The sequence below is a fragment of the Salmo trutta genome, chromosome 4 (assembly GCF_901001165.1).
Source record: "Salmo trutta chromosome 4, fSalTru1.1, whole genome shotgun sequence".
Lineage (NCBI taxonomy): Eukaryota > Metazoa > Chordata > Actinopteri > Salmoniformes > Salmonidae > Salmo > Salmo trutta.
The window spans coordinates 17,154,282-17,225,946 of NC_042960.1; the positions used below are offsets into that span (position 1 = coordinate 17,154,282).

Consider the following 71,665-nt stretch of genomic DNA (forward strand, 5'->3'; position numbering starts at 1 on the left):
CAACAATAAAAGAAAAGGTAAGTAGCTAAATTAATAAAAAGTAACAAAAATAAAAGCTGAATTATATAATTTCATGAATTTAATAAGGCCGTTTTTTACAAATAGTTACACAGTCTATATGAAAATAACAGACTAGAGCCAAGCATGAAATAGGTTGTAGAATGAAATAGGTTGTAAGAACTTTGAGTCATTTCATTTTGTCAGTTCCAACTTAAATATCTAGTTGTCAGTTTGTCAGTTCTACCTTAAATATGTACACTGAACAAAAATATAAACACAACATGCAACAATTTCAACAATTTTCTGAGTTACAGTTCGTATAAGGAAATCGGTCAATTTAAATAAATGAATTAGGCCTTAATCTATAGGTTTCACATGACTGGGAATACAGATATGCATCGGTTGGTCACATATACCTTAAAAATGTATATTGGCGTGGACCAGAAAACCAGTCAGTATCTGGTGTGTACACCATTTGCCTCATGCAGCGCGGCACATCTTCGCATAGACTTAACCAGGCTGTTGATTGTGGCCTGTGGAATGTTGTCCCACTCCTCTTCAATGGTTGTGCGAAGTTGCTGGATATTGGTGGGAACTGGAACACGCTGTCATACACATTGATCCAGAGCATCCCAGACGTGCTCAATTGGTGACATGTCGGGTGAGTATGCAAGCCATGGAAGAACTGGGACAATTTCAGATTCCAGGAATTGTGTACAGATCCTTGCGACATGGGGCTGTGCATCATCATGCTAAACCATGAGATGATGGCGGGGGATAAATTGCACGAAATTGCACATTAAAATTGCCATTGATAAAATGCAATTGTGTTCATTATCCGTAGCTTTGCCTGCCCATACCATAACCCCACCACCACAATGGGGCACTCTGTTTACAATGTTGACATTAGCAAACCGCCCGCCCTCTGATGCCATAAACATGGTCTGCAGTTATGAGACCAGTTGGACGTATTGCCAAATTCTCTAATTTGGACGCAGATTATGGAAGAGAAATTAACATTACGTTCTCTGGAAACAGCTCTGGTGGACATTCCTGCAGTCAGAATGCCAACAGCACGCTCCCTCAAAACTTGAGACATCTGTGGCATTGTGTTGTGCGACAAAACCACATATTTTAGATTGGCCTTTTATTGTCCCCAGCACAGGGTGCATCTGTGTAATGATCATGCTTTTTAATCAGCTTCTTGATATGCCACACCTGTCAGGTGGATGGATTATACTTGTAAATGAGAAATACTCACTAACAGGGATGTAAACAAATTTGTGCACACAACAAGGAAAATAAGCTTTTTGTGCTTATGGAACATTTCTGGGATCTTTTAGACGGGGGATGCAAAAATCATCATACCATTCAGCATAGCGGGACAAGAAACCAAGAAAGACGGTGACGGCAAAAGCAAGCCAGCATGACGGAATACGTTGCTATGGTGATTCAGTAAAAAAAACTGTGCAAATCCTGTGCAAATCAATGCTAATGTCATTGTATGCTGTAGCATTAAGATTTCCCTTCACTTGAATTAATTGAAAAACAGCTACAGACCATTATCCTACTTCACCAAACTTTACAGTTGGCTCTAACCATTCGGGCAGGTAGCGTTCTCCTGGCCTCTGCCAAACCAAGATTAGTCCGTCGGACTGCCAGATGTTGAAGTGAGATTCATCACTCCAGAGAAACACGTTTCCACTGCTCCAGAGTCCAACCACTCCAGCCGACGCCAGGCATTGCACATGGTGATCTTAGGCTTGTGTGCGGTTGCTCGGCAATGGAAACCCATTTCATAAAGCTCCAGACGAACAGTTATTTTGCTGACGTTGCTTCCAAAGTCAGTTTGAAACTCTGCAGTGAGTGTTGCAATCGAGGACAGATTATTTTTTTCATGCTACGCACTTTAGCACTCGGCGATCCCGTTCTGTGATGTTCTGTGGCCTACCAATTTGTGGCTCAGCCGTTGTTGCTCCTAGATGTTTCAACTTCACCATAACAGAACTTACAGTTGACCGGGGCAGCTCTAGCAGGGAAAAAGATTTGACGAACTGACTTGTTGGAAAGGTGACATCCTATGACATTGTCATGTTGAAAGTCACTGATTTCTTCATTAAGGCCATTCTGCTGCCAATGTTTGTCTATGGAGACTGCAAGTGTGTGGCTTAAATAGGCGAATCTACTAACTTGAATGGGTGTCGAAATACTTTTGTACATATATATTGTACTCTATTATATTGTATGAAAGAATGCATTGTGTACTCCTTTGCATGATAAATTTGCACACGTGTCTCTGAGAAAGCAATTATCTGTGACATGTGGTATAACCGGTAAGGCAAATCATTCTGTTACCTCTTTTGCAATCAGACAATGAACAAAAACAACATTTAGGCGGATGGCACTGATGATGTATTTGCACATTAGGGTAGGGTAGATGGATTTTCCGGGGTGGAGTAATGTTTAGGAACATTCTAACAACACAAAAGGGTTGACATTGAGGCTACCCAACCAGTTGATCAGCAATTGCAATATTAAGGCTGTAAATATGGTCTGAGATTCATATTGAGCATACCTGGGTTCTCCTGTCATACTGACAGAAACGATCGTGAGGTGATAGAGTGAGGAGATGCTCTACTTTTGGATCTGTAAACCTGGCTGACAATAACTTTGTGACCCTTTGGGAGTATAATTTTATGTGGACTTTATTTATTATTTCAAGAAGTTCAGGTGAGTGGAAATTGTCATGCAAGATACTGAATTTAGTGTAAGAATACTAGGATTTTTTTGTGATTTAGATTTTATAGCATTACTTTATAGAGTTATCTATCATTATCCAACTAATTTCATTGTCATGATAGTATTTGTGCATTTCATCATTTTAAACGCAATTGTTTTTTATATACACATGAGATATTTGGCAAAATAGCCAGATATGTCCCAATTTCCCTCAAAACAACAGTCTCAAAATTCGAAGAGCAGTCTTTTATTTAACCAACTATTTATCTGCTACTATTCGCCTTTTTTGTGTGTTGACAATTTTGTGGTTCGAACTAGGCCTCTATATGAAAGCGTGGCAATAATCTATACACTTTTCATTATTCACAGGTCTACTCCTCTGATGGCATGACAGACAGACAGGCAGCACACTTCTAATGAATTAACTATTCCATGTAAAGAGTTGTAATGTCCTTTCAACACGTCAAACCAAATATGCTATACCATGCATGTAACAACTTTTTGATTAACTACAAAGCCGTCATTTTTATTTTCAAAAGTTTTCTGCAGATATTGAGTTGTTGACTTTTGGAGCTCTGCAGAGAACTGATCGACCACGTTCCGGGGGAGCTATTGATATCCTGCCCAGGGGTTTGAATAGTACAGTATGTGGTGTTATCTAGTAGGTAATAGGTAGGTAAGTGGGTCAATCCACAGCTAGTCAGCAAAAAGAGTCCATATAAGGGGATATCTTTACATGGCACGTTTTTGACACGTTTTTCAGAATGCGGACCATTTCCAATGCATATTTTGAGTTTAGTGGATATGGACTATATCCTGACAAATTCTGAATCCAGATTTGTCTTTTTGACTTATACAGTTGAAGTCGTAAATTTACATACACTTAGGTTGGAGTCATTAAAACTCGTTTTTCAACCACTCCACAAATTTTTGGTTAAAAAACTATAGTTTTGGCATGGTGAATTGTGCATGACACAACTAATTTTTCCAACAATTGTTTACAGACTGATTATTTCACTTATAATTCACAGTACCATAATTCCAGTGGGTCAGAAGTTTACATACACTAAGTTGACTGTGCCTTTAAACAGCTTGGAAAATTGTCATGATAGTATTTGTGCATTTCATCATTTTAAACGCAATTGTTTTTTATACACACAAATCTGAACTTCAAAAATAACAGTTTCTCATTTCAAATCCATCAACACAAAATATAAACAAAATTAAACAATATAAACAAAATGTTTTATATGAAGATATTTCATAGTTTTGTCATCAATATAGATATTTCACAAAATTTTATGTGAAATTACAAAACAGTAATAAAGACTCAAACATCAAAATTCCTCTCCAGAAAATCTGTGTTATTGCACCAGTTTAGAGAAATGTTTCCTAATCCAATAATGTCACATTAAATTATCTTGTCACCAAGTAAACTTGCGACCAAAATATCCTTCACATATACAGTGGGGGAAAAAAGTATTTGATCCCCTGCTGATTTTGTACGTTTGCCCACTGACAAAGAAAGGATCAGTCTATAATTTTAATAGTAGGTTTATTTGAACAGTGAGAGACAGAATAACAACAAAAATATCCAGAAAAATGCATGTCAAAAATGTTATGAATTGATTTGCATTTTAATGAGGGAAATAAGTTGTTGACCCCCTCTCAATCAGAAAGATTTCTGGCTCCCAGGTGTCTTTTATACAGGTAACAAGCTTAGATTAGGAGCACACTCTTAAAGGGAGTGCTCCTAACCGCAGCTTGTTACCTGTAAAATAGACACCTGTCCACAGAAGCAATCAGTCAATCAGATTCCAAACTCTCCACCATGGCCAAGACCAAAGAGCTCACCAAGAATGTCAGGGACAAGATTGTAGACCTACACAAGGCTGGAATGGGCGACAAGACCATCGCCAAGCAGCTTGGTGAGAAGGTGACAACATTTGGTGCGATTATTAGCAAATGGAAGAAACACAAAAGAACTGTCAATATCCATCGGCCTGGGGCTCCATGCAAGATCTCACCTCGTGGAGTTGCAATGATCATGAGAACGGTGAGGAATCAGCCCAGAACTACACGGGAGGATCTTGTCAATGATCTCAAGGCAGCTGCGACCATAGTCACCAAGAAAACAATTGGTAACACTACGCCGTGAAGGACTGAAATCCTGCAGCGCCCGCAAGGTCCCCCTGCTCAAGAATACATATACATGCCCGTCTGAAGTTTGCCAATGAACATCTGAATGACTCAGAGGACAACTGGTGAAAGTGTTGTGGTCAGATGAGACCAAAATGGAGCTCTTTGACATCAACTCAACTCGCCGTGTTTGGAGGAGGAGGAATGCTGCCTATGACCCCAAGAACACCATCTCCACCGTCAAACATGGAGGTGGAAACATTATGCTTTGGGGGTGTTTTTCTGCTAAGGGGGCAGGAAAACTTCACCGCATCAAAGGGATGATGGACGGGGCCATGTACCGTCAAATCTTGGGTAACAACCTCCTTCCCTCAGCCAGGGCATTGAAAATGGGTCGTGGATGGGTTTTCCAGCATGACAATGACCCAAAACACAAGGCCAAGGCAACAAAGGAGTGGCTCAAGAAGAAGCACATTAAGGTCCTGGAGTGGCCTAGCCAGTCTCCAGACCTTAATCCCATAGAAAATCTGTGGAGGGAGCTGAAGGTTCGAGTTGCCAAACGTCAGCCTCGAAACCTTAATGACTTGGAAAAGATCTGCAAAGTGGTGTGGGACAAAATCCCTCCTGAGATGTGTGCAAACCTGGTGGCCAACTACAAGAAACGTCTGACCTCTGTGATTGCCAACAAGGGTTTTGCCACCAAGTACTAAGTCATGTTTTGCAGAGGGGTCAAATACTTATTTCCCTCATTAAAATGCAAATCATTTTATAACATTTTTGACATGTGTTTTTCTGGATTTTTTTGTTGTTATTCTGTCTCTCACTGTTCAAATAAACCTACTATTAAAATTATAGACCGATCATTTCTTTGTAAGTGGGCAAACATACAAAATCAGCAGGGGATCAAATACTTTTTCCCCCCACTGTATCTACCAAATCAATCAAGAAGGTTACCAAATGAAAGCAAGAAAGAACATCAGACATAGCAGGATTTCATCACAGAATGCAAAGAATGTCTTCACACCCTTTGCAAGTTTTTCACATTGTGCAGCCTTAAATTAAAATCTAAAAATCAATTTATCAAATGAACCTACTTCACACTTTGTATGTAAAATGAAAATGATAGAAATGTGCTTTAATAAAAAATAAATACATATATATATTGATTGTATAGGTCTGCACACCCTTGATGTGGCACATCAAAGTAGGCCTACTGGCCTGTATGACACTGGCCTCCATTCCAAATCATCATTTTTGTTTGCAACAAGGCCATCGTGTAATACTGTATTATACAACGGGTGGGTCTTGTCCTGAATGCTGAACGGTTAAAATCGCATTCCAGACAGTGTCTATTCCACAAATTACCACCGGCTAAATCTATGACCTTAATAAAATGCCTATTTACTCTTTTCCATCTGACTGTGCAATCCACTGTCTCTTCAGTCCAGCCAAGCAATTTACCAGCTTGATCTCCTCTATTAAAAACATCTAGACATTTTCTCACATTTCTTTTAGACTACCATTTAGTTTTCAACAGCGGAGATTTGTATAAACCTTGTTCTCTGTCTCTCCGACATTTGTAACATTGTTTCAATATTCAAATTCGATCTCCAGCCGTCCAATAATAATGAACGTGTTGGGAGTAGGGACGAGACGGACAGACAGTAAAACAAAACTAAGTGCAGCTAGTTTGCCATCTGTCCAGCTTCAGTTTGAAGTGATTATTTTAGCTGTGTTGTTAACTAGCTCCTCTGAACAACAGTGTCCTGACGAGTAAGCACATTTTTTTTGCCAGGCAAAATCGCACCTCATTAGCTCATTGTTATGGATGTCTGCAAATAAATGTCAATAGAAAACAATTGAAACAAATGCAAATACTTTGATGGTGTTCTGGCTGTACTTTTGACGTGGCTGTAAGTTAGCCGTAGTTGGCGAGCTAGCAAGCAAGGGATAAGAACGTTGCCAGCCAGTATGGCAATGAAACATTTAGAATGAACGACTGGGTTGTGTCCATACACTTCACAAGACTGAGGCAGGTGTAAGGTTTCTTTACTATGACTGTTAGTTGTGGTTCTCGTACCTGAATTCACTAACTGTAAAAGTCACTTTGAATAATAGTGTCTGCTAAATTACTAAATGGTTTTCCACATGGTGTTGAGTGTTTCTGAGGGCGCTATTCTAAGTCCAGACTTAAATCGGCTTGAAAATCAGACACATGGGTATGCTTGTCACTGGCAGGGACTGGAGCGTTAGTCAGGATCAAAAGTAGTTGTATTTTTCAGGGCTTCAATTACTCAAATTGCCAAATACACATCAGAATGGGTTTCCACACAGTTGTGTTTCTGAGTGAGCTAGTCTTAAAAAATCAGAGACACGACTTGAATATTGCGCTCCTTCAGTGATCCCCAACCAACGACTGAGGTTGAGCAAGTTTGTCGAGAACAATGGATAGATGTTTCTGCAAAAGTTGATGTAGTCTTATAAAAAATTATTCACACCTGTAATTTCTGCCAAATGGTGCTTCCACCAAATATGAACTCTGGGGTGTGAAGACCTACACAATCAATAAATTGATTGTTTTCATTACTTTGAGAACATTTCTATAATTTCTCTTTCACTTTGAAAGTGTGGAGTTACTTATGTAGATCCATGGGAAAAATCCCAATTTTGTTTATTGTTAGATTTTAGTTTAAGAGAGAACTGTGCAAAGGGTGTGAAAACATTCACTAGGCACTGGATATTGCGTATTCTTTCATATTAAGGATATATTATTATATTATTATGCATTCACGATTTACCGTACCTGAAATAAAAAACGTACATTAGTGTCAATAATTCCGTCCTTTATTTCAACTGTGAAACCGCAGACACATTCTTGTTCAAAGAAGGAAGGGTTGCTCACCTCTTTGGTCACATTTGCTGCCAATTCCTGAAATGCGGTTGTGGACTAGTCCAAATAGTCACTTAGGAATGTACGGATCATTCTGAATCGTAATCCCAGTGACCCCTCATTTGCTGTCGTTGCTGCTGTTGAGTGTGTAGTTGTGGTGGTTGTGGGAGAAAATGTAGATGTTGTGGTTGCGACTGTTGTTGTTGTAGGAGCAGCTGTTGTGGTAGTGGAACCAGCTAAGGTCGTCGTAGCAGCAGCTGTGTTTGCTGTTGCTACAGCTGTGGTTGTTGTGGGAGTAGCTGTTGTTGTGGCAGCAGTTGTGGTTTTTGTAGTTGCAGCTGTGGTTGTTGTAGGGGCAGCTTTTGTTGTTTTAGCTGCCGCTCTGGTTGTTGTGAGTGCAGCTGTGTTTGTTGTAGCAGCGCTTGTGGTTGTTGTGGGTGCAGCTGTGGTTGTATTTGGTGCAGCTGTAGTTATTGTCGGAGAAGCTGTGGTTAATGTGGGAGTAGCTGTTGTTGTCCTGTCAGCCTCTGTGTAGGTGCAGATTTGGTTGTTGTGGTAGCAGCTATAGTTGTGGGAGCCACTGTGGTTGTTGTGGGAATAGCTTTTGTTGTCATACCTGCAGCTGTAGTTGTTGTAGCTGTGCCTGTGGTTGTTGTGGGTGCAGCTGCGATTGTAATTGGTGCAGCTGTAGTTATAGTGGGAGCATCTGTGGAGAATGTGGTAGTAGCTTTTGTAGTCATGGCAGCAGCTGTAGTTGTTGTAGGTGCAGCTGTAGTTGTCATGACAGCAGCTGTGAATGTTGTAGCTGCGGTTCTGGTTGTTGTGGGTGCAGCTGTGGTTGTTGTTGAAACAGCTGTGGTTGATTTGGGAGTAGCTGTTGTTGTCGTGGCATCAGCTGTGTTTGTTGTTTGTGAAGCTGTGGTTGTATTTGGTGCAGCTGTAGTTATTGTCGGAGAAGCTGTGGTTGATGTGGGAGTAGCTGTTGTTGTCGTGGCATCAGCTGTGGTTGTTGTAGGTGCAGCTGTAGTTGACGTGGCAGCAACTATTGTTGTGGGAGCCAATGTGGTTGTGGTAGCGGAGGTTGTTATTATTGTGTTTTTTTTGTAGCAGCAGCTGCTATTTTTGTTGTTGTTGTTGTAGCAGCCCCTATAGTTGTGGGTGAAGCTGTGGTTGCAGTTGTTTTAGCTGTTGTTAATGTGGGAGCTGCTGTGGTTGGTGTGGGAGTAGCTGATGTTGTGGGAGCCACTCTGGTTGTTGTGGCAGTGGTAGTGGTTGTTGTAGCAGCTGATGTTGTTTTTGTTTTTGTTGTGGTAGCCACATCTGTAGTTTTTTTGGTGGTTGTCTTGGCGGCAGAGGTGGTAGTTGTAAGTACCACTGTGGATGTTGTAAACGCAGCTGCTGTTGTTTTGGCAGCGAATGTGTTGTTGTGGGGGCAGCTGTGACTGTTTTGGGTGCTGTTGTGGTTGTTGTACCTGCAGCTGTGGTTGTTTTAGGTGCAGCTGTAGTTGTTGTTGGTGCAGCTGTAGTTGTGGCTGCAGCTGTGGTTGTTATGGGAGGCATTGAGTTTGTTGTTGCGGCAGCTGTGGTTGTGGGATCATCTGTTGTTGTCGTGGTGGAAGCTGTGGTTGTTGTTGGAGCATCTGTTGTTGTTTTGGGGGTGGCTGTGGTAGTTGTGGCAGCTGTAGCCGTAGTCCCTGTAACACCACAGAAGGTAACTCATAAAAAATGTACTCTATATAAGAGTGTCATGTCTCAATGTTGAAAGTGATGACATTGAGAACAGGGTTATCAATGATGGCTTAATTTACTTGTAGTAATAGAGGTTTTATCAACAGCGAGTAAGTTGTTCCCCTGAGACAGAGAATCAGTCAATTCCTAATCTGAATGCTAAACCCAGTGATCCCTCATTTGTTGTCGGTGCTGCTGTTGAGTCTGTAGTTGTGATTGTGGCAGCTGTGGTGGTTGTGGGATTAATTGTGGTTGTTATCGGTGTGACTGTGGTTGCTGTAGGAGCAGCAGTGGTAGTTGTCCCAGCAGCTGTGTTCATCATAGCCTGAATTGTGGTATTTGTGGGTGCAGCTGTGGTTGTATTAGTAGTGGTTGTTGTAGCTGTGGATGTGGTTGTTAGAGGCTGCAGCTAAAGTGGAAAATGTTGTAGTTGTTGTGTGGGTAGCTGTGGTTGTTGAAGCAGAAGCTGTTATTGTCATAGTATTAGCTGTTGTTCTTGTGGGAGCAGCTGTGGGTGTTGTGGCAGAAGCTGCTGTTATCGTGGGAGCCACTGTGGTTGTCGTAGGAGCAGAATTGGAGGTCATAGTTAGTGTTGTTGCAGCAGCTGTTGTTGTTGTGGCAATTGTGGTTTTTGAAGCGGCAACTGTTGTTGTCTTACCTGTGGCGGTGGTTGTCGTTAGTGCAGCTGCGGTTGTTGTGGGTGCAGCTGTGGTTGTTGCAGCTGCGGTTGTGGTTGTTGTGGGTGCAGCTGGGGTTGTTTTGGCAGCAGCTGTTGTTTTCATAGCAGCAGATGTGTTTGCTGTTGAAGCAGCTGTGATTGCTGCGGGTGCAGCTGTGGTTGTTATACCTGCGACTGTGGTTGCCACTGGTTGTTGTGGATGTACTTGTGGTTGTTCTAGCTGCGGCTGTGGTTGTTGTTGGTGTAGCTGTGGTTGTCTTTGGTGTAGCTGTAGTTGTGGGATGAGCTGTGGTTGTTGTGGGAACGTCTGTGATTGTTGTGGGAGTAGCTGTTGTTGTCATACCTGCGACTGTGGTTGTTGTTGGTTCAGCTGTGGTTGTCATGGCAGCAGCTGTTCTGTTGTTGTTGTTGTGGGAGCCACTGTGGTTGTTGTGGCAGAGGTTGTGGTTGTTGTTGTAGCAGCACCTGTTGTTGTTGTGGGAGCCACTGTGGTTGTTGTGGCAGAGGTTGTGGTTGTTGTTGTAGCAGCACCTGTTGTTGTTGTGGGTGAAGCTGTGGTTGTAGTTGAGGCTGTGGTTGTCATTGATGTAGCTTTGGCTGCTGTGGTTGTTATGAGAGCAAATGTTGGTTTTGCCTGATCAGCGGTAGTTGTAGCTGCCGCTGTGGTTGTTGTAGCCACAGCTGTTGTTGCTTTGGCAGCTATTGTGGTTGTTGTGGGGGTAGATGTGTTTGACGTAGCGATAACTGTTTTTGTCGTACCTGCAGCTCTGGTTGTTGTTGGTTCAACTGTGGTTGCTGTGGCAGCAGCTGTGGTTGTTGTACCTGCAGCTGTGGTTGTTATGGGTGCAGCAGTGGTTGTTGTGGCAGCAGCTTTTGTTGTCTTGGGGGCCACTGTAGCTGTCGTGGGAGTAGCAGTGGTAGTCATTGGTGCAGCTGTGGTTGTTGTAGCAACAGCTGTTGTTGTGGCAGCGAATGCGGTTCTTCTAGGAGCAGCTGTTGTTGATTTATCTGCAGCGGTGGTTGTTTTGGGTTCGGCCATGGTTGTCGTTGGTATAGCTGTAGATGTTGTGGGAGCAGCTGTGGTTGTTGTTAGAGCAGCTGTGGTTGTTGTGGGAGTAAGTGTTTGCTGGTGCGGCTGTGGTTATTGTGGGGTCAGCTGTGGTTGTTGTAGCTTTGGCTGTGGTTGTTGTATATGCAGCTGTGGTTGTTTTTGGACACACTTTAGTTGTTGTGTAAGCGGTTGTGATTGTTGTGTGGGAGGCTGTGGTTGTTGTAGCCGCAGCTGTTGTTGTAGATGAAGCTGTCCTAACTGCAGCCTTGGTAGTTGTGGCAACTGTGGGGGTTGTAGCAGCTGAAATTGTAGTTTTTGTCCCTGTAAGACCACAGAAGATAACGAATAAAAATGTACCCAATATTAATGCGCCATGTGTCAATGTTGAAAGTGATGATAATGACAACAAGGTCAGCAAAGATGGCTTAACTTGCAGTCAGTGAAATAATCTCTCTGTAAACAATTGTTGGAAAAATTACTTATGTCATGCACAAAGATGATGTTCTAACCGACTTGCAAAAACTATAGTTTGTTAAAAATAAATTTGTGGAGTGGTTGAAAAATGAGTTTTAATGACTCCAACCTAAGTCTATGTAAACTTCCAACTTCAACTGTATGTGCAGAGAACATCTCTTTTCATGACACTGATGACAATGACAAAAACAAATGTGGCTTACTAAATGTGGCTTACTAAATAAGGTTTAAATAATGAGGAGTCAGCCGGTATAAATACAAAAAAACAGCTGAGGGATGGAACTGAAGGAATATAACAACTCTCAAATTCATAGACAGAGCTATGGATGCAAGGACTTACCATCCACAAGATCAGCATGATAGTTTTAATCACGTTTTGAAGTTATACAGTGCTTATTTACAATAATGTTATTTACAAACAATAGAGTAAAACAAGCTTTTATGTTGGTTTCTGATGGGTTAAGACAATTGGACGTGAGCCATTTATGAGTTATATTCTTCAAGATACAATGGCTATATATAATTCCTTCATGTCCAAAAATGTAGGTACCAATGTCATATTGACCTTTTAACTCAATGGAGCCAATGAAACTATCTTGTCCAAATTTACCAAGAAATACAAACATTATACCTCTGCAGAAACATTTGCTGTCAGATTCTTGAATGCTGCAGTAGAAGAGTCTGAATAGTCACTTATGAAGGGAAGCGCCATTCTGAATCCTAATTTCAGTGACCCCTCTTCTTGAGTGGGCTCTGCTGTTGAGTCTGCCAGCGCAATTGTAGCAGGAGATGTTGCAGTGGAAGCAGCATTCATTGCGGCTGAACTAACATGGGTTGTAGTTATTTTAGTAATGGCTGCCGAAGCACCGGTTGTTGTAGTGGATGGTGCATTTGATGCTGTGGAACCGGTTGCTGTAGTCTACAGGATTTGTTGTTGATACTGAACTTGTTCCAGAAGATGTCACTGTAGAACCAGTAAATGAGTTGGTAGAACCAAATAATGTTGACCCAGACGTGGTTGCTGTGGAAGCTGATTGTGTTTCTGTAATTTCTGTGGGAGTTTTGGTTGTGGCTCCGTTAATTAGAGTGAGGACTGAAATAAAGACATGATTTGAGTTATGGAAAAAAAGAAACCAAAATAGTACAATGTTACTGTCCTCCCAGATATAATATTAAAACATGCTTGCTGTTTCATCAGCCGAGAATCCCCGATTCTTCAAATTCCTGAACAAATCTATGTTGATGTTGTTAATTTGAAAGCATCTCATCTTTTGACTCTAGTGGCATAAAGGCATTTTGAAAAGTATAAGATATTAAATGATAGAATCATACATGCAAATTAAACATTATCAAATACTGTTTCAAATCATAGCCACACTGTAAGTTGCAATGATTTACATCATTTGAAGATATACAGTTGAAGTCGGAAGTTTACATACACTTACATCGGAGTCATTAAAACTCGTTTTTCAACCACTCCACAAATTTCTTGTTAACAAACTATAGTTTTGGCAAGTCGGTTAGAGCATCTACTTTGTGCATGACACAAGTAATTCTTCCAACAATTGTTTACAGACAGATTATTTCACTTATAATTCACTGTATCACAAATCCAGTTGGTCAGAAGTTACATACACTAAATTGACTGTGCCTTTAAACAGCTTGGAAAATTCCAGAAAATGATGTCATGGCTTTAGAAGCTTCTTATAGGCTAATTGACATAATTTGAGTCAATTGGAGGTGTACCTGTGGATGTATTTCAAGGCCTATCTTCAAACTCAGTGCCTCTTTGCTTGACATCTTGGGAAAATCAAAAGAAATCAGTCAAGACCTCAGAAAAAGAATTGTAGACATCCACAAGTCTGGTTAATCTATGGGAGCAATTTCCAAATGCCTGAAGGTACCACGTTCATCTGTACAAACAATAGTACGCAAGTATAAACACCATGGGACCACGCAGCCGTCATACCGCTCAGGAAGGAGATGCGTTTTGTCTCCTAGAGATGAACGTACTGTAACGGCTGTCGTGAGAGAGAGTGGACCAAAACGCAGTGGAGTTAGTGTTCATCATATTTAATTATTAAACGGAACACTATACAACTACAAAAATAAGAAACTGACAGCCAAACAGTCCTGTCAGGTGAAACACAATGACAGAAACAATTACCCACAAAACCCCAATGGAAAAACATGCACTTATGTGTGACTCCCAATCAACAACAATGAACTTCAGCTGTGCCTGATTGGGAGCCACACACAGCCCAAAACAAAGAAATACAAAAACATAGAAAAAGAACATAGAACGCCCACCCAATATAACACCCTGGCCTAACCAGAATAAAGAACCAAAAAAAAAACCCTCTCTATGGCCAGGGCGTTACAGTATCAACCCCCCCCAAGGTGCGGACCGGAAAACCTGACACTGAAGGGGAGGGTCCGGGTGGGCCTTCTTACGGCGGCGGCTCAGGTGCGGGACGTGGCCTCTGCCCCACCCTTGGCGTCGCCCTCTTAGGTGGCGCACCTGGCCGCGCCGAAGGTCTGGTGGGCGACCCTGGCTGCGCCCGGCTGGCGGGCGGCGATGGCTGCGCCCGGCTGGCGGGTGTCCCTTGCTGCGCCTGACTGGCGGGTGACCCTGGCTGCGCCCGGCTGGCGGGCGGCGATGGCTGCGCCCGGCTGGCGAGCGGCGATGGCAGATCCGGACAGGCGGGCCACTCTGGCAGATCCGGACAGGCGGGCCACTCTGGCAGCTCTGGACAGGCGGGCCACTCTGGCAGCTCCGGACAGGCGGGCAGCCCTGGCGTCTCCGGACTGGCGAGACCCACTGGAGGCCTAGTCCTGGGAGGTGGCACAGGACGGACCAGGATGGGGAGACCCACGGGTGGCCTGGTCCTAGGAAGCGGCACAGGAGAGACCAGGATGGGGAGACCCACTGGAGGCCTGGTCCGTGGAGCAGGCACAGGACAGACCAGGATGGGGAGACCCACTGGAGGCCTGGTCCAAGGAGGAGGCACAGGCTTAACCAAGATGGGGAAACCCACTGGAGGCCTGGTCCGTGGAGGAGGCACGGGCTTGACCAGGATGGGAAGACATGCAGGAGGCCTGGTTTTGGGCGTAGGCACAGGACGTGCAGGGCTGGGAAGACATGCAGGAGGCCTGTTTCTGGGCGCAGGCACAGTCTTCAACAGACGGCCAGCACGCACCTCAGGATGAATATGGAGAACTGACTCAGGTGACATCAATTCACTGACACGCTCCGTAGGGCGAATGCCGTGCCTTATGCACCAAACCAGCAGCTCTCTCATCTCTCTCTCCTCCAATCTCCCCATCAACTCCTTCTCTGTCTCTGCTTTGCACCCTTCGCTCACCTCCAACGTCAACCCGACTGGCTCTGGTTCCGACCTCGGCACCGCCGACTGTCCCGTGTGCCCCCCCCCAAAAAATTATTGGGGCTGCCTCTCGTGCCTGTTGCACTCCCTCTCCTCATACCATCGCCTCTCCACTCTCGCCGCTTCGATCTCCCACTGCGGGAGGCGATACTCCCCAGCCTGAGTCCATGGTCCCTCTCCGTCCAGTATTTGTTCCCACGTCCATGAGTCCATCATGCTGCTCTCCTGGTGCTGCTCCTTCCTCCGCTGCTTGGTCCTTGTTTGGTGGGTAATTCTGTAACGGCTGTCGTGAGAGTGGACCAAAACACAGCGGAGTTAGTGTTCATCATATTTAATTATTAAAAGGAACACTATACAACTACAAAAATAAGAAACTGACAGCCAAACAGTCCTGTCAGGTGAAACACAATGACAGAAACAATTACCCACAAAACCCCAACGGAAAAACATGCACTTATGTGTGAATCCCAATCAACAACAACGAACTTCAGCTGTGCCTGATTGGGAGCCACACACGGCCCAAAACAAAGAAATACAAAAACATAGAAAAATAACATAGAACGCCCACCCAATGTAACACCCTGGCCTAACCAAAATAAAGAACAAAAACAACCCTCTCTATGGCCAGGGCGTTACACGTACTTTGATGAAAAGTACAAATCAATCCCAGAACAACAGCAAAGGACCTTGTGAAGATGCTGGAGGAAACAGGTACAAAAGTATCTATATTCACAGTAAAACGAGTCCTATATCGACATAACCTGAAAAGCCGCTCAGCAAGGATGAAGCCACTGCTCCAAAACTGCCATAAGAAAGACAGACTTCGGTTTGCAACTGCACATGGGGACAAAGATCAAACTTTTTGGAGAAATGTCCTCTGGTCTGATGAAACAAAAATAGAACTGTTTGGCCATAATGACCATCGTTATGTTTGGAGGAAAAAGGGGGACGCTTGCAAGCCGAAGAACACCATCCCCACCGTGAAGCACTGGGGTGGCAGCATCATGTTGTGGGGGTGCTTTGCTGCAGGAGGGACTGGTGCACTTCACAAAATAGATGGCATCATGAGGCAGGATAATTATGTGGATATATTGAAGCAACATCTCAAGACATTATTCAGGAAGTTAAAGCTTGGGTCGCAAATGGGTCTTCCAAATGGACAAAGACCCCCAGCATACTTACAAAGTTGTGGCAAAATGGCTTAAGGACAACAAAGTCAAGGTATTGGAGTGGCCATCACAAAGCCCTACCCTTAATCCCATAGAAAATTTGAGGGCAGAACTAAAAAAGTGTGTGCGAGCAAGGAGGCCTACAAACCTGACTCAGTTACACCAGCAGACTCCTGAACAGCTAATCAAAGGGCTACCCAGACCCCTCTTTTACACTGCTGCTTCTTTCTGTTTATTATCTATGCATATTCACTTTAACTCTACCTACATGCCCCCATACACTGACTCTGTACCTGTTCCCCCTGTACAGTATATAGCCTCACTATTGTTATTTTCCTGCTGCTGTTTAATTATTGTTAATTATTTTTTATTTTTTACTTAAAACCTGTCTGGGCTAGGGGGCAGTATTTTCACGGCCAGATAAAAAAACGTACCCGATTTAAACTGGTTACTGCTCTTGCCCAGAAACGAGAATATGCATATCATTAGTAGATTTGGATAGCAAACACTCTAAAGTTTCTAAAACTGTTTGAATGGTGTCGGTGAGTATAACAGAACTCGTATGGCAGGCAAAAACCTGAGAAGATTCCAAGCAGGAAGTGGCCTGTCTGACAATTTGTAGTCCTTCTGTTGCATCTCTATCGAAATTACAGTATCTGTGCTGTTACATGACACTTTCTAAGGCTTCCATTGGCTCTCTAAAGCCTTCAGAAAGCGGATTGACGCGTCTCCTGTCTCTGGGCAGATAACAGCAGCAGAGTTTGTCAGTGGTCTGCCTGGGGACAGAGAGACTGGAGATGCGCATTCACGAGACCTCGCCATTTTTTTCTTTACCTCTTTGAATGAATACAACATTGTCCGGTTGGAATATCATCGCTATTTTACGATAAAAATAGCATAAACATTGATTTTAAACAGCGTTTGACATGCTTCTAAGTACGGTAAAGGAACATTTTGAAATCTTTTGTCACGAAATGCGCTCGCGCGTTACCCTTTGGATAGTGACCTGAACGCACGAACAAAACGGAGGTATTTGGATATAACTATGGATTATTTGGAACCAAAACAACATTTGTTGTTGAAGTAGAAGTCCTGGGAGTGCATTCTGACGAAGAACATTAAAGGTAATCCAATTTTTCTAATAGTAATTCTGAGTTTAGTGAGTCCCGAAGTTGGCGGGTGTCTGAATAGCTAGCCTGTGATGGCTATGTACTCAGAATATTGCAAAATGTGCTTTCGCCGAAAAGCTATTTTAAAATCTGACATAGCAATTGCATAAAGGAGTTCTGTATCTATAATTCTTAAAATAATTGTTATGTATTTTGTCAACGTTTATGATGAGTAATTTAGTAAATTCACCGGAAGTTTCGGTGGGTATGCTAGTTCTGAACATCACATGCTAATGTAAAAAGCTGGTTTTTGATATAAATATGAACTTGATTGAACAAAATATGCATGTATTGTATAACATAATGTCCTAGGAGTGTCATCTGATGAAGATCATCAAAGGTTAGTGCTGCATTTAGCTGTGGTTTGGGTTTTTGTGACATATATGCTGTCTTTGAAAATGGCTATGTGATTATTTTTGGCTGGGTACTCTCCTGACATAATCTAATGTTTTGCTTTCGCTGTAAAGCCTTTTTGAAATCGGACAATGTGGTTGGATTAACGAGAGTCTTATCTTTCAAATGGTGTAAAATAGTCATATGTTTGAGAAATTGAAGTTATAGCATTTTTGAGGTATTTGTATTTCGCGCCACGCGATTCCACTGGCTGTTGAATAGAGTGGGACGCTAACGTCCCACCTAGCCCATAGAGGTTAACATTTTCTTTTCTTAACTCTTTAAAGTACTGTTGGTTAAGGGCATTTAAGTAAGCATTTCAATGTAAGGTCAACACCTGTTGTATTCGGCGCATGTGACAAATACAATTTGATTTCATTTCATTTCAATGAGTGGGTGTGTCCAAACTTTTGACTGGTACTGTATGTCTGTTACCCAAATAAATTCAATTCAAAATAAATTAAATGGTAATTTAGCTATTTGATTTTGAATTGTAGACCCCTTTAGTTATACCAAAAATATATAAAATATATTTGATACAATATTGAATTTGGCCTTTACGACTATAGCCCATAGGAACACATGGCAAAATGGCAAAAAAGACAGTCAAAAAAGTAATCATAAGGAATGAGGTTTTAAAGTGACTGTCCTACTGTATATCTAGGAGATATTAGAAAGCTGAAAGAATATTTTTGTTTTTTTGTACAAATATTTAACCCCTTATTTTTGTTGGATCTAAACTACCTCTAAACTACCTCTAAACTGCTTCCATTTGTTTGTATGTGTTACCTTCAGACCAGTCCTGTGACAGTTGGGGTCGTAGAGCAAAACGGAGAACTTAGTTATAGATTGACACACAGGTCCATCAATCGACTCTTAAGGATTTTAAACACTATTGTTGCATTCAGAGTGAATCCATGCAACGTATTATGGGACTTGTTAACCCTTGTGTAGTCTTAACATTCTGTATATTCCCCTTGTCCTAATGGTAAAATATGACCCTCCTTCACTATACCCCTAAAATAAAGCAGCTTAATTTTATTTTAACCCCCAAATCTATTTTGCATGTCGTTCATAACAAACTTTGTGAATATCTGGGTTGTCCCTTTTCACAATGCAGAAAGACTGCATTTAATCAGTGGACACCACTCGTTTATACAGATTTTTCTGTTGTATTATTGACTGTACGTTTGTTTATCCCATGTGTAACTCTGTTGTTTTTGTCGCACTGCTTTGCTTTATCTTGGCCAGGTCGCAATTGTAAATAAGAACTTGTTCTCAACTGGCCTACCTGGTTAAATAAAGGTGAAATTAAAAACAAATAAATAAAAAATGAAAACAAACCTGTCACAATTGTTTTCTTTACTAAAGTAGAGGTTTATTATTATTATTATTGCTAAAGGTACTGTATAGGTGTAAACATAATTTTTTTTAGCAAGAGATAGCAGTTGTATTTTCTTAGAAAGTAGCAGAAATGTGCAGAAAGTAGTTTTGAATGCATTTTATTGAACGGAAACAATAACAGTTATAGCAACACAGTGATATATTCTTATATACTGTACAATGAGGAATTAAACTACAAAATACTAGTCGTCTCCCATTTTTTAATCATTGCCCCCACCCACAAGGTGTATAAACATAAACTCTTTCCTCCATGGACGAGGCTGGAGCTGAAGCTCCTGCTGACTCCATGTGATGGGTGCGTAATTCTGTCAAGGGGTGGCTCAAGGAAGCAGGAGAGGCAGAGTCAAGCGCAGGAGACAGAAAATCTGTGAACACACTTTTAATAAGTATTCACAAAGTCCAAACATGGTAGGGCAGGGCGCAATAAAAACACACGCTCCAAAAACCCCCAGCTGAATACTAAGCGGGGACGCAGCCCACAAAACCTCTGCGGTAAACAAAACACAAGCAGAGGGAAAACACTCGCTCCTCTAACTACCACAGTCCTAACATAGAACAATTACGCACAAAACACAAACCTACTTAGCTAGACTAAATACCCCCCCCCCCCACTAATAACTAAAACAAAACAGGTGCGTGCCTAACCTAGACCTAACCAACAGAAAGTGAAACAGAGGATCGATGGCAGCTAGTAGGCCGGCGACGACGACTGCCGGGCGAGGAGGGGCGCCACCATCCGTCAAAGTCGTGACAAAACAAAAACAACTGAAGCCTCAGGAGGATCAGGACAAGATTCAGCCACCTGAACAGCTTTCACAGGCGCAGGAGAGGCTGCTGTGCGGGGATGCGCTCCCTTCTTTGAATGTGTGGGGTTAGAAGTGCCTTTCCCAGCTGCTCCAGGAACACCCTTCTCTTGTTCCGCTTATCAGGCGTCCAGGTGGGGTTGATCTTGTTCCATATCATGAAGGCATTGTATGAGGACACATCAATGATGTTGTGGAAGATGACCAGGGGCCAGCGGGCAGTCATCCTCCTGCAGCTGTAAGTTCCAATCACTCTGTCCAGGTTGTTCACGTCTCCTTTGTTGTGGTTGTAGTCCAGGACGATGGCTGGCTTCCTGTCCTCACGATCACTGATCTCAGCCATTGTGTGCAGTGTGCACAGGAAGACCACATTTTTGTTCCTCTTTGGGAGGTAAGAAACTAGAGTGGTGGTGGGGGTGAAGGCAAACGTTGATAAGAAGGCCTCTCTCCCCCTTGTTGCGAGGAGTGCAGGGGGGAAATCAGGCTTGATTTTTTCTAACAGTGCCAACCATGGTGATCTTCCTCTTCAGGAGCTGCTGGGTGAGTCACAAGAGGTGAAGAAATTGTCACGTGATATTGTGCCCCCTCAGTCCATCTGTCACATAAAGCACGACCCACATCCCCTGGTTCTTCTCCGGGCCTCCACTGGTCGGCTTCCCTGTGTAGACTTACGTCTTCCAAGTGTAGCTGGATTGTGCGTCACAGGCCACCCATATCTTGATGCCATACTTTGCTGGCTTGCTGGGCATATACTGCCGGAAATGACAGCAACCTTTTGACAAAAGAGAATACTATCAGTAATTAGTATCCGTGTCACAAAAAAGAATCACATTATTCAATGATATTACAGCAATACATAGTCAAATTAAGAGTGAAAATTACTTATATTACAGATATGAAAATAAACATTTACTTCTGAACGGAACCAGTTGCTCATCCACTGTTACTTCAGACCCAGGGTTGTAGAGGTATGGCAGACACTCCACACACTTCTCCCAGACCTCTCTTATGGCCTCCAGTTTGTCTCTCACACGTCTTGCAGGTCTTTTATTTTTTCACCTTTATTTAACCAAGTAGGCTAGCTGAGAACAAGTTCTCATTTACAACATCGACCTGGCCAAGATAAAGCAAAGCAGTGCGACACAAAAACAACACAGAGTTACACATGGAATAAACAAACATACAGTCAATAATACAATAGAAAAAGTCTATGTACAGTGTGTGCAAATGAGGTAGGATAAGGGAGGTAAGGCAATAAATAGGCCATAGTGGCAAAATAATTACAATATAGCAATTAAACACTGGAGGGATAGATGCGCAGAAGATGAATGTGCAAGTAGAGATACTGGGGTGCAAAGGAGCAAAATAAATTAAATAAATAACAGTATGGGGAGGAGGTAGTTGGATGGGCTATTTACAGATGGGCTATGTACAGGTGCAGTGATCTGTGAGCTGCTCTGACAGCTGGTGCTTAAAGCTAGTGAGGGAGATATGAGTCTCCAGCTTCAGTGATTTTTGCAGTTCGTTCCAGTCATTGGCAGCAGAGAACTGGATGGAAAGGCGGCCGAAGGAGGAGTTGGCTTTGGGGGTGACCAGTGAAATATACCTGCTGAAGCGTGTGCTATGGGTGGGTGCTACTATGGTGACCAGTGAGCTGAGATAAGGCTGGGCTTTACCTAGCAAAGACTTATAGATGACCTGGAGCCAGTGGGTTTGGCGACGAATATGAAGCGAGGGCCAGCCAATGAGAGCATTCAGGTTGCAGTGGTGGGCAGTATATGGGGCTTTGGTGACAAATCGGATGGCACTGTGATAGACTGCATCCAATTTGCTGAGTGGAGTGTTGGAGGCTATTTTGTAAATGACATCGCCAAAGTCAAGGATCGGTAGGATAGTCAGTTTTACTAGGGTATGTTTGGCAGCATGAGTGAAGGAAGCTTTGTTGTGAAATAGGAAGCCGATTCTAGATTTAATTTTGGATTGGAGATGCTTTATGTGAGTCTGGAAGGAGAGTTTGCAGTCTAACCAGACACCTAGGTATTTGTAGTTGTCCACATATTCTAAGTCAGAACCGTCCAGAGTAGTGATGCTGGACGGGCGGGCTGGTTTGGGCAGCGATCGGTTGAAGAGCATGCATTTAGTTTTACTTGCATTTAGGAGCAGTTGGAGGCCACTAAAGGAGAGTTGTATGGCACTGAAGCTCGTCTGGAGGTTAGTTAACATAGTGTCCAAAGAAGGGCCAGAAGTATACAGAATGGTGTCGTCTGCGTAGAGGTGGATCAGAGAATTTCCAGCAGCAGGAGTGACATCACTGATTGTAGAGGTATGGCAGACACACCCGTCTTGTGACGGCCGGCCGCCCAACAACCTGCCTGCTTGACCCTATCCCCTCCTCTCTTCTCCAGACTATTTCCGGAGACCTTCTCCCTTACCTCACTTTGCTCATCAACTCATCCTTGACCGTTGGCTACGTCCCTTCCGTCTTCAAGAGAGCGAGAGTTGCACCCCTTCTCAAAAAACGTACACTCGATCCCTCCGATGTCAACAACTACAGACCAGTATCCCTTCTTTCTTTTCTCTCCAAAACTCTTGAACGTGCCATCCTTGGCCAGCTCTCCTGCTATCTCTCTCAAATTGACCTTCTTGATCCAAATCAGTCAGGTTTCAAGGCTGGTCATTCAACTGAGACTGCTCTTCTCTGTGTCACGGAGGCTCTCCGCACTGCTAAAGCTAACTCTCTCTCCTCTGCTTTCATCCTTCTAGACCTATCTGCTGCCTTTGATACTGTGAACCATCAGATCCTCCTCTCCACCCTCTCCGAGTTGGGTATCTCCGGCGCGACTCGATCTTGGATTGCGTCCTACCTGACAGGTCGCTCCTACCAGGTGGCGTGGCGAGAATCCGTCTCCGCACCACGTGCTCTCACCACTGGTGTCCCCAGGGTTCAGTTCTAGGCCCTCTCCTATTCTCGCTATACACCAAGTCACTTGGCTCTGTCATATCCTCATGGATATGGTCTCTCCTATCATTGCTACGCAGACGACACACAATTAATCGCATCTCTGCATGTCTGGCAGACATATCAGTGTGGATGACGGATCACCACCTCAAGCTGAACCTCGGCAAGACGGAGCTGCTCTTCCTCACAGGGAAGGACTGCCCTTTCCATGATCTCGCCATCACGGTGGACAACTCCATTGTGTCCTCCTCCCAGAGTGCTAAGAGCCTCGGCGGGACCCTGGACAACACCCTGTCGTTCTCCGCTAACATCAAGGCGGTGACCCGATCCTGTAGGTTCATGCTATACAACATTCGCAGAGTACGACCCTGCCTCACACAGGAAGCGGCGCAGGTCCTAATCCAGGCACTTGTCATCTCCCGTCTGGATTACTGCAACTCCCTGTTGGCGGGGCTCCCTGCCTGTGCCATTAAACCCCTACAACTCATCCAGAACGCCGCAGCCCGTCTGGTGTTCAACCTTCCCAAGTTCTCTCACGTCACCCCGCTCCTCCGCACACTCCACTGGCTTCCAGTTGAAGCTCGCATCTGCTACAAGACCATGGTGCTTGCCTACGGAGCTGTGAGGGGAATGGCACCTCCGTACCTTCAGGCTCTGATCAGGCCCTACACCCAAACAAGGGCACTGCGTTCATCCACCTCTGGCCTGCTGGCCCCCCTACCTCTGCGGAAGCACAGTTCCCGCTCAGCCCAGTCAAAACTGTTCGCTGCTCTGGCACCCCAATGGTGGAACAAGCTCCCTCACGACGGCAGGACAGCAGAGTCAATCACCACCTTCCGTAGACACCTGAAATCCCACCTCTTTAAGGAATACCTGGGATAGGATAAAGTAATCCTTCTACCCCCCCACAACTCCCAAAAAAGATATAGATGTACTATTGTAAAGTGGTTGTTCCACTGGATATCATAAGGTGAATGCACCAATTTGTAAGTCACTCTGGATAAGAGCGTCTGCTAAATGACGTAAATGTAAATGTATACAGAGAAAAGAGTCGGCCTGAGGATTGAACCCTGTGGCACCCCCATAGAGACTGCCAGAGGTCCGGACAACAGGCCCTCCGATTTGTCACACTGAACTCTGTCTGAGAAGTAGTTGGTGAACCAGGCGAGGCAGTCATTTGAGAAACCAAGTTTGTTGAGTCTGCTGTTGGGTCTTGACTCACTGTTCTCAAATCGTGGCATTCTTGAGAAAGTGTGAAAGACGTTCAGTGGAATCGTGGCATGGAAAATGTCCCTTCCATTCTCTGCATACCAGAGTCTACATGTAGCTTCGCCTCGGGACATATACACACCCACAAAGTGTAGCAGCCCTATGTAGGCACGCAGTTCAATCTCATCCATCCTGTTCCGGTTGTCTCCATATTCACGGAAACCCTCCAAATTTGTCAACTCCAGCATGAATTTTTCAATGGCTTTTGTGATGAACATGTAGAATGTTGAGGCTATGTCCTCGGCATGAGCAACTGCATGTCTTGTGGGCCCTGGGGTCATCCTTATGACATTTTGTGTCGCCATCCTGCCCTGGTTGTCATATGGTGACAAGGACCATGTTATTGTGCTGTTCATTGATAAAAATATATTTCTTTCAGTTTGGGGGATTTCTTCTTCATCTGAAGATGATGCGTCATGATCTGGGTTGTATTCTTCCCCATCTTCTTCTCCAGATACCCCATCCTCCTCTAAATCATTGTTCTCTTGTTCCTCCTGGACATCTGAAAAAAAATCAGGCACTGAGACGTGCACTCAAGGCTTCAGGAAATTGAAAACTGGGGGGACTGTTATGTGCAGCACCTTTATAGCCTCTGACTGCATTCCCCATTAATAAACAATGCTTTCAAGAAATGTTTATTTTGTCTGAAATTATTTACATTTTTTCTGAAATTGTTTTTATTTTGTCTGTGAACTTGAGTCATGTGTGGGTTTGTGGAGGAGGGATGCTGCACATGCACAAGAAAGTTTTAGTTTTGTCTGACTTCAATCAGCAGCACACATAATCTCAATTTCTCATTGTGTGCATGTGTGTGTCTTTGTGGTTATGGGGGTGTGTAAATTATTTTATAACTGGGGGTCAAAAATTACCCTGAGACAATATTTGTACCCTGGTGGTGTACAGCTTTCATGGAAATATGAACAAAGGCGATGTTTCACTTTTTCTAATGTTGGGGTCACTCTAGGAAAAGTCATAACATTTCAAGTTGACATTTTTTGGGGGGTTTTCTCTGCTTTTAAACATAGTGGCTTAAGGGTAATTTTTTACCCTTAATACAACATAAGGGTGAAGCAGATTTGTACTCTTGGACTTATTTAGGCTTGCCATAACAACAGGGTTCAATACTTATTAACTAAAGACAATTCAGATGTTCTTTTTCTATTTATTTATAAAATGTCTAAAAACGTAATTTGTCTATGACATTATGGGGTATTGTGTGTAAACCACTGACACAAAATCTTAATTTAATCCAATTTAAATAGGCTGTAACATTTTCTTTCTTAAAAAGTCAAGGGGTGTGAATATTCCTGAAGGCAGTGTATGATATCTGTTATGAGATCTCACTTGCTGATACTTCCTCCAGCCAACATTTTGTTTGTTAGGCATTTCGGAAATGTACAATTTAGTGATTTACAGCCTGTTGAACATTTTCAAGTTCATGGCACTCAATTTCTCAGATGAGTATGGTCTGTATAATGTAGTATGTAGACCACAACAACATTGATAAGATCCATTTTTGTTTATTTCAGTGTTATTACAATACATCTACTATCTAAAGGGTATTTGTTAATACATGTTTATTGGTATATGGTTTTATATGGCATTTTTTATTCAAGGGTTTTCAAAGTAATTTCCAAAGATTACAACGTATGGCTAGAGTTGGGTTACAATAAGGAAAAATATAGATGACACAATAGACAATTAGGTTTACATGCTTATTTTATAATTTAATTAGTTAATTTCATGTATATGATTTTACATTATTCATTAGCTATTGCAATATACTAAAACAAAATGTAAATATTAAATAGCAAAACATCACATTTACACGATGATACATTTTCTGGTATTGCGGCAGAATCAGCTTCATTACATTATCAGCATTCTTTTGTGAATTATTTTCTATTGAGGCCAATTTTGTTTAAATAAATTAGACACATTTATTTATACATCATCATAATGAAAAGCAATTGCTTCAAGACAGTATTAGTCGTTTTTTCACCTCTCAATCTTAATAGCTGAAGTTACATATGCCTTTATTGTGGAATATCTTATACTTAATGGGTTTAATTGAGTCCTAGAGTTATTCTGTTCAGAAGAAATAGATCAGCAGTAAAGCAAATAGTAAAGTGACCATTTCTTGAAGTCTGTTACTTCCCATAGCGCTGCAGCAGGAATTTGAACCCTCTGTAGTTTTTGTGGCTGCTGCTGGCGTCATTGTCGTGGTGGTTGCAGTAGTCGTAGCAGTAGTCGTAGCAGTAGTCGTAGCAGTAGTTGTAGCATTAGTCAGGGAGTTCGGGTTTTCTGTAAAAAAAAAAGAAGATTTTGACCATTTAAAAGCCTCTGCAAAGCCTTCCCCAAAGTCTATCTTCTTGCAAAAAATATAAAAGATGTAAGCTGTAGACCACCTGAACAAAATAATGATTTATCCAAATCAGGGATGATCAACCCGCGGCCAGCAGCCTCCCTTTAGTATATTTATACAGTACATTCGGAAAGTATTCAGACCCCTTGACCTTTTCCCCATATTTGTTACATTACAGGCTTATTCTAAAATTGATTTTTAACAGTTTTTTTCCCTCATCAATCTACTCACAATACCGCATGATGACAAAGCAAAAACAGGTTTTTAGACATTTAATGTAAAAATAAAAAAAGAAATACCTTATTGACATAAGTATTCAAACCCTTTGCATCCTGTTTCCATTGATCATTCTTTAGATGTTTCTAAAACTTAATTTTAGTCCACCTGTGGTAAATTCAATTGATTGGACATGATTTGTAAATACACACACCTGTCTATATAAGGTCTCACAGCTGACAGGGCATGTCAAAGCAAAAACCAAGCCATGAAGTCGATGGAATTGTCCGTAGAGCTCTGAGACAGGGATGTGTCTAGGCACAACTCTGGGGAAGGGTACCAAAACATTTCTGCAGCTTGAAGGTCCCTTAGAACACAGTGGCCTCCATCATTCTTAAATGGAAGAAGTTTGGAACATCAAGACACTTCCTAGAGCTGGCTGCCCGGCCAAACTGAGTAATCAGGGGAAAAAGGCCTTGGTCAGGGAGGAGACCAAGAACATGATGGTCACTCTGACAGAGCTCTATAGTTCCTCTGTGGAGATGGGAGAACCTTCCAGAAGGACAACCATCTCTGCAGCTTTCCACCAATCAGGCCTTTATGGTAGTGTGGCCAGAAGGAAGCCACTTCTCAGTAAAACAGCCCGCTTGGAGTTAGTCAAAAGGCACCTAAAGACTCTCAATCCATGAGAAACAAGATTATCTGGTCTGATGAAACCAAGATTGTATTCTTTGGCCTAAATGCCAAGCGTCTTGACTGGAGGAAACCTGACACCATCCCTATGGTGAAGCATGGTGGTGGCAGCATCATGCTGTGGGGATGTTTTTCAGCAGCAGCGGAAACTCTCCAAATACAGGTGTGCCAAGCTTGTAGAGTCATACCCAAGAAGGCATGAGGCTATAATTTCTGCCAAAGGTGCTTCAACAACTTATTGAGTAAAGGGTCTGAATACTTATGTAAATGTGATATTCAGTGTTTTATTTTTAAAACATTTGCAAAACTTTCTTGACCCGTTTTTGCTTTGTCATTATGTGTGAAGATGATGAGGGGAAAATGATGAGGGGAAAAACGATTTAACCTCTATGGGATCGGTGTCCCTAAATTGGGACAGTTGTTGCTCAATATGCAATAATGTGACTAGAATGACGTTGTAAACAACAGCCAATTCCGGGACATCGACATGTCTTATATGGGCAGAAATGTAAAATTGTTGTTAATCGAACTGCAGTGTCCCATTTACAGCATCTATTACAGCAAAAAAAATGGCATGCTATTATTTTGAGGATAGTGCACAACAACAAAACACTTTTATCACAGAAACTGGTTTGATACATTCACCTCTGAATGTTAATAATGTACATTCATTAATCTTGCTCTGATTTGTCATCCTGAGGGTCCCAGACATAAAATGTAGCATAGCTTTGTTTGATAAAATCCCTTTTTATATTCAAATGAAGGAACTGGGTTCTACAGTTTGACCCCACTGCTGTCATTTTAGAATAAGGCTGTAGCGTAACAAAATATGGAAAACGTCAAGGGGTCTGAATACTTTCTGAATGCACTGTAGATATATACACAGTATATTTAGGGACTCAGTCAGGGTCTCAACTTACTGTTGAGCATTAGAATAATAGAATATACAAGGTGTAAAACTTCACATTTTTTTATCTCTGTCCCATGGCAAAATGTGTAGATTTGCAGCAAACTTTCTTTAATGGCAAATGTGCGATGTGGGTATGAAGACCCACCAGCCACTGCAACCTTCTTGTTTTTTTGTGGCCCCCAACTCAATCAAAGTTTCCCATTCCTGTTTCAAATGATCAGTGATGCAAACCAGAGAACCAGAATCATTTTTGCTCACATCTACAGGTAAAGATAGTCTTATTAGAGACTACCATGATTGAAATGGTTTTGAAATGAAAAGATAGACCTTTAAATGAGGTACAGTATTTCAAGTATGATGTAATTTGGTCACAACTGATGAAACCAGAGCTGGTAAATAAGCTTTGGGCATAAAAAACAACAACAACAACATGGTGTACGAGACGGAAATATTGCTTCAAACAATCATCTGTACTGTATGAATTTTCATAAATATTGTGTTAAGATTCATCCTTACCAGCTTTGATACTGCCAGGAATAACATCTAAGAAAACTGTGGACGTGTTGATGGATGTCTTGAGGGATTCCACTACATCTGTAACGTTAGGGACCACTGACTGATTTGTGAAGAACACGTTGGTTGTCACACCCACAGACCCAGACCTAAAAATCAAAGAAGTAGAATGTATGTGAAATGGGATTGGTTGTAGTAGTATTAGTATTATTAAATAATGGTAAACGTAAATAACACACTTGTTCTAGCTGCAAGTAAGTTGTAGAAATATGGACCAAAATGAAAAATTAACATACCAGAAACTGATGATGATGCATCTGAGGAAGATTGCAGGATATACATTTTTGTATCCTCGAGTCAACTGTAGAAAGACATCAGAGGGCATAATGAGTATTTTAAGGACAAAGACAATGTGTACTAGTTACTAATAACTCCCAAGCAAGATATTGTTGTAAATGTCCATTTCAATATTTTTTATTAATGATAAACTTTTACCTCAGTTGTGACATTTAAAGCCAAAGTAATGTAATCCAAGGAACTTGAATCTTTGTAGGCTTCCATAAATGTTCGGTACATCCGGAAATTTAGAATAAGTACACCTTCATTTGACGTTGGAGGGCTTGTGGATGTGGTGGTTGGGGAAACAGTTGTTGTTGTCTTAGCAGCTGTAGTTGACGTTGGTGCAGCTGTAGCTGTGGTAGTTACAGCAGCTGTGGTTGTTGTGGCTGAAACGTTGGTTGTTGTGTGGTGGGTGTTGGTGGTCTTTGCAGCAACTGTGGTTGTCGATGGTGAAGCTATGAGTGTAGTGGCAGCTGCTGTGGTTGATATTGGCACTGCTGTGGTTATTGTGGGAGCAGTTGTAGTTGTTTTAGGGGTGGCTGTTCTAGTCATAGCAGCAGCTGGGGATGTTAGTGCAAATTTTGTGGTTGTGGGAGCAGCTGTGGATGCTGTTGGTGCAGCTGTGGTTGTCGTTAGTGCAGCTGTGGTTGTTGTTGGTGAAGCTGTGGTTGTCGTTGGTGAATCTGTGGTTGTCGTGGGAGCAGCTGTGGTAGCTGTGGATGCAGCTGTGGTAGCTGTGGATGCAGCTGTGGTAGCTGTGGATGCAGCTGTGGTTGTCGTTGGAGCACCTGTGGCTGTTGTGAGGTTAGCTGTAGTTGTGGTAGGGCCAGTAGTGATGGTTGTTACAGAAGCTTTTGTTGTTGCTTTTGTTGTTATGGCAGCTGTTGTTGTAGAGGGAGACACTGTGGTTGTTGTGGGAACTCCTGTTGTTGTGGGAGCCACTGTTGTTTTAACAGGATCGGTAGTTGTCGTTGGTGTAGCTGTGGTTGTTGTTTGATCAACTGTGGTTGTTATGGGAGTAGCAGTGTTTGTTGTGGGGACGGCTGTGGTTGTTGAAGCCTCCGCTTTTGCTGCTGTAGCATCAGCTGTATTTGTTGTGGGGGAAGCTGTGGTTATTGTGAAAGCAGCTGTGGTTGTATTGGGAGTAGCTGTTGTTGTGGGGATGGCGGTAGTTGTTGAGGAAACAGCTGTGGTTGAAAGGGAAGCTGCTGTGGTTGTGGGAGAAGCTGTGATTGTTGTGGGAGAAGCTGTAGTTGTTGTGGGAGAAGCTGTGATTGTTGTGGGAGAAGCTGTAGTTGTTGTGGGCTCAGCTGTACTTGTTGAAGCCTCTGCTGTAGATGTTATTGGAGATGCTGTGGTTGTCGTTGGTGCAGATGTGGTTGTTGTGGGAGCAGCTGTGTTTGTAATGGGAGCAGCTGTGTTTGTAGTGGGAGCAGCTGTGGTTGTTGTGGGCGAGGTTTTGGGTGTTGTTGCTGTTGTTATTGTTGTAGCAGCAGCTATGGTTGTGGTTGTTCTGGGTGCATCTGTAGTGGTTGTATCTACAGCTGTACTTGTCGTAGCTGCTGCTGTAGATGTCATTAATGTTGCTGTGGTTGTTTTGGGGGAAGCTGTGCTTGTCGTAATGGCAGCTATTATGGTTGTGGGAGATGCTGTAGTTGTTGGAGCAGATGTGGTTGTTGTGGGTGAATCTGTAATTGTTGTTGGATCCATTGTGGTTGCTGTGGGCAGTGGTTCAGTTGTTGTGGGAAGGGTTTCGGATGTTGTAGCAGGAGCTGTGGTTGTTGTGGGCAGGGCTTTGGTTGTTGTAGCAGGTGCGCTGGATGTTGTTGTAGCAGCTGTGGTTGTGGGGAAAACTTCCGTTGATGGATCTGCTGTTGTTGTGGGAGCAATTGTGGTTGTTGTGGGTGAATCTGTCATTGTAGTTGGAGCAGATGTGGTTGTGGTGGGCAGGACATTGGTTGTTGTTGCTGCAGCATTTGTTGTTGTAGCAACAGCAGTTGTTGTTGTGGGAGCAGCTGTGGTTGTTGTGGGAGATTCTGTGGTTGTTGTCGGAGCAGCTGTGATTGTTGTTGGAGCAGCTGTGGTTGTGGTGGGCAGGACATTGGTTGTTGTTGCTGCAGCATTTGTTGTTGTCAGAGCAACTGTGGTTGTTGTGGGAGATTCTGTGGTTGTTGTCGGAGCAGCTGTGGTTGTTGTGGGAGAAGCTGTGTTTGTTGTGGGAGAAGCAGTGGTTGTTGTTGGAGCAACTGTAGGTGTTGTGGTTGCAGATGTGGTTGTTGTTGGAGCCACTGTGGTTGTTGATGGAACATCTGAGGTTGTTGTCGGAGCAGCTGTGGTTGATGTCGGAACATCTGTGGTTGTTGTTGGAGCAGCTGGGGTTGTTGTGGGAGAAGCTGTGGTTGTTGTTGGAACATCTGTGGTTGTTGTGGGTGTATCTGTGGTTGTTGTGGGTGCATCTGTGGTTGTTGTTGGAGCCACTGTTGTTGTTGTGGCTGCAGATGTGGTTGTTGTTGGAGGCACTGTGGTGGATGTGGGAGCATCTTCGGTTGTTGTGGGAGCAGCTGTGGTTGTTGTGGGTGCATCTGTGGTTGTTGTTGGAGCAGCTGTGGTTGTTGTGGGAGCAGCTGTGGTTGTTGTGGGTGCATCTGTGGCTGTTGTGGGATATTCTGTGGTTGTTGTCGGAGCAGCTGTGGTTGTTGTGGGAGAAGCTGTGGTTGTTGTTGGAGCAACCGTGGTTGTTGTGGGAGATTCTGTGGTTGTTGTGGGTGCATCTGTGGTTGTTGTGGGAGCATCTGTGGCTGTTGTGGGTGCATCTGTGGTTGTTGTGGGAGATTCTGTGGTTGTTGTGGGTGCATCTGTGGTTGTTGTTGGAGCCACTGTTGTTGTTGTGGCTGCAGATGTGGTTGTTGTTGGAGCCACTGTGGTGGATGTGGGAGCATCTTCGGTTGTTGTGGGAGCAGCTGTGGTTGTTGTGGGTGCATCTGTGGTTGTTGTTGGAGCAGCTGTGGTTGTTGTGGGTGCAGCTGTGGTTGTTGTGGGTGCATCTGTGGTTGTTGTGGGAGATTCTGTGGTTGTTGTTGGAGCAGCTGTGGTTGTTGTGGGAGAAGCTGTGGTTGTTGTTGGAACATCTGTGGTTGTTGTGGGAGCAGCTGTGGTTGTTGTGGGTGCATCTGTGGTTGTTGTTGGAGCCACTGTGGTTGTTGTTGGAGCCAATGTTGTTGTTGTTGCTGCAGATGTGGTTGTTGTTGGAGCCACTGTGGTGGATGTGGGAGCATCGTCGGTTGTTGTGGGAGCAGCTGTGGTTGTTGTGGGTGCATCTGTGGTTGTTGTTGGACCAGCTGTGGTTGTTGTGGGAGAAGCTGTGGTTGTTGTGGGTGCAACCGTGGTTGTTGTGTGAGCAGCTGTGGTTGTTCTGGGTGCATCTGTGGTTGTTGTGGGAGATTCTGTGGTTGTTGTGGGTGCATCTGTGGTTGTTGTTGGAGCCACTGTTGTTGTTGTGGCTGCAGATGTGGTTGTTGTTGGAGCCACTGTGGTGGATGTGGGAGCATCTTCGGTTGTTGTGGGAGCAGCTGTGGTTGTTGTGGGTGCATCTGTGGTTGTTGTTGGAGCAGCTGTGGTTGTTGTGGGTGCAGCTGTGGTTGTTGTGGGTGCATCTGTGGTTGTTGTGGGAGATTCTGTGGTTGTTGTTGGAGCAGCTGTGGTTGTTGTGGGCGAAGCTGTGGTTGTTGTTGGAACTTCTGTGGTTGTTGTGGGAGCAGCTGTGGTTGTTGTGGGTGCATCTGTGGTTGTTGTTGGAGCCAGTGTGGTTGTTGTTGGAGCCAATGTTGTTGTTGTTGGAGCAGCTGTGGTTGTTGTTGGAACATCTGTGGTTGTTGTTGGAGCAGCTGTGGTTGTTGTTGGAACATCTGTGGTTGTTGTTGGAGCAGCTGTGGTTGTTGTGGGAGAAGCTGTGGTTGTTGTGGGAGCAACCGTGGTTGTTGTGGGAGCAGCTGTGGTTGTTGTGGGTGCAATTGTGGTTGTTGTTGGAGCAGCTGTGGTTGTTGTGGGAGCAACCGTGGTTGTTGTGGGAGCAGCTGTGGTTGTTGTGGGTGCAATTGTGGTTGTTGTGGGTGCATCTGTGGTTGTTGATGGATATTCTGTGGTTGTTGTCGGAGCAGCTGTGGTTGTTGTGGGAGAAACTGTGGTTGTTGTGGGAGCAGCTGTGGTTGTTGTGGGTGCATTGGTGGTTGTTGTGGGAGATTCTGTGGTTGTTGTGGGAGACCCTGTGGTTGTTGTGGGAGCAGCTGTGGTTGTTGTGGGTGCATTGGTGGTTGTTGTGGGAGATTCTGTGGTTGTTGTGGGAGCAGCTGTGGTTGTTGTTGGAGCAGCTGGTGTTGTTGTGGGTGCATCTGTGGTTGTTGTGGGAGATTCTGTGGTTGTTGTCGGAGCCACTGTGGTTGTTGTTGGAGCCAATGGTGTTGTTGTTGCTGCAGATGTGGTTGTTGTTGGAGCCACGGTGGTGGATGTGGGAGCATCGTCGATTGTTGTGGGAGAAGCTGTGGTTGTTGTGGGTGCATCTGTGGTTGTTGTTGGACCAGCTGTGGTTGTTGTGGGAGAAGCTGTGGTTGTTGTCGGAGCAACCGTGGTTGTTGTGGGAGCAGCTGTGGTTGTTGTGGGTGCATCTGTTGTTGTTGTGGGAGATTCTGTGGTTGTTGTGGGTGCATCTGTGGTTGTTGTTGGAGCCACTGTTGTTGTTGTGGCTGCAGATGTGGTTGTTGTTGGAGCCACTGTGGTGGATGTGGGAGCATCTTCGGTTGTTGTGGGAGCAGCTGTGGTTGTTGTGGGTGCATCTGTGGTTGTTGTTGGAGCAGCTGTGGTTGTTGTGGGTGCAGCTGTGGTTGTTGTGGGTGCATCTGTGGTTGTTGTGGGAGATTCTGTGGTTGTTGTTGGAGCAGCTGTGGTTGTTGTGGGAGAAGCTGTGGTTGTTGTTGGAACATCTGTGGTTGTTGTGGGAGCAGCTGTGGTTGTTGTGGGTATATCTGTGGTTGTTGTTGGAGCCACTGTGGTTGTTGTTGGAGCCAAAGTTGTTGTTGTTGGAGCAGCTGTGGTTGTTGTTGGAACATCTGTGGTTGTTTTTGGAGCAGCTGTGGATGTTGTTGGAACATCTGTGGTTGTTGTTGGAGCAGCTGTGGTTGTTGTGGGAGAAGCTGTGGTTGTTGTGGGAGCAACCGTGGTTGTTGTGGGAGCAGCTGTGGTTGTTGTGGGAGCAGCTGTGGTTGTTCTGGGTGCATCTGTGGTTGTTGTGGGTGCATCTGTGGTTGTTGTGGGTGCAGCTATGGTTGTTGTGGGTGCGTCTGTGGTTGTTGTGGGAGATTCTGTGGTTGTTGTTCGAACATCTGTGGTTGTTGTGGGTGCATCTGTGGTTGTTGTAGGAGCCACTGTGGTTGTTTTTGGAGCCAATGTTGATGTTGTTGCTGCAGATGTGGTTGTTGTTGGAGCCACTGTGGTGGATGTGGGAGCATCGTAGGTTGTTGTGGGAGCAGCTGTGGTTGTTGTGGGAGAAGCTGTGTTTGTTGTGGGAGCAAACGTGGTTGTTGTGGGAGCAGCTGTGTTTGTTGTGGGTGCATCTGTGGTTGTTGTGGCAGATTCTGTGGTTGTTGTCGGAGCAGCTGTGGTTGTTGTGGGAGCAGCTGTGGTTGTTGTGGGAGCAGCTGTGGTTGTTGTGGGTGCATCTGTGGTTGTTGTTGGACCAGCTGTGGTTGTTGTGGGAGAAATTGTGGTTGTTGTGGGAGCAACCGTGGTTGTTGTTGGAGCCACTGTTGTTGTTGTGGCTGCAGATGTGGTTGTTGTGGGTGCATCTGGGGTTGTTGTGGGAGATTCTGTGGTTGTTGTTGGAACATCTGTGGTTGTTGTGGGAGCAGCTGTGGTTGTTGTGGGTGCATCTGTGGTTGTTGTTGGAGCGACTGTGGTTGTTGTTGGAGCCAATGTTGTTGTTGTTGCTGCAGATGTGGTTGTTGTTGGAGCCACTGTGGTGGATGTGGGAGCATCGTCGTTTGTTGTGGGAGCAGCTGTGGTTGTTGTGGGTGCATCTGTGGTTGTTGTTGGACCAGCTGTGGTTGTTGTGGGAGAAGCTGTGGTTGTTGTGGGAGCAACCGTGGTTGTTGTGGGAGCAGCTGGGGTTGTTATGGGTGCATCTGTGGTTGTTGTGGGTGCAGCTATGGTTGTTGTGGGTGCGTCTGTGGTTGTTGTGGGAGATTCTGTGGTTGTTGTTCGAACATCTGTGGTTGTTGTGGGTGCATCTGTGGTTGTTGTAGGAGCCACTGTGGTTGTTTTTGGAGCCAATGTTGATGTTGTTGCTGCAGATGTGGTTGTTGTTGGAGCCACTGTGGTGGATGTGGGAGCATAGTAGGTTGTTGTGGGAGCAGCTGTGGTTGTTGTGGGAGAAGCTGTGTTTGTTGTGGGAGCAAACGTGGTTGTTGTGGGAGCAGCTGTGGTTGTTGTGGGTGCATCTGTGGTTGTTGTGGCAGATTCTGTGGTTGTTGTCGGAGCAGCTGTGGTTGTTGTGGGAGCAGCTGTGGTTGTTGTGGGAGAAGCAGTGGTTGTTGTTGGAGCCACTGTGGTTGTTGTGGGTTCATCTGTGGTTGTTGTGGGAGATTCTGTGGTTGTTGTTGGAGCCACTGTGGTGGATGTGGGAGCATCGTCGGTTGTTGTGGGAGCAGCTGTGGTTGTTGTGGGTGCATCTGTGGTTGTTGTTTGACCAGCTGTGGTTGTTGTGGGAGAAATTGTGGTTGTTTTGGGAGCAACCGTGGTTGTTGTTGGAGCCACTGTTGTTGTTGTGGCTGCAGATGTGGTTGTTGTGGGTGCATCTGGGGTTGTTGTGGGAGATTCTGTGGTTGTTGTTGGAACATCTGTGGTTGTTGTGGGAGCAGCTGTGGTTGTTGTGGGTGCATCTGTGTTTGTTGTTGGAGCCACTGTGGTTGTTGTTGGAGCCAATGTTGTTGTTGTTGCTGCAGATGTGGTTGTTGTTGGAGCCACTGTGGTGGATGTGGGAGCATCGTCAGTTGTTGTGGGAGCAGCTGTGGTTGTTGTGGGTGCATCTGTGGTTGTTGTTGGACCAGCTGTGGTTGTTGTGGGAGAAGCTGTGGTTGTTGTGGGAGCAACCTTGGTTGTTGTGGGAGCAGCTGGGGTTGTTATGGGTGCATCTGTGGTTGTTGTGGGAGATTCTGTGGTTGTTGTGGGTGCATCTGTGGTTGTTGTTGGAGCCAATGTTGTTGTTGTGGCTGCAGATGTGGTTGTTGTTGGAGCCACTGTGGTGGATGTGGGAGCATCTTCGGTTGTTGTGGGAGCAGCTGTGGTTGTTGTGGGTGCATCTGTGGTTGTTGTTGGAGCAGCTGTGGTTGTTGTGGGTGCAGCTGTGGTTGTTGTGGGTGCATCTGTGGTTGTTGTGGGAGATTCTGTGGTTGTTGTTGGAGCAGCTGTGGTTGTTGTGGGAGAAGCTGTGGTTGTTGTTGGAACATCTGTGGTTGTTGTGGGAGCAGCTGTGATTGTTGTGGATGCATCTGTGGTTGTTGTTGGAGCCACTGTGGTTGTTGTGGGTGCAATTGTGGTTGTTGTTGGAGCAGCTGTGGTTGTTGTTGGAACATCTGTGGTTGTTGTGGGTGTATCTGTGGTTGTTGTGGGAGATTCTGTGGTTGTTGTCGGAGCAGCTGTGGTTGTTGTGGGAGTAGCTTTGGTTGTTGTGGGTGCATTGGTGGTTGTTGTGGGAGATTCTGTGGTTGTTGTTGGAGCAGCTGTGGTTGTTGTTGGAGCAGCTGTGGCTGTTGTTGGAACATCTGTGGTTGTTGTGGGATCAGCTGTGGTTGTTGTGGGTTCATCTGTGGTTGTTGTGGGAGCAGCTGTGGTTGTTGTGGGAGCAGCTGTGGTTGTTGTTGGAGCAGATGTGGTTGTTGTGGGAGAAGCTGTTGTTGTTGTGGGAGCAACCGTGGTTGTTGTGGGAGCAGCTGTGGTTGTTGTGGGTGCATCTGTGGTTGTTGTGGGAGATTCTGTGGTTGTTGTCAGAGCAGCTGTGGTTGTTGTGGGAGAAGCTGTGGTTGTTGTGGGAGCAGCTGTGGTTGTTGTGGGTGCATCTGTGGTTGTTGTGGGTGCATCTGTGGTTGTTGTGGGTGCATGTGTGGTTGTTGTGGGTGCAGCTATGGTTGTTGTGGGTGCGTCTGTGGTTGTTGTGGGAGATTCTGTGGTTTTTGTTCGAACATCTGTGGTTGTTGTGGGTGCATCTGTGGTTGTTGTAGGAGCCACTGTGGTTGTTTTTGGAGCCAATGTTGATGTTGTTGCTGCAGATGTGGTTGTTGTTGGAGCCACTGTGTTGGATGTGGGAGCATCGTAGGTTGTTGTGGGAGCAGCTGTGGTTGTTGTGGGAGAAGCTGTGTTTGTTGTGGGAGCAAACGTGGTTGTTGTGTGAGCAGCTGTGGTTGTTGTGGGTGCATCTGTGGTTGTTGTGGCAGATTCTGTGGTTGTTGTCGGAGCAGCTGTGGTTGTTGTGGGAGCAGCTGTGGTTGTTGTGGGAGAAGCAGTGGTTGTTGTTGGAGCCACTGTGGTTGTTGTGGGTTCATCTGTGGTTGTTGTGGGAGATTCTGTGGTTGTTGTTGGAGCCACTGTGGTGGATGTGGGAGCATCGTCGGTTGTTGTGGGAGCAGCTGTGGTTGTTTTGGGTGCATCTGTGGTTGTTGTTGGACCAGCTGTGGTTGTTGTGGGTGAAATTGTGGTTGTTGTGGGAGCAACCGTGGTTGTTGTTGGAACCACTGTTGTTGTTGTGGCTGCAGATGTGGTTGTTGTGGGTGCATCTGGGGTTGTTGTGGGAGATTCTGGGGTTGTTGTTGGAACATCTGTGGTTGTTGTGGGAGCAGCTGTGGTTGTTGTGGGTGCATCTGTGGTTGTTGTTGGAGCCACTGTGGTTGTTGTTGGAGCCAATGTTGTTGTTGTTGCTGCAGATGTGGTTGTTGTTGGAGCCACTGTGGTGGATGTGGGAGCATCGTCGGTTGTTGTGGGAGCAGCTGTGGGTGTTGTTGGTGCATCTGTGGTTGTTGTTGGACCAGCTGTGGTTGTTGTGGGAGAAGCTGTGGTTGTTGTGGGAGCAACCGTGGTTGTTGTGGGAGCAGCTGGGGTTGTTATGGGTGCATCTGTGGTTGTTGTGGGAGATTCTGTGGTTGTTGTGGGTGCATCTGTGGTTGTTGTTGGAGCCACTGTGGTGGATGTGGGAGCATCTTCGGTTGTTGTGGGAGCAGCTGTGGTTGTTGTGGGTGCATCTGTGGTTGTTGTTGGAGCAGCTGTGGTTGTTGTGGGTGCAGCTGTGGTTGTTGTGGGTGCATCTGTGGTTGTTGTGGGAGATTCTGTGGTTGTTGTTGGAGCAGCTGTGGTTGTTGTGGGAGAAGCTGTGGTTGTTGTTGGAACATCTGTGGTTGTTGTGGGTGCAGCTGTGGTTGTTGTGGGTGCATCTGTGGTTGTTGTTGGAGCCACTGTGGTTGTTGTTGGAGCCAATGTTGTTGTTGTTGGAGCAGCTGTGGTTGTTGTTGGAACATCTGTGGTTGTTGTTGGAGCAGCTGTGGTTGTTGTTGGAACATCTGTGGTTGTTGTTGGAGCAGCTGTGGTTGTTGTGGGAGAAGCTGTGGTTGTTGTGGGAGCAACCGTGGTTGTTGTGGGAGCAGCTGTGGTTGTTGTGGGTGCAATTGTGGTTGTTGTTGGAGCAGCTGTGGTTGTTGTTGGAACATCTGTGGTTGTTTTGGGAGCAGCTGTGGTTGTTGTTGGAGCAGCTGTGGTTGTTGTGGGAGAAGCTGTGGTTATTGTGGGAGCAACAGTGGTTGTTGTGGGAGCAGCTGTGGTTGTTGTGGGTGCAATTGTGGTTGTTGTGGGTGCATCTGTGGTTGTTGAGGGAGATTCTGTGGTTGTTGTCGGAGCAGCTGTGATTGTTGTGGGAGCAGCTGTGGTTGTTGTGGGTGCATTGGTGGTTGTTGTGGGAGATTCTGTGGTTGTTGTGGGAGATCCTGTGGTTGTTGTGGGAGCAGCTGTGGTTGTTGTGGGATCAGCTGTGGTTGTTGTGGGTTCATCTGTGTTTGTTGTGGGAGCAGCTGTGGTTGTTGTGGGAGCAGCTGTGGTTGTTGTTGGAGCAGATGTGGTTGTTGTGGGAGAAGCTGTTGTTGTTGTGGGAGCAACCGTGGTTGTTGTGGGAGCAGCTGTGGTTGTTGTGGGTGCATCTGTGGTTGTTGTGGGAGATTCTGTGGTTGTTGTCAGAGCAGCTGTGGTTGTTGTGGGAGAAGCTGTGGTTGTTGTGGGAGCAGCTGTGGTTGTTGTGGGTGCATCTGTGGTTGTTGTGGGTGCATCTGTGGTTGTTGTGGGTGCATCTGTGGTTGTTGTGGGTGCAGCTATGGTTGTTGTGGGTGCGTCTGTGGTTGTTGTGGGAGATTCTGTGGTTTTTGTTCGAACATCTGTGGTTGTTGTGGGTGCATCTGTGGTTGTTGTAGGAGCCACTGTGGTTGTTTTTGGAGCCAATGTTGATGTTGTTGCTGCAGATGTGGTTGTTGTTGGAGCCACTGTGTTGGATGTGGGAGCATCGTAGGTTGTTGTGGGAGCAGCTGTGGTTGTTGTGGGAGAAGCTGTGTTTGTTGTGGGAGCAAACGTGGTTGTTGTGGGAGCAGCTGTGGTTGTTGTGGGTGCATCTGTGGTTGTTGTGGCAGATTCTGTGGTTGTTGTCGGAGCAGCTGTGGTTGTTGTGGGAGCAGCTGTGGTTGTTGTGGGAGAAGCAGTGGTTGTTGTTGGAGCCACTGTGGTTGTTGTGGGTTCATCTGTGGTTGTTGTGGGAGATTCTGTGGTTGTTGTTGGAGCCACTGTGGTGGATGTGGGAGCATCGTCGGTTGTTGTGGGAGCAGCTGTGGTTGTTTTGGGTGCATCTGTGGTTGTTGTTGGACCAGCTGTGGTTGTTGTGGGTGAAATTGTGGTTGTTGTGGGAGCAACCGTGGTTGTTGTTGGAACCACTGTTGTTGTTGTGGCTGCAGATGTGGTTGTTGTGGGTGCATCTGGGGTTGTTGTGGGAGATTCTGGGGTTGTTGTTGGTACATCTGTGGTTGTTGTGGGAGCAGCTGTGGTTGTTGTGGGTGCATCTGTGGTTGTTGTTGGAGCCACTGTGGTTGTTGTTGGAGCCAATGTTGTTGTTGTTGCTGCAGATGTGGTTGTTGTTGGAGCCACTGTGGTGGATGTGGGAGCATCGTCGGTTGTTGTGGGAGCAGCTGTGGGTGTTGTTGGTGCATCTGTGGTTGTTGTTGGACCAGCTGTGGTTGTTGTGGGAGAAGCTGTGGTTGTTGTGGGAGCAACCGTGGTTGTTGTGGGAGCAGCTGGGGTTGTTATGGGTGCATCTGTGGTTGTTGTGGGAGATTCTGTGGTTGTTGTGGGTGCATCTGTGGTTGTTGTTGGAGCCACTGTGGTGGATGTGGGAGCATCTTCGGTTGTTGTGGGAGCAGCTGTGGTTGTTGTGGGTGCATCTGTGGTTGTTGTTGGAGCAGCTGTGGTTGTTGTGGGTGCAGCTGTGGTTGTTGTGGGTGCATCTGTGGTTGTTGTGGGAGATTCTGTGGTTGTTGTTGGAGCAGCTGTGGTTGTTGTGGGAGAAGCTGTGGTTGTTGTTGGAACATCTGTGGTTGTTGTGGGTGCAGCTGTGGTTGTTGTGGGTGCATCTGTGGTTGTTGTTGGAGCCACTGTGGTTGTTGTTGGAGCCAATGTTGTTGTTGTTGGAGCAGCTGTGGTTGTTGTTGGAACATCTGTGGTTGTTGTTGGAGCAGCTGTGGTTGTTGTTGGAACATCTGTGGTTGTTGTTGGAGCAGCTGTGGTTGTTGTGGGAGAAGCTGTGGTTGTTGTGGGAGCAACCGTGGTTGTTGTGGGAGCAGCTGTGGTTGTTGTGGGTGCAATTGTGGTTGTTGTTGGAGCAGCTGTGGTTGTTGTTGGAACATCTGTGGTTGTTTTGGGAGCAGCTGTGGTTGTTGTTGGAGCAGCTGTGGTTGTTGTGGGAGAAGCTGTGGTTATTGTGGGAGCAACAGTGGTTGTTGTGGGAGCAGCTGTGGTTGTTGTGGGTGCAATTGTGGTTGTTGTGGGTGCATCTGTGGTTGTTGAGGGAGATTCTGTGGTTGTTGTCGGAGCAGCTGTGATTGTTGTGGGAGCAGCTGTGGTTGTTGTGGGTGCATTGGTGGTTGTTGTGGGAGATTCTGTGGTTGTTGTGGGAGATCCTGTGGTTGTTGTGGGAGCAGCTGTGGTTGTTGTGGGAGCAGATGTGGTTGTTGTGGGTCCATTGGTGGTTGTTGTGGGAGATTCTGTGGTTGTTGTTGGAGCAGCTGTGGTTGTTGTTGGAGCAGCTGTGGTTGTTGTTGGAGCAGCTGTGGTTGTTGTTGGAACATCTGTGGTTGTTGTGGGAGAAGCTGTGGTTGTTGTGGGAGCAGCTGTGGTTGTTGTTGGAGCAGATGTGGTTGTTGTGGGAGAAGCTGTGGTTGTTGTGGGAGCAACCGTGGTTGTTGTGGGAGCAGCTGTGGTTGTTGTGGGTGCATCTGTGGTTGTTGTGGGAGATTCTGTGGTTGTTGTCGGAGCCACTGTGGTTGTTGTTGGAGCCAATGGTGTTGTTGTTGCTGCAGATGTGGTTGTTGTTGGAGCCACGGTGGTGGATGTGGGAGCATCGTCGATTGTTGTGGGAGAAGCTGTGGTTGTTGTGGGTGCATCTGTGGTTGTTGTTGGACCAGCTGCAGTTGTTGTGGGAGAAGCTGTGGTTGTTGTCGTAGCAACCGTGGTTGTTGTGGGAGCAGCTGTGGTTGTTGTGGGTGCATCTGTTGTTGTTGTGGGAGATTCTGTGGTTGTTGTGGGTGCATCTGTGGTTGTTGTTGGAGCCACTGTTGTTTTTGTGGCTGCAGATGTGGTTGTTCTTGGAGCCACTGTGGTGGATGTGTGAGCATCTTCGGTTGTTGTGGGAGCAGCTGTGGTTGTTGTGGGTGCATCTGTGGTTGTTGTTGGAGCAGCTGTGGTTGTTGTGGGTGCAGCTGTGGTTGTTGTGGGTGCATCTGTGGTTGTTGTGGGAGATTCTGTGGTTGTTGTTGGAGCAGCTGTGGTTGTTGTGGGAGAAGCTGTGGTTGTTGTTGGAACATCTGTGGTTGTTGTGGGAGCAGCTGTGGTTGTTGTGGGTGCATCTGTGGTTGTTGTTGGAGCCACTGTGGTTGTTGTTGGAGCCAAAGTTGTTGTTGTTGGAGCAGCTGTGGTTGTTGTTGGAACATCTGTGGTTGTTGTTGGAGCAGCTGTGGATGTTGTTGGAACATCTGTGGTTGTTGTTGGAGCAGCTGTGGTTGTTGTGGGAGAAGCTGTGGTTGTTGTGGGAGCAACCGTGGTTGTTGTGGGAGCAGCTGTGGTTGTTGTGGGAGCAGCTGTGGTTGTTGTGGGTGCATCTGTGGTTGTTGTGGGTGCATCTGTGGTTGTTGTGGGTGCAGCTATGGTTGTTGTGGGAGCAGCTGTGGTTGTTGTGGGAGCAGCTGTGGTTGTTGTGGGTGCAATTGTGGTTGTTGTTGGAGCAGCTGTGGTTGTTGAGGGAGATTCTGTGGTTGTTGTCGGAGCAGCTGTGGTTGTTGTGGGAGCAGCTGTGGTTGTTGTGGGTGCATTGGTGGTTGTTGTGGGAGATTCTGTGGTTGTTGTGGGAGATTCTGTGGTTGTTGTTGGAGCAGCTGTGGTTGTTGTTGGAGCAGCTGTGGTTGTTGTTGGAGCAGCTGTGGTTGTTGTTGGAGCAGATGTGGTTGTTGTGGGAGAAGCTGTGGTTGTTGTGGGAGCAACCGTGGTTGTTGTGGGAGCAGCTGTGGTTGTTGTGGGTGCATCTGTGGTTGTTGTGGGAGATTCTGTGGTTGTTGTCGGAGCCACTGTGGTTGTTGTTGGAGCCAATTTTGTTGTTGTTGCTGCAGATGTGGTTGTTGTTGGAGCCACTGTGGTGGATGTGGGAGCATCGTCGGTTGTTGTGGGAGCAGCTGTGGTTGTTGTGGGTGCATCTGTGGTTGTTGTTGGACCAGCTGTGGTTGTTGTGGGAGAAGCTGTGGTTGTTGTCGGAGCAACAGTGGTTGTTGTGGGAGCAGCTGTGGTTGTTGTGGGTGCATCTGTGGTTGTTGTGGGAGATTCTGTGGTTGTTGTGGGTGCATCTGTGGTTGTTGTTGGAGCCACTGTTGTTGTTGTGGCTGCAGATGTGGTTGTTGTTGGAGCCACTGTGGTGGATGTGTGAGCATCTTCGGTTGTTGTGGGAGCAGCTGTGGTTGTTGTGGGTGCATCTGTGGTTGTTGTTGGAGCAGCTGTGGTTGTTGTGGGTGCAGCTGTGGTTGTTGTGGGTGCATCTGTGGTTGTTGTGGGAGATTCTGTGTTTGTTGTTGGAGCAGCTGTGGTTGTTGTGGGAGAAGCTGTGGTTGTTGTTGGAACATCTGTGGTTGTTGTGGGAGCAGCTGTGGTTGTTGTGGGTACATCTTTGGTTGTTGTTGGAGCCACTGTGGTTGTTGTTGGAGCCAATGTTGTTGTTGTTGGAGCAGCTGTGGTTGTTGTTGGAACATCTGTGGTTGTTGTTGGAGCAGCTGTGGTTGTTGTTGGAACATCTGTGGTTGTTGTTGGAGCAGCTTTAGTTGTTGTGGGAGAAGCTGTGGTTGTTGTGGGAGAAGCTGTGGTTGTTGTGGGAGCAACTGTGGTTGTTGTGGGAGCAGCTGTGGTTGTTGTGGGTGCATTGGTGGTTGTTGTGGGAGATTCTGTGGTTGTTATGGGAGATCCTGTGGTTGTTTTGGGAGCAGCTGTGGTTGTTGTGGGAGCAGCTGTGGTTGTTGTGGGTGCAATTGTGGTTGTTGTTGGAGCAGCTGTGGTTGTTGTTGGAACATCTGTGGTTGTTTTGGGAGCAGCTGTGGTTGTTGTTGGAGCAGCTGTGGTTGTTGTGGGAGAAGCTGTGGTTGTTGTGGGAGCAACCGTGGTTGTTGTGGGAGCAGCTGTGGTTGTTGTGGGTGCAATTGTGGTTGTTGTGGGTGCATCTGTGGTTGTTGAGGGAGATTCTGTGGTTGTTGTCGGAGCAGCTGTGGTTGTTGTGGGAGCAGCTGTGGTTGTTGTGGGTGCATTGGTGGTTATTGTGGGAGATTCTGTGGTTGTTGTGGGTGCATCTGTGGTTGTTGTGGGAGCAGCTGTGGTTGTTGTGGGTGCATTGGTGGTTGTTGTGGGAGATTCTGTGGTTGTTGTTGGAGCAGCTGTGGTTGTTGTGGGAGAAGCTGTGGTTGTTGTTGGAACATCTGTGGTTGTTGTGGGTGCAGCTGTGGTTGTTGTGGGTGCATCTGTGGTTGTTGTTGGAGCCACTGTGGTTGTTGTTGGAACCAATGTTGTTGTTGTTGGAGCAGCTGTGGTTGTTGTTGGAACATCTGTGGTTGTTGTTGGAGCAGCTGTGGTTGTTGTTGGAACATCTGTGGTTGTTGTTGGAGCAGCTGTGGTTTTTGTGGGAGAAGCTGTGGTTGTTGTGGGAGCAACCGTGGTTGTTGTGGGAGCAGCTGTGGTTGTTGTGGGTGCAATTGTGGTTGTTGTTGGAGCAGCTGTGGTTGTTGTTGGAACATCTGTGGTTGTTTTGGGAGCAGCTGTGGTTGTTGTTGGAGCAGCTGTGGTTGTTGTGGGAGAAGCTGTGGTTGTTGTAGGAGCAACCGTGGTTGTTGTGGGAGCAGCTGTGGTTGTTGTGGGTGCAATTGGTGTTGTTGTGGGTGCATCTGTGGTTGTTGAGGGAGATTCTGTGGTTGTTGTCGGAGCAGCTGTGGTTGTTGTGGGAGCAGCTGTGGTTGTTGTGGGTGCATTGGTGGTTGTTGTGGGAGATTCTGTGGTTGTTGTGGGAGATCCTGTGGTTGTTGTGGGAGCAGCTGTGGTTGTTGTGGGAGCAGCTGTGGTTGTTGTGGGTGCATTGGTGGTTGTTGTGGGAGAAGCTGTGGTTGTTGTTGGAGCAGCTGTGGTTGTTGTTGGAACATCTGTGGTTGTTGTGGGAGAAGCTGTGGTTGTTGTGGGAGCAGCTGTGGTTGTTGTTGGAGCAGATGTGTTTGTTGTGGGAGAAGCTGTGGTTGTTGTGGGAGCAACCGTGGTTGTTGTGGGAGCAGCTGTGGTTGTTGTGGGTGCATCTGTGGTTGTTGTGGGAGATTCTGTGGTTGTTGTCGGAGCCACTGTGGTTATTGTTGGAGCCAATGGTGTTGTTGTTGCTGCAGATGTGGTTGTTGTTGGAGCCACGGTGGTGGATGTGGGAGCATCGTCGATTGTTGTGGGAGAAGCTGTGGTTGTTGTGGGTGCATCTGTGGTTGTTGTTGGACCAGCTGTGGTTGTTGTGGGAGAAGCTGTGGTTGTTGTCGGAGCAACCGTGGTTGTTGTGGGAGCAGCTGTGGTTGTTGTTGGTGCATCTGTTGTTGTTGTGGGAGATTCTGTGGTTGTTGTGGGTGCATCTGTGGTTGTTGTTGGAGCCACTGTTGTTTTTGTGGCTGCAGATGTGGTTGTTGTTGGAGCCACTGTGGTGGATGTGGGAGCATCTTCGGTTGTTGTGGGAGCAGCTGTGGTTGTTGTGGGTGCATCTGTGGTTGTTGTTGGAGCAGCTGTGGTTGTTGTGGGTGCATCTGTGGTTGTTGTGGGAGATTCTGTGGATGTTGTTGGAGCAGCTGTGGTTGTTGTGGGAGAAGCTGTGGTTGTTGTTGGAACATCTGTGGTTGTTGTGGGAGCAGCTGTGGTTGTTGTGGGTGCATCTGTGGTTGTTGTTGGAGCCACTGTGGTTGTTGTTGGAGCCAAAGTTGTTGTTGTTGGAGCAGCTGTGGTTGTTGTTGGAACATCTGTGGTTGTTGTTGGAGCAGCTGTGGATGTTGTTGGAACATCTGTGGTTGTTGTTGGAGCAGCTGTTGTTGTTGTGGGAGAAGCTGTGGTTGTTGTGGGAGCAACCGTGGTTGTTGTGGGAGCAGCTGTGGTTGTTGTGGGAGCAGCTGTGGTTGTTGTGGGTGCATCTGTGGTTGTTGTGGGTGCATCTGTGGTTGTTGTGGGTGCCGCTATGGTTGTTGTGGGAGCAGCTGTGGTTGTTGTGGGAGCAGCTGTGGTTGTTGTGGGTGCAATTGTGGTTGTTGTTGGAGCAGCTGTGGTTGTTGTTGGAACATCTGTGGTTGTTTTGGGAGCAGCTGTGGTTGTTGTTGGAGCAGCTGTGGTTGTTGTGGGAGAAGCTGTGGTTGTTGTGGGAGCATCCGTGGTTGTTGTGGGAGCAGCTGTGGTTGTTGTGGGTGCAATTGTGGTGGTTGTGGGTGCATCTGTGGTTGTTGAGGGAGATTCTGTGGTTGTTGTCGGAGCAGCTGTGGTTGTTGTGGGAGCAGCTGTGGTTGTTGTGGGTGCATTGGTGGTTGTTGTGGGAGATTCTGTGGTTGTTGTGGGAGATTCTGTGGTTGTTGTTGGAGCAGCTGTGGTTGTTGTTAGAGCAGATGTGGTTGTTGTTGGAGCAGCTGTGGTTGTTGTTGGAGCAGATGTGGTTGTTGTGGGAGAAGCTGTGGTTGTTGTGGGAGCAACCGTGGTTGTTGTGGGAGCAGCTGTGGTTGTTGTGGGTGCATCTGTGGTTGTTGTTGGAGCAGCTGTGGTTGTTGTGGGTGCAGCTGTGGTTGTTGTGGGTGCATCTGTGGTTGTTGTGGGAGATTCTGTGGTTGTTGTTGGAGCAGCTGTGGTTGTTGTGGGAGAAGCTGTGGTTGTTGTTGGAACATCTGTGGTTGTTGTGGGAGCAGCTGTGGTTGTTGTGGGTGAATCTGTGGTTGTTGTTGGAGCCACTGTGGTTGTTGTTGGAGCCAAAGTTGTTGTTGTTGGAGCAGCTGTGGTTGTTGTTGGAACATCTGTGGTTGTTGTTGGAGCAGCTGTGGATGTTGTTGGAACATCTGTGGTTGTTGTTGGAGCAGCTGTGGTTGTTGTGGGAGAAGCTGTGGTTGTTGTGGGAGCAACCGTGGTTGTTGTGGGAGCAGCTGTGGTTGTTGTGGGAGCAGCTGTGGTTGTTGTGGGTGCATCTGTGGTTGTTGTGGGTGCATCTGTGGTTGTTGTGGGTGCATCTGTGGTTGTTGTGGGTGCAGCTATGGTTGTTGTGGGAGCAGCTGTGGTTGTTGTGGGAGCAGCTGTGGTTGTTGTGGGTGCAATTGTGGTTGTTGTTGGAGCAGCTGTGGTTGTTGTTGGAACATCTGTGGTTGTTTTGGGAGCAGGTGTGGTTGTTGTTGGAGCAGCTGTGGTTGTTGTGGGAGAAGCTGTGGTTGTTGTGGGAGCATCCGTGGTTGTTGTGGGAGCAGCTGTGGTTGTTGTGGGTGCAATTGTGGTTGTTGTGGGTGCATCTGTGGTTGTTGAGGGAGATTCTGTGGTTGTTGTCGGAGCAGCTGTGGTTGTTGTGGGAGCAGCTGTGGTTGTTGTGGGTGCATTGGTGGTTGTTGTGGGAGATTCTGTGGTTGTTGTGGGAGATTCTGTGGTTGTTGTTGGAGCAGCTGTGGTTTTTGTTGGAGCAGCTGTGGTTGTTGTTGGAGCAGCTGTGGTTGTTGTTGGAGCAGATGTGGTTGTTGTGGGAGAAGCTGTGGTTGTTGTGGGAGCAACCGTGGTTGTTGTGGGAGCAGCTGTGGTTGTTGTGGGTGCATCTGTGGTTGTTGTTGGAGCAGCTGTGGTTGTTGTGGGTGCAGCTGTGGTTGTTGTGGGTGCATCTGTGGTTGTTGTGGGAGATTCTGTGGTTGTTGTTGGAGCAGCTGTGGTTGTTGTGGGAGGAGCTGTGGTTGTTGTTGGAACATCTGTGGTTGTTGTGGGAGCAGCTGTGGTTGTTGTGGGTGCATCTGTGGTTGTTGTTGGAGCCACTGTGGTTGTTGTTGGAGCCAAAGTTGTTGTTGTTGGAGCAGCTGTGGTTGTTGTTGGAACATCTGTGGTTGTTGTTGGAGCAGCTGTGGATGTTGTTGGAACATCTGTGGTTGTTGTTGGAGCAGCTGTGGTTGTTGTGGGAGAAGCTGCGGTTGTTGTGGGAGCAACCGTGGTTGTTGTGGGAGCAGCTGTGGTTGTTGTGGGAGCAGCTGTGGTTGTTGTGGGTGCATCTGTGGTTGTTGTGGGTGCAGCTATGGTTGTTGTGGGAGCAGCTGTGGTTGTTGTGGGAGCAGCTGTGGTTGTTGTGGGTGCAATTGTGGTTGTTGTTGGAGCAGCTGTGGTTGTTGTTGGAACATCTGTGGTTGTTTTGGGAGCAGCTGTGGTTGTTGTTGGAGCAGCTGTGGTTGTTGTGGGAGAAGCTGTGGTTGTTGTGGGAGCATCCGTGGTTGTTGTGTGAGCAGCTGTGGTTGTTGTGGGTGCAATTGTGGTTGTTGTGGGTGCATCTGTGGTTGTTGAGGGAGATTCTGTGGTTGTTGTCGGAGATTCTGTGGTTGTTGTCAGAGCAGCTGTGGTTGTTGTGGGAGAAGCTGTGGTTGTTGTGGGAGCAGCTGTGGTTGTTGTGGGTGCATCTGTGGTTGTTGTGGGTGCATCTGTGGTTGTTGTGGTTGCATCTGTGGTTGTTGTGTGTGCATCTGTGGTTGTAGTAGCAGCAACTGTGGTTGTTGTGGGTAATGCTGTGGTTGTTGTTGGAGCAGCTGTGGTTGTTGTAGCAGCAGCCGTTGTTGTCGTAGCAGCAGGGGTAGTTGTTGAGGGGGAGGCTGTGGTTGTTGTTGGAGCAGCTGTCGTTGTGTTGGTAGTCGTAGTAGCAGTCGTGTTATTCTGGAGTTCTGTGTAAAAAAATATTTGATTACGACCATTAAAATGCTTTACAATATCTGAAAAACGTGCTGTACTAAATTTGTTTGGCAACCCAATACCAAAGTTCTGGACAACTCGGACAACTACTCTACACCCCATAAAGTGTCTGAATTGTATTATGTGTTGTGTTTAGATAAGTCCTTACCAGCGTTGATACTGCCAGTGATAACATCTAAGAAGACTGTGAACGTGTTGATGGAGGTCTTGAGGGAGTCCTCTACATTTGTAATGTTAGGGACCACAGACTGGCTTGTGAAGATCAAGTTGGTTGTCACACCCACAGAACCAGACCTAAATATCAAAGAACAGAATTGATGTGAAATGCAATAAAAGTTATTATTGTTGTTAGTAGTAGTATTAGTACCATTACTATTGTTAAAGAATGGTTTACATGTGACTAATAAACTTTGTCTACCTGCAAAATAAGTCAGTTGTAGAAATGTGGACCAAAAAGAAAACTGAACATACCAGAAACTGATGATGATGCATCTGAGGAAGATTACAGGATATATACGTTTGTATCCTCGATTCAACTGTAGAAAAATATCAGTGCACACAATAAGCATTAAAAGGACAAGAACAATTATAAATATAACTCACAATCAAGTTTTGTTTTAAATGTACATTAAATATTCGTGCTGATATCAATTATCAACATTTACCTCAGTTATGAGATTTGATGCCAAATTAAGGTACTCATTGGACTGTGGATTATTGTAGGCTTCCAAAAATGTACTATTCAGCCGGAAATGCAGAATAAGTACACCTTCATTTGCTGTAGGAGGGTCAGTGGAAACACTGGTTGGGGCAACAGTAGTTGTTGGAGCAACAGGTGTTGTTGTTGTAGCAGAGGCTGTAGTTATTGTTGGTACCGCTGTAGTTATCATTGGTGAAGCTGAGGTTGTTGTGTAAAAAGCTGTGGTTGTTTTGGGGGTAGCTATGGTAGTTGTATGAACAGCTGTGGATGATGTGGGGACAACTGTTGTTGTCGTTACAGCATCTGTGGTTGATTTGGGGGAAGCTGTGGTTGTTGTGGGGCTGGCTGTGGTTGTCAGAGCTGCGGCTGTGGTTGTCGTTGTAGATGTGGTTGTTACAGGAACATCTGTGGTTGTGGGGATGGCTTTGGTTGTTGTAGCTGCAGCTGTTGTTGTAGTAGCAGCAGCTATGGTTGTTGTGGGGGAAGCTTTTGTTGTTGTAGGAACAGCTGTTGTTGTTGTTGTTAGGACTGCGGATGTTTTTGTAGCCACAGTTTTAGTTGTCGTAGCAGAAGCAGCTGTGGTTGTTGTGGGAGCAGCTGTTGTTTTTGTGTGGACGACTGTTGTTGTTTGTTTTTGGCTTGGTTTCGGGTGTTGTTGCTCGTGCTGTTGTTGATGTTCTTGCAGATCATGTTGTTGTTTGTGCAGCTGTGGTTGTTGTGGTTGCAGCTGTGGGTTTTGTACGCACAACTCATTTTGTTGTGTCTGCTGCGTGGTTGTTGTGGGAACAGCTGTGGTTGTTGTTGATTGTGCTGACTCAGTTGCCACGATTGCTGTTGCCGTAAGTACTGTTGATGGAATGGAAATTATTATTGTTGTTTCACATTTCATCATGCCAAGCACATTTAAGGGGAAATTTGAAGTGTCATTCCTATATCTGAGAGACATACGAATGATCAGTAAGCAAAATATTACGTTTTTACACATATTTAACCCATTTTTTTGGCACTAAACTACTTCCTTACATATTTTCATAATTTGTTTAAACTTGTACCGGGCTGCCTTCAGGCAAGTCTTGTGAGGCTTGTTGGCGTCCTAGAACAAAACAACTGACGTACGTGTTCGTGAGAGACTCACCTTTACATCGAGGGGTCAATAGTTTGTAGGCCAAACCATTCGAACACTACAGAGTATTATTTTATTTGTATGTATCATTGTCTTTAGCTCTGCCACTTTTCACCGCAGATGCGGAAGGCAGATATGGGCGGAATGTGGGCGATTGAGACGCAGCCCATCCAAAAATACATCTCTAGCTTAAACAGACTGATATGTACAGGGATTTATTGTCACAGAATAAGTCGTACTCATCGTTGAAAATGTCATACATGAGAGAGAAGGACCAAGGCGCAGCGGCGACACTCATGTTTCTTTAATTAACAAAACAAGTAAAGTATCCACTGGAAAACGAAAAACAGTACTCACGACAGCAAACAGTTTTGCAGGCTCACAAAGCAAATGCAAAAACAACTACCCACCACCCCAAATACAAACACACACACCTATATAGGACTTCCAATCAAAGGCAACTATACACACCTGCCTTCAATTGGAAGTCCCAATCATGAACCCAACATTAAACAAACACAAACCCCCTGCCACATCCTGACCTAGACTAAGCAATACGCCCTCTGCTGGTCAGGACGTGACATTTATTTTATTATGCGAGTTACATTTCCGAAAATTAACCCAAGTGGGTTTTAATACGTATCTGAGCTATTGCCATTCAAGCAGGTAGAAATACAGCTGGTATGACGAGTTTTTTATAATTTCTGCCTGCTGTATTTCTTACATCTGGCATTGTCACGACTTCCTCCGAAGTCGGTCCCTCTCCTTGTTCGACGTCACCGGTCTTCTATTCATCGCCAATCCACCTTTCATTTTCCATAGTTTTTGTCTTGTCTTCCCACACACCTGGTTTCAATTCCATCAATTACATGTTGTGTATTTAACCCTTTCTTCCCCCCATGTCCTTGTCCGGTATTGTAAGTGCTTGTGCACGTTATGTCTGGTGTGCGTCGGGTTATGTGCCCATTTATTGATTGTTCTGTTTTCCAGTGGGTTTTTCTTATTAAACTGCGCAGTTGGAAACACAGTTTTTGCTCTCCTGTGTCTGACCTCTCTGCCGCCAGTATGCACCCCTTACAGAATATCGGACCAAACTTATGGAGTCAGCAGGAGCAGGTACCCCAGGTATAGGGGCGGAGGAGCGCGTCCGGGAGCACGCAGCAATGCTCCACCATCTTGGCACCGCCATGGACCGCGTTGTCCAGACAATGGACCGCTGGGAGAGACAGGGAGTTCTCCCAGCACCTCCACCAGCACAGCCGGGGTCTCCACTACGCGCCCCTCGTTCTCCTGGTCCCAGGAATACAATGGGACGGCTGCGAACTGCCAGGGGTTCCTCTTGCAGCTGGACTTGTACCTGGCAACCGTCCACCCGGCTCCTTCGGGCCGTGAGAGGGTGTCCACTCTCGTCTCATGCCTCACCGGGAAAGCCCTGGAGTGGGCCAACGCTGTGTGGAGAGAGGGAGATATGGCGTTGGACTAGTTTGAGGAGTTCACCCGCCGCTTCCAGGAAGTGTTCGACTATTCCATCTTACGCAGGGGACGAGGAGCACCCAGGAGTTCACCCTGGAGTTTCGGACCCTGGCTGCCGGCGCGGGATGGAACGACAGGGCCCTGATCGACCATTATCGCTGCAGTCTGCGTGAGGACATCCGTCAGGAGTTGGCCTGCAGAGACACCACCCTCACGTTCGACCAGCTGGTGGACCTGTCCATCCGGCTGGATAACCTGCTGGCTGCCCGCGGATGTTCAGATCGGGGTCTGTTGGTTCCATCCCCCCGCGCCCCCTCTCTGAACCCATGGAGCTGGGAGGGTGGTTCGCAGGGAGACTGGAGGGAGTTCCAGCTCGTGCACCATCTGTGGCCGCAGAGGTCACACTGCCGGTCGGTGCCGGGTTGGTTCCTCTGGGTATCGAGGCAGCAGGCAGGGCACTCTGGCGTCACCCCAGGTGAGCCGGCACCATTCTCACCCAGAGCCCTCTGTCGCACATATGTTTGTGTATGTCACTTTTTCTGAGTTTACCCCGCATTCCCAGCATAAGGCACTCGTCGATTCAGGCGCAGCTGGGAATTTTATAGATAGATCGTTTGCCCATAGTTTAGGGATCCCCATTGTTCCCATGGCTGTGCCTTTCCCTGTTCACGCCTTAGATAGTCGACCATTAGGGTGAGGGTTGATCAGAGAGGCCACCACTCCTCTGGGCATGGTGAAGCAGGGGGGTCACAAGGAGAGAATTAGTCTCTTCCTTATTAACTCTCCTGCATTTCCCGTGGTGCTAGGCCTACCCTGGTTAGTTTGTCATGACCCCACTGTTTCTTGGCCACAGATGGCTCTCACAGGCTGCTCGCGAGAGTGCTCGGGGAGGTGTTTAGGGGTTTTCGTTGGTGCTACTACAGTGGAGAGTCCAGACCAGGTCTCCACCGTGCGCATTCCCCCTGAATATGCCGATTTGGCTCTCGCCTTCTCCAAAAAGAAAGCGACTCAATTACCACCCCATTGACGGGGCGATTGCGCGATAAATCTCCTGGTAGACGCTGCACTTCCCAGGACTCACGTGTATCCCCTCTCACAGGCGGAGAGGGAGGATATGGAAACATATGTCTCCGAATCCCTGCGTCAGGGGTACATTCGGTCATCCACTTCACCCGCCTCCTCAAGCTTCTTTTTTGTGAAGAAGAAGAAAGGAGATCTTCGCCCATGTATTGACTATCGGGGTCTGAACCAGATCACTGTGAGGTATAGTTACCCGCTACCGCTCATAGCCACAGCGATTTAGTCAATGCACGGGGCGCTCTTCTTCACCAAACTAGATCTCAGGAGTGCTTACAACCTGGTGCGTATCCGGGAGGGAGACGAGTGGAAGACGGCTTTCAGTACCACCTCAAGGCACTATGAGTACCTCGTCATGCCGTACGGGTTGATGAATGCGCCATCAGTCTTCCAGGCCTTTTTATACGAGATTTTCAGGGACCTGCACGGGCAGGGTGTAGTGGTGTATATTGATGACATTCTGATATACTCTGCCGCACGCGCCGAGCATGTGTCCCTGGGGCGCAGGGTGCTTGGTCGCCTGTTGGAGCATGACCTGTACCTCAAGGCTGAGAAGTGCCTGTTCTTCCAGCAGTCCGTCTCCTTCCTAGGGTACCGCATTTCCACCTCAGGGGTGGAGATGGAGCCGTGCGTAATTGGCCAAGTCCCACCACGGTAAAGGAGGTGCAGCAGTTCTTAGGGTTTGCCAACTACTACCGGAGGTTTATCCGGGGTTTTGGTGAGGTACGGTAGCGGCTCCCATTACCTCACTGCTGAAGGGGGGCCCGGTGCGTTTGCAGTGGTCGGCTGAGGCGGACAGGGCTTTTGGTCACCTGAGGTCTCTGTTTACCTCGGCTCCCATGCAGGCACATCCAGATCCCTCTTTGGCGTTCATAGTGGAGATGGACGCGTCCGAGGCTGGGATAGGAGATGTGCTCTCTCAGTGCTCGGGTATGCCACCGAAGCTCCGACCCTGTGTCTTCTCAGCCCGGCGGAGCGAAACTATGATGTGGGGGACCGGGAGCTGTTGGCTGTCATCAAGGCTCTGAAGGCGTGGAGACATTGGCTTGAGGGGGCAAACACCCTTTTCTCATCTCGACTGACCACCGCAATCTGGAGTATATCCGGGCAGCGAGGAGATTGAACCCTCGCCAGGCAAGGTGGGCCATGTTTTTCACCTGTTTTGTGTTTACCCTTTCCAACTGACCAAGCTCCCAGAATGTGAAGGCAGACGCATTGTCCCGGCTGTATGACACAGAGAGTGGCCCATGGATCCCACTCCCATACTCCCCGCCTCCTGCCTAGTGGTGCCGTTAGTGTGGGAGCTGGATGCGGACATTGAGCAGGCATTACGTGCAGAGCCCGCACCCGTTCACTGTCCCGCTGGGCGTCTGTACATCCCGTCTGCTGTTCGTGACCTGTTGATCTATTGGGCCCACATGTCACCCTCCTCTGGTCATCCTGGGATCAGTCGGACAGTGCGCTGTTTGAACGGGTGGTACTGGTGGCCTACCTTGGCTAAGGACGTGAGGGTTTATGCTTCCTCCTGCTCGGTGTGTGCCCAGTGTAAGGCTCCTCGGCACCTGCCCAGAGGGAAGCTACACCCCTTACCCGTTCCACAACGGCCTTGGTTGCACCTGTTGGTGGATTTTCTAACCGATCTCACCCCTCACAGGGTAACACCGCGATCCTGGTCATTGTGGATCGGTTCTCATAGTCCTGTCATCTCATCCCTCTGCCCGGTCTCCCTACGGCCCTACAGACTGCGGAGGCCTTGTTTACGCACATCTTCCGGCACTACGGGGTGCCTAAGAATATAGTGTCTGATCGAGGTCCCCAATTCACATCTAGGGTCATCTGAGGGTGGCTCAGTTGGTAGAGCATGGTGTTTGCAACACCAGGGTTGTGGGTTCGATTCCCACGGGGGACCAGTACAGACATTTTTTTTATGAAATGTATGCATTCACTACTGTAAGTCGCTCTGGATAAGAGCGTCTGCTAAATGACTAAAATGTCAAATGTAAGGTCTGGAAGGCGTTCATGGAACGTCTGGGGGTCTCGATCAGCCTTACTTCAGGCTTTCACCCCGAGAGTAATGGGCAGGTGCAGAGAGTAAACCAGGATGTGGGCAGGTTTCTGCGGTTCTATTGCCAGGACCGGCCGGGGGAGTGGGCGGTTTTCGTGCACTGGGCCGAGATGGCACAGAACTCGCTTCGCCACTCCTCCACTAACCTCTCTCCCTTCCAGTGCGTACTGGGGGACCAGCAGGTTCTGTCACCATGGCATCAGAGTGAGACCGAGGCTCCTGCGTTGGACGACTGGTTCAGGCGTGCGGAGGAGACATGGGAAGCTGTCCGTGTTCACCTTCAGCGGGCAGTGCTGTGCCAAAAAGAGAATGCAGTGAGGCCCCGGGGGACCGGGTCTGGCTCTCGACCCGAAACCTTCCCCTCCGCCTGCCCTGCCGGAAGCTGAGTCAGCGGTTTGTGGGGCCATTTAAAGTCCTGAGGAGAGTGAGCGAGGTTTGTTATAGCTTACAGCTTCCCCCCGATTACCGTATTAACCCCTCGTTCCATGTGTCTCTCTTCAGGCCGGTTGTGGCTGGCCCGCTCCAGGAGTCCGAGGTGCCCCGCCCCCTCTGGACATCGAGGGGGTCCCGGCGTACTCCGTTCGCTCCATACTGGATTTGAGGCGTCGGGCGAGGGGCCTTCAGTATCTCGTGGAGTGGGAGGGGTACGGTCCGGAGGAAAGGTGCTGGGTTCCGGTCGAGGACGTGTTGGAACCTTTAATGCTGCAGGAGTTCCACCGTCTTCGTCCGGATCGCCCTGAGCCTCGCCCTCCGGGTCATCATTGAGGCCGGTGTCGACGCGCAGCTGGAGCCGCGCGTCAAGGGGGGTCCGTATCTAGTGTGGGTGGGAACATTATCACTGTTTCTGCTTGCTTCTTCTCCACTGCAATGTATTTCTGGATTCTAGGACTGGAAATATTTTGTGCACACGTTAGCTAGTTAGACAGCCACCCATGCATTGTTGAAATGTTCTGCTAATTATTGGCTAGTAGTAGCCGATAACGACAAGGCAAACATAATTAGCATCTCTATTTTATTTGAGATTAACTGAGAAGAGGACTTTTGTCAACTATCTTGCATGTCATGTATAGCTAGCTAGATATAGCTAGCTTGAGGCAATACTTTTTCAATACTTTCACAACCATATTTCATGTAACTCTATGTAGTTTTACATGCTTTGAGACATTAGCAGAATTGTTTTAATACCACAAAAATGACCGAAATGACTGGGCTATGCAAATACTGATATCCAGAGATAAATAAAAGTGGCCTTGTCTTCAATGCAACCAATACTAAAATAAAGAGCTGTACAATTTGTATATGTCTCCCTACCTTTAGGCTCCTTTTCCTTTTTGCCCATGTGATCCAGAATAAAGCCTGGCATAGAACCACAGTGTCACACACTGCCTTAGCTTATTTTGAATCTGCTCCCAAAAACGGACACATGACATTTCATAAACTTGAGTGGGCAGGCAGTCAAAGAAGCTGAACCAGCTAGGCCAACTTGGAGAACAAACATTACACTTTAACACATCCTTGATAAAGTTTGTTTTACATCTTACCTTAGAAATTGGTCCTTTCAAAGTATATATGGTATAATTCCATGATAGACGATGCATTCTATTTCACTACTATCATGTACACTGATGATTAGTCAGCTGGCTACAGTGGTTTACGTTTCAGTGGATGCATGTGCAACAATGATGGGGCTTGAGCCAGGAGCCATTGAAATTTAGCGTTAACCATGCTACTTGCTATTCATCCCAGTTCATGTGCACTCTCTGCTGTTTGAGTCTTTGGTAATGCAATCATTTGATGTGTGCCCCCAGTGGCACACAATATATATATTTTTTGTGCCACTGATTATCAGATCATCTTTGGCATGACTAGGGTTGGAAAATTATGGTAACTTCCCAAAAAGGTCCAAGTTTTCCAGAAATTTTGGTTGGAGAATTCCACATTTCTTGGTTATTCCCTCCTAATTCCGGGAATCTTCCAACCGGGATATCTGTAAAACCTTGGAATTTGGTTTATATTACCAGAATTTTCAATCCTAGGTTTGACTATGTGGAGCGGACACATTTTAGCTCAGTTTTTTTATCTCGGTGCTGAAGCCGCAGTAGCCAGGTCTTGGACTCATCAACCCAAAATCAACCCATCCATTGTCAACTAACTCTTACGCCCATTTTTTAAAGATTCAATGCAGCTGTTTTTATCTCACTACCAAAATCATGTCTGGGTAACAATTAAGTATCTTAATGTGATTGTTTTAAATTAAAATGGTTAAAAAGAAAAATAGCTTTTTAGCAAAGAGCAATTTCTCAAGCAACATTTTTGCCAGGACTATCATTAAGTGGTTTGAGTGGGGTGGGAAAACGGAAAATTTGCTGTTATTGGAGAGGTTTGGAAATATTCGTATTGTTCCATTATCTAATTTACCACATGGTGACATCACCATGGATGGCCAAAACTACATCCCACCGGAACATTCTCAAATTTCAAGTGGCTTTTCAAACCGCTCTTACACCAAAAAGGCGTTGTCGTAATTTTCACAGTTTCACAGTATTGTTCCAACCTCATAGTGTGGAAATATATATAAAACACAGGAAAATCACATTGTTGACTGCACTGGGATTTTAACAATTTCACAATCTCCATATAATTGTTTTACACATTGTTTAAGACATATTCTCATATGAACCTCAGGAACTAAGTAATCACACAGAAGTTTAATGCACCACTCTTGAAACTATGGAGCTAAACCCCAAAGTTTTAGAGCATGTTCTGCTCTCATTTCTTACCTGTTAGACATAGCAGTGTAGTGCTCATCTTGATTTTGGCCATATTTCCACCACCTAAAAGAGAAGGATGATATCAGGTTTTCTACTGTACACATAACTGTTGGAACTATATTTTGATATTCTGCCTCATACAATATATGTACATTTTGGCATGTAGATTTGTTTACACACTTATCCAAATGGTTTTCGATAATCTGAGTCACATTTTCCTTCCATATCTCACATACAGTCATGACTGCAATCATTTGCACCCTCGATAAAGACTAACATTTTTTTAAAGATTATATAATAATAATACAAATATAATTGCTTAGAGAAACATTTTTTGTTAAAGTTGTGATAATTTTTCTCTCAAAAAGATAGGGGTCGAAATGATTGGCACACCGGTTTTCAATACTCCGGCACCCTCCCCTTGGGAGGATAATGGCACTGAGACTTTATCAAAAATGTTTTTTAACATTGGAGAACACATTGGGAGGAATCTTAGACCATTCCTCCATACAGAATATTTCCAGATCATTGATGTCCTTCGTCTGAGCTTTGACTTGCCTAGTTAAATAAAGGTTAAATTTAAAAAATGATCAAAAATGATGAACTGCCCTCTTCAATTGAAACCAAAGGTTTTCAATGTGGTTCAAGTCCGGAGACTCAGAAGGCCATTGCAAAATATTTACCCTTACAGAAAAACCACATGATTTCACATTCATGTAATCACGTTTTCACATGTACACACTGGGCACAGACATCAGTTCAACGTCTAGTTTTGATTTACATTTGGTTGAGTTGTCAACTAACGTAAATCCAATATAAAATAAACAAAAATATCACCATATCATTGGATTTAGGTTAAAAGTTAACCTCTCTGGGCCAGTGGGACGCTTGCGTCCCACCCTAATCAACAGCCAGTGCTATAAATGCTATAAATGCTATAACTTCAATTTCTCAAACATATGACTATTTTACACCGTTTTATAGATACACCTCTCCTGAATCGAACCACGTTGTACGATTTCAAAAAGGCTTTACAGCAAAAGCAAAACATTAGATTATGTTAGGAGAGAACCCAGCCAGAAATAATCACACAGCCATTTTCAAAGCAACTAGATGCATCACAAATACCCAAAACACAGCTAAATGCAGCACTAACCTTTGACAATCTTCATCAGATGACACTCCTAGGACATCATGTTACACAATACATGCATTTTTTGTTCGATAAAGTTCATATTTATATAGAAAAACAGCATTTTACATCAGCGTGTGACGTTCAGAAAATCTTTTCCCTCAAATGCTTCCGGTGAAGCAGCGCTACAATTTACAAAATTACTATTCGAAAACATTGTTAAAATTTAATTTTGTCATTCAAAGACTTATAGATTAACATGTCTTGAATGCCACCGCTTTGCCAGATTTAAAAATAACTTTACTGGGAAATCACACTTTGCAATAAACGACGTGGTATGCCCAGAAAAATAGGCTAGGCTATACATGTTGGAGCCATCTTGGAACGATCAACCATCAAAAATACTATTGTAAATAACCCCTTACCTTTGATTATCTTTATCAGAAGGCACTTCCAGGCATCCCAGGTCCATAACAAATGTAGTTTTGTTCGAAAAAGTTAATCATTTATGTCCCAATTGTTAGCGCGCTCCGAAAATGTACCGTGGTGAGTCGGACTTGCCGGCACGAATGTACAAAAAACATATATTTTAGTTCGTTCAAACATGTCAAACGTTGTATAACATAAATCTTTAGGGCCTTTTTCAACCAGAGCTTCAATAATATTCCATGGGGACGGTTGCATTGTCTTTCAAAACGTTTCGAAAGGGGAGGGTAGCCATGGGCGGCCGGGTCATAATGGTAAATGGCCCTCCACCTGTGACCAAGATCAACAGCCTCTCTTTCAGTCAGTTTTGATAGTAGGAGACTCAAACCACTTTGTAAAGACTGGGGACATCTAGTGGAAGCCATAGGAAGTGCTAAATGATTCATAAGCCCCTGTGTGTTTCAATGGCAAATGTTTGAAGTGATATCCACACATCAGATTTCAGTATCCTGTCAGGATTTTTCTCAGGGTTTTGACTGCCATATGAGTTCTGTTATACTCACAGACACCATTCAAACAGTTTTAGAAACTTTAGGGTGTTTTCTATCCAAATCAAACAATTATATGCATATTCTAGTTACTGGGCAGGAGTAGTAACCAGATTAAATCGGGTACGTTTTTTATCCGGCCGTGCAAATACTGCCCCCTATCCCCAACAGGTTTTAAAAGAAGAAATACTCTTAATTGTATAACTTTTTGCAAATCCAATCAGTTTTGCATGTTGATTCAACATCATCACATAGATTTTGGGAGTTGAAATGGTGTGGAAACAACGTTGATTCAACAATTTTTTTCTCCAGTGGGTAGTTTTATGTTACTTTACATGTTGTCATATGTTATCACATTATCTTCACTTAAGATCTGTGGCGGATGAATCAGAATTAGTTGGGTAACATAGATAATTAAGATGTTTTATTTGCATAATATGCTTATGTGATATAATTGTCATTAGAATGTATCCCTTTGGACTCTGGTGTCTTTCAGTTGCACTTTTCCCTCAGCTGGGGCTCAGTGTGAAGTTCGTAACTCTCCTCATTTGGCAATGCAGAATTTAGCCACCACAGATCACGTGATCACATGAAAACGTGTTTTTGGAACAGTGGTGGGTGGGTTTGGTGTCAAAAGAAAAATGCAAAGAACCTCATACCTACTGTACAATATGGTGGCAGATCTTTGGTGTTCTGAGGCTATTTTGCTTCCGCTAGTCCTGGGGTCCTTGTTAAGGTCAATGGAATCATGAACTTTACCCAGTACCAGGACATTTTAGCCAAAAACACGGTGTCCTCTGCCAGGAAGTTGAAACTTGGCTGCAAGTGGATCTTCCAAGACAATTACCCAAAGTACACATTAAAATCCCCAAAGAAATGGTTAATTGACCACAAAATTACAACATTTGCAATGGCCATCTCAGTATCCAGATTGGAACCCCATTTAAAACCTGTGGTTTGAATCGAAGAGGGTAGTCCATAAGCGCAGGCAAAGGATATCAAGGATCTGGAAAGATTATGCATGGAGGAATGGTAAAAGATCCCTCCCATTGTGATTTCCAAACTCATAAAACATTTTAGAAAAAGACTCAATGCTGTTATTCTCGCAAAGGGAGGGTGACAAAGTATTGAGAACAGGGCCAATAATTGTTATTAATTCATTTTTTAGAAGAAAAAAAATACTTGTTTAACAAAATCTCTTTCTCTGAGCAATTGTATTAGTCTAAAATAATATAATGTTTTGGGCATACAATATAGCTCAGTATTTTTACTATTTATTTCATACAGTCTTTTTGCTAATCTTTATCATAGGTGCCAATAATTGTTTGTGACAATATTTAGAAACTATGCTGGCATATTGTGTTATGATTTGTGTGTGTATGTGTTATTTGCATATAACTGAGATTTATAAGGGCATTCAGTTGCTATAAATTTATGATATGTTAACTTAAATTAACTTATTAATGCCTCATGAGTTTAGTTCAACTGTCATACCCCATCAGAATTCAACATGTAAGTTTCTTTTACTGTTTGTAAACAAAGTAAATGTAAACAAACACTATATATCCTCAGAACATGGTTAAAACTATAATTGTAATATCATGGATGTTCAGTCCATAGCTCTGTCTATGAATTTCAGAGAGGGTACATTTCTCCAGCCCCGTCCCTCAGCTTTTCACCTGAATAGGGGTGGGAAACTTTGTTATTGTTCAAACATACACAGAACATGGTTGCCATGTTCTCAGAATATAATATATTAATTTTCAAGACATGTTTCATGGGACGTTTCAAGAACATTTCTGTGTATCAGTTGTCAGGACGTCGCCTGATTGTCCAAAAGAAACGTTCTCTCCCCCAAAAAGAATGTTTCAGTACACATCAGGCCTTGTTACTGCAGTCAAACCCATCAAGGCTCTGATTGGTGAACGACTGATCCAGTCATAGCTCTTTTTGTCTGTCTGCAAGGTTAGGGACACACACACACACAGTGCTTTTAACATACAGGGTTTTTATTTACATATTTGACAAACATTATAACATTGTGTATGTTAATTTATAAAGTCATTATTGTTCAACATCTCTTTACCTGGTTTCGGAACTCACAACATCATGGTTCACAGTATTCAGATCTTCCTGCTACGCCACCAACGTTTCACCTGCTTCTGACTCACCCCCCCATCATTACAGAATACAAACTCCAAATATGGAACCAGCAGGACAACTCCCAGACAGTCAATGAACAAGGTGACCTTCTTCGTCAACACCTTGCTCAGCTGGCTCAACTGGGGACGGGCATGGAAGATGTTCTCCGCAGTCTATTCAGCAATCCAGTCAGCAATGCCCGTCAGGTCAGCGATGCCCGTCTGTCTCTCCAAGAGAAATATGACGGGACACCACCCAAATGCCGTGGCTTCTTCCTTCGGTGCTCCCTCTATTTTGCACATCAGATGGGAGCTCCCACCACTGAGAGGTCTAAGGTTGCCATGGTTATTTCTCTGCTAACTGGGCGGGTATTGGAATGGGCTACAGACATCTGGGAGAGAGGCGAGGAAGAGCTCGAGTCTTATGAGGGGTTCATGGCTCTGTTTAAATGTATTTTCGATCATCCCGCAGCGAGGGAGGTCAGCATCTGCTTCAGCTCCAGCAGGGGAATCAGATGGCTGCTGAGTATGCGCTTACCTTCCGGACAGTAGCAGTTTCCAGTGGCTGGAATGAGACGGTGCTCAGCACGTTATTTAGAAGAGGTCTGCTCAAGGAGGTCCAGACGGAACTAGCCTGCCAAGATGACAACCTCACCCCGGACGCACTCATTGCGATGGCCTTCCGCCTGGAAAACCTCCTCTGGGAGCGTCGCCATCTCCATTGCTTCTCTCCCTCCTTTGGCGAGTTTTCAGGATCAGAGCCTGAACCCATGGAAGTAGGGGTCACACGCCTTCCTGCGGCGGAACGATGCAGACGGATACAGCTGTGGCTTTGTCTGTACTGTGGCCAGGGAGGGCACAAGCTCCAGCGGTGTCCGTTAATTCGGAATCCGGGATCCACTAGAGCAGAGGGACGGTCACGTGAGGTTACATCCCCAGGACCAGTAGTGAGTATTCCATCTACTGCTCTTCCTGTTAGGCTCTTTTTGGTACACGTCATGCCAAGTGTTTACGGTAGATGAGTGGTTCTCCTGCGGTAGATGAGTGGTTCTTGTGCACGGAGGAGGTGTGGAACAATGCGCACATGAGACTCCAGCACGCCGTCCATCGTCAGAAGGAGTAGGCAGACTGTCACCGCAGTGAGACCCCTGTGTTCCATCTGGGATTCGTGTCTGCCTCTCTACCAGGAACTTCCCACCCCGCCTGCCCTGCTATAAACTGAGACCCCGGTTTGTGGGGCCGTTCAAAGTTCTCCGGAGGGTCAAGGAGGTGATATACGGTAGTGACTGGGTAATTGTAACCTGTATCTCACCTTTTCATGTCTCCCTTCTCAGGCGGTGGTTCCTGGTCCCCTAGCTGATGCTGTCCCCCACGATACACCTCAACCACCCCTGGACATCGAGGGGAGCCCGGCGTACGCTGTCAGATTCTTACTGGACTCCCGACATCGTGGAGGTCGGCTCCAGTAGCTGGTGGACTGGGAGGGGTATGGCCCAGAGGATAGGTGTCATCCTTTCCTCCCCTTTATATGTCACTCACCAGTTTATATAGTTCTTGTGTATCGGCCGGCGTACTGCCTGATGTTAGTGTCATGTTCTTGGTTTTGTTTTATTAAAACGTTTCACCTGCTTCTAACTCACAGCCCCATCATTACAGTTGTCTAATGTTGGTAGGGCATATTAAACTGTTATAATACTCCTGAATCACTATGCTCAATACACTATTTTCTTGAGTGTACTTTTAACAGAGCTGAGATTTAATTCAAAGTGCATTCACCCAATTGCTTACACCTATCAAGTTTTTCAGATCGACACAAGTGGATAGGGAGGAGGGGTAAGGAATTATTCTGGACAGGGCCTATACTGGCCCAATGAGCACATTCTCTAGAGATATTCCTTATTGGAACAGTAGTTAGGGTGTATGTCATTGGTGCTCGTGGCCTGGGTTTGATCCCCTCTAGGGGAAACGTTCTCTCCCATTCTTAGCAATATATTTTAATGTCATTATTTGGCCAAATGTACAACACCCCTATCTGATCAAATTTAAATGTGTTTCTCATTGAACGATGGGAATCGGTAGAATTCTAGACAGCTGAGCATCTCAAAGAGAACTCTGTATTTCTGAAATCCACATCACATATACCATGTAGATCAAACATGTGTCTCTAAGGAATCACATCAGTTCTCGTCATTGCATTTCTATTTCTGACATTCCTCATTTTTTGACAAAACATGGCCTGGGTAGTTAAGTTGCTTCTGAAAGAAACACACCCAGACCATGGTGGCCGTATTCTCAATCTCTGAAATGTGTATATTTACAGTAGCATGTCCATACCGTCTCACATTTGCCATTCAAGCAATATTGATGGAAGTTATCCCAAAACAGTACACAACAGAGTTCCATCTCCATGTTAACTGTGGAAAAATTGACCCATTGCAACAGAATCACTTGGGACCAGTGTTGGGGGTAATAATTACATACTGTAATATATTATTTGAATGACTAAGTAATATACCGAGTTACTGTCTTCAAATATTTTTTAATCAGTTACTTTTTCAATTAACCACTATACAGCATTTTAGTCAAATGCAAACTCACCATTGATCTCTTTCTCCAGAAACACATCTGGAGCCACAGAGTTGCAGAAATGCGTGGAAAGAGGCTACATTTATACTCATTATGATAAACAAAGGTGCATAAATATTTCCAGTTGTAACGAAATGTTCATATATAAATGTAAATGTTTGATAAATGCTATTCAAAACAGCAATAATGATATTAAGATGTATTAGTACCCAGGCCACCAGCACCAATGACAAATCACCCAACTACTGTCCCAATAAGGGATATCTCTAGGGCATGTGCTTATTGGGCCAGTATCGTTAGACACTGTCCAGAATAAACCCTAACTCCTCCCTAGGCACTTGTGTAGATCTGAAACAACTTGATAGGCATAAGCAATAGGGTAATTACACGTTGAAGTAAATCTCAGCTCTATTAAATGTACTCTCAAGAAAATCTTGTATTGATCATAGTGATTTAGGAGTATCATTAAAACGGGTCAATATACCCAACTAACAGTAGACAGCTATACAGAAAGTAGTTTAATATTGCTGACATAAGTACATAAAATCAATGATGAGAGAATAGTCAAATTAGCTAACAGGGACATGGTGGTATAGCAGGAAGAGCAGAGTACTGTGAACCAAGAGGTAGTGAGTTCAGATCCCTGGTGAAGACAAGTTGAATAATAATTATTGTATAAATGAATATGCACAATGTACTCATTATGTAAAATATGTAGGTTTAAAATACTGCACGTTAAAAAGGCTATGTGGCTTGTATGCGTTGAGGCCTAGAGATGCTAAACAAGTTGATGAAAAATTGAAAAGCTGAAATGTCTTGAGTCAATATGGGTTCAACCTCTTTGTTAAGGCAAGCCTAAATAAGTTCAGGAGTAAACTTTTGCTTATTAAGTCATATAAGTTTCATGGACTTACTCTGTGTGCAATAATAGGGTTTACATGTACCCCATACACACTTATATGTAGTCAAGCAGTGAATTTCAAACACAGATGCAACCACAATGACCAGGAAGGTTTTTCAATGCCTCACATAATTCATGTATTTTTTTAACCAATTATGAATGTGTTATTCAATGCATTTCTATGGGCTAATTTGGCTAAGGCCAAATTCCAATTTTTACCAAATACTTAAATAATTTGCTTACACCGAGTCACTACAAAGATACAGGTGCCCTTCCTAACTCAATTGCCGGAGAGGAAGGAAACTGCTCAAGGATTTCACCATGAGGCCAAAGGAGAATTTAAAACAGTTACAAAGTTTTAATAGCTGTGATAGGCGAAAACTGAGGATGGATCAACAACATTGTAGTTCTCCACAATACTAACCTAAATGACTGGAGAGCAAAAAATGCACCTTTCAGCAGGACAATTACCAAAAACACAAGGCGAAATATACACTGGCGTTGCTTACCAAGACGACATTAAATGTTCCTGATTGGCCTAGTTACGGTTTTGACTTAAATCGTCTTGAAACTCTATGGTAAGACTCTATGGTAAGACGTAAATACATAAATATTGTACATTCCATTTGTACAGACTTTCCCAGAAAGACTCACAGCTGTAGTTGCTCCCAAATATGATTTTAACATGTATTGACTCAGAGGTGTGAATACTTGTATCAATGAGATATTTTTGTATTTACTTTTTAGTAAATTAGCAAACATGTTTTCATTTTGTCATTATGGGGTATTGTGTGTAGATGGGTGTAACACAACGAAATGTGGAAACAGTCAAGGGGTATGACTACTTTCTGGAAGGCACTGTATAATGAAATCCTCTAACGTCCGATGTCCTTTCTTGAACTGACTTGATAACCTTCTTGATTGATTTGGCAGATATAAATGAATGATGTTTGGGGCCACAGGTCTACTTGGTGGCAAGATCATTTCATGTGATATTATTGGATTGGTGAAATATCACCAATCTGATTTTGAGAGGCATTTGAAAGTTTTAGTCTTCATTACTAGTGTGTAATTTCAAATGAAATTCTGTCAAATACCTATTTTGATGACATATGTTGATATTAAGAATTGTTATTATTTTTCAGTCATTTGTTTTTATGGATTTTAAATGTGGAACTGCTATTTTTTAAGTTCAGATATATGTGTGTATAAAGTTTGCACATAAAAAACGATTGATTAAAATGATGAAATACACAAATACTGTCATGACAATTAAATTAGTTGGATAATGATAGATAACTTTATAAAGTAATGCTATAAAACCAAAATCATTTGAAAATAATTGGTACAGTGGTTATTCCTTTAAAAGTTGTGGCGTACTGCAGCACAGCTTGCGGGGTGCCGCAGAATTCTATGGCACGTTATTTAAGTGTCAGCCATTGTTGCCAGAATGACGCAATTTACCACAATCTGCCACCATCTACCACAAACAGTCGTGGAATAAGCTCAAACCTTTTAAATGAAGAACAACAGTAGCATTCTAACACTAAATTCAGTATCTTGCATGACAGATTCCACTCACCTGAACTTCTTGAAATAAATAAATGCAGTCCACCTGAAATTGTACTCCGAAAGGGTCACAGGGTTATGGTCAACCAGGTATACAGGTTGAAAAGTACAGGGTCTTCTCTCTCTATCACCTCACAATTAGTAATGCCACTACGGCAGGAGGATGCAGGTATGCTCAATGTGAATCTCAGACTGTATTTAAACCCTTAATGTGGCAATTGCTGATCAGCTGGTTGAGTGGCGTCTTGTGTTGTTAGGCCCTCTTTATAGGTGACAACATTCCTAAACATTCCTCCACCCCGGCAAATCCATCACCCTACCCTACTGTGGAACGACATCATCAATGCCATCCACCTATCTGTTGTTTTTGTACATTTTCTGATTGCAAAAGAGGTATGAAAATTATTTTCCATACCGGTTATACCACAAGTCACAGATAATTGCACACAGGACTGGCAATACAGGTATGTATCTGTTACTCACAGATATCTTGGAGGAAGAAAAGGTAAGGGCGTGGATCAGAAAACCAGTCAGTGTGTCACGTCCTGACCAGTAAAAGGGGTTATTTGTCATTGTAGTTTGGTCAGGGCATTGCAGGGGGTGTTTGTTTAGTGTGTTTCGGCATTTTTGGTTTAGGTTCTATGTTTTCTATTTCTATGTTTAAATCTATTTTTTCTATTTCTATGTTGGGGTTTTGGTAGGACCTCCAATTAGAGGAAGCTGGTTGTCGTTGACTAAATTGGAGGCCATATTTAGTTGGGGTTTGTTTCACTTGTGTTTTGTGGGTGGTTGTTTCCTGTATAGCCTGTGTTGCCTTACGGAACTGTTTTGTCGTTTAGTTTATTTTGTTTAAGTGTTATCTTTAAATAGATTAAGAAGATGAGCACTATACCCGCTGCGCTTTGGTCCAATCCTTACGATGCCTATGACACAGTGTCTGGTTTTACCTTTGTTTTGTCGATGCAGAGCATTCCAAACAGGCTCAATGGGTGGCATGTCTGGTAAGTATGCATGGCAGAACACTGGGACATTTTCAGCATCCAAGAATTGTGTACAGATCCTTGTGACATGGGGCCGTGCATCATCATGGTGAAACATGAGGTGATGTCGGCGAATAAATGGTACAACAATGGGCCTCAAGATTTTGTTGCGGTATCACTCTGCATTCAAATTGCCATTGATAAATTGCAAATGTGTTCATTATCCGTAGCTTATGCCTGCCCGTACCATAACCCCACTGCCACCATGGGGCACTCTGTTCATAATGTTGACTTTAGCAAACCGCTAGCCCCATGATGCCATAAACATGGTCTACAGTTTTAAGGCCGGTTAGACGTATTGCCAAAATCTCTAAAATGACATTGAATGCGGCTTATGGTAGAGTTATGGTAGAGAAATTAACATTACATTATCAGGAAACCGGTGGATATTCCTACAGTCAACATGCCAATTGAACGCTCCCTCAAAACTTGAGACATCTGTGGCATTGTGTTGTTTGCCAAAACCGCATATTATAGAGTGGCCTTTTATTTTCCCCACCACAAGGTGCACCTGTGTAATGATCATGCTGTTTAATCTGTTTCTTGATATACCACACTTGTCAGGTGAATGGATTATACTTGCAAATGATAAATGCTCAATAACAGGGATGTAAACAAATTTGAGCACACAATAAGATAAATAAGCTTTTTGTTTTTATGGAACATTTCTTCGATATTTTATTTCAGCTCATGAAACATGGGACTATCCCTTCACATGTTGCATGTATATTTTTTTCAGTGTCGTTAACTAACACCAACCCTGTTAAAACCTGTGGCTAATGATGCATTTAGTCAGTCAGCATAGCGGGACAAGAAACCAAGAACGATGGTAACGGCAAAAGCAAGCCAGCACGACGGTATGCATCACTATGGGTTTTCAGAAAAATGATCTGTGCAAATCAACATCCTGTACAAATCAACCCTATGGCAGACGGCAAAAGTTGAAATATTTTAACTCTGGCGGCAAGACCCGTCTACCATGGTAGCTGACGGCATTTACTACCTTGTATCACGTAAACGCAGCATACTTCTGCTGCACTTTGACTTTCTGTCTGTTCTGCCCTCTCCACCTGATTCACTGCTACCTGTTCATGCTCTACCTGTCTCTTTTGGATGAAGTTCCAAAATCCATAGTTGCTATGTGTTATGCTCCAGGCTCTGACTGAGAGACAAGCATTTGCTGAGTGATGACATTGACATCTAACCCATGCTGTAGGGTTGGGGACGGGGTCAAGGGACGTGAAGGGTCCAGTGCATTGTGAAATCTCGACCAATCACAGCCGGCACCGCATCACTCTAGGGGCTACCTGCAGTGCCTGCCACACAGTACTCCTTACTGCACCTGCAGCGGTAAAGACTACAGCCTCTCCTCTGTGGGTTCACACTTCTCATGTGAACCGAGATCCAGCTGCATAATGGGTGAGCTGGAAGCCACCATGATAGAGGAAGAGTAGCTAAAGAGAGAGAGGAAGTGTAGATTCCACTGTGGACAAGTAGTTGGTTTGGGTCTGGGAGCTGTTTTAACAGTCATAGTTTTTGTGTCTGTTGCCTTAATGGTTACTGAACCATGTAAAAAGGATAGATTGACTATTATTAAGATAGAATGTGTTGCCAAATATAAAGACACGAGAATGCATTGGGGTAGAGTCAGTACTAATGCTATGGATACTAGACAGATCACTAATCACAAAGGTATGGTGATCTTGGATAGATTAGTACATTGAACGTAGGCTGACGATGGAGAAGCAAAGGATAGAGTGGGAGAAATGCTATCTCGTAAAATTAGGTTTTATTCACAAGTGATGCCATTTAGTACAACAATTAAGGGAGTGAAGTGGTCAGGAAAGGTTTTAAACACCAGTAGACCACAAACAATTTCTAAAAGCCAGCAAACACTTGACATATCTCCCAGGAGACCAGGTGACGGTAAACGGAAAGTGTCAGAAGGTGGCTGCTTATCAACCATTGGGACCCAAAGTATACACTGTAATGAGGGTGTTCACAAATGTGTGGGGTGTAGATCGGCCTTGGGATGAGGGATGTGTACCTAACTTGAGCACAGGAAAGTATTATCCACAGGTACCGACTGTAGCAGAATACAGGTCATTGGAGATGTTGGTGGCTAGGGAACCGGGTTTGAGTTGGGAGACATGTAGGGAGCATCTGAAAGGTTCAGTCCTAGATTTATCAGTGAACAACGAAGATAATAGGAGCGCAGGAGACAGATTCCCTGCAATAGTTTCTCTCACGGCAGTCGCTGTAGGGACAGTAACCGAAGGATGCTATAGTATCAGCATGGAATTGGACTACGGCACAAATGAGGGATTGTGAAGTACTCATCATGGGCAGTGTTAGTAGTAGCAAGGGTTGTTACTTTGTTGAGATATCATCTTCTGAGGGCATTGATGTTGAAATGTACAGTGGGGAAAAAAGTATTTAGTCAGCCACCAATTGTGCAAGTTCTCCCACTTAAAAAGATGAGAGGCCTGTAATTTTCATCATAGGTACACGTCAGCTATGATAGACAAAATGAGAAAAAAAATCCAGAAAATCACATTGTAGGATTTTTTATGAATTTATTTGCAAATTATGGTGGAAAATAAGTATTTGGTCACCTACAAACAAGCAAGATTTCTGGCTCTCACAGACCTGTAACTTCTTCTTTAAGAGGCTCCTCTGTCCTCCACTCGTTACCTGTATTAATGGCACCTGTTTGAACTTGTTATCAGTATAAAAGACACCTGTCCACAACCTCAAACAGTCACACTCCAAACTCCACTATGGCCAAGACCAAAGAGCTGTCAAAGGACACCAGAAACAAAATTGTAGACCTGCACCAGGCTGGGAAGACTGAATCTGCAATAGGTAAGCAGCTTGGTTTGAAGAAATCAACTGTGGGAGCAATTATTAGGAAATGGAAGACATACAAGACCACTGATAATCTCCCTCGATCTGGGGCTCCACGCAAGATCTCACCCCGTGGGGTCAAAATTATCACAAGAACGGTGAGCAAAAATCCCAGAACCACACGGGGGGACCTAGTGAATGACCT

At 45.2% G+C, this 71,665-nt stretch overlaps 1 protein-coding gene across 1 annotated transcript; it reads right to left on the reverse strand.

Annotated features, from left to right (window-relative positions):
- Positions 1–25,756: 25,756 nt before the first annotated feature.
- On the reverse strand, positions 25,757–44,306 carry LOC115191608 (mucin-2-like; the record flags this gene model as incomplete). The annotated part of the gene is made up of 8 exons (XM_029749395.1): positions 25,757–26,556; positions 28,953–29,098; positions 29,246–29,310; positions 29,445–31,668; positions 31,809–31,849; positions 31,932–32,000; positions 36,429–37,379; positions 44,223–44,306. Coding segments are annotated over 8 exons (3,792 nt in total), but the record flags the coding sequence as incomplete, so codon positions are not given.
- Between the last annotated feature and the right edge of the window lie 27,359 nt (positions 44,307–71,665).